The sequence below is a fragment of the Thunnus albacares genome, chromosome 4 (assembly GCF_914725855.1).
Source record: "Thunnus albacares chromosome 4, fThuAlb1.1, whole genome shotgun sequence".
Lineage (NCBI taxonomy): Eukaryota > Metazoa > Chordata > Actinopteri > Scombriformes > Scombridae > Thunnus > Thunnus albacares.
This window is the reverse complement of record NC_058109.1, coordinates 33,620,329-33,692,417: the sequence shown is the minus strand read 5'-3', so window position 1 is coordinate 33,692,417 and position 72,089 is coordinate 33,620,329. Positions and strand designations below refer to the sequence as shown.

Here is a 72,089-nt window from a genome sequence, read left to right as displayed (position 1 = left end):
AAATGTGCGTTTGCATAATTTTGGGGAATTTAAATATTCAATAACTTCACTTCACCAAAATCACTTGTCACAAAATCACATAATATAAAAGTATATTTCTTTGGTTTATTTCAGTGAAGACAATTGCACTTTCAAATACTGTGTGTGTGTGTGTGTGTGTGTGTGTGTGTGTGTGTGAGAGAGAGAGAGTTTTTGCCTGTTCTATAGTTCTGTAGTGTAATATATAGGCCACTGTATTTGCAAAGTTATTTTAAAAATAATGGTAACATTGATAATGAAGATATAATTCTTCGGTTCATTTTATTATTATTTTTATGTATTTATTTTATTATTGTTATTATTATTAGGGTTTTTTGTCTGTTCTATAGTTAGTTCTATAGTGTAATACATACTGTTATTGTATAGTTCTGGTTTTCTTATTTGTCCAAATATTTGTGATTTTTTATTACACATAGGGCACTCAAATGTCCCTGCTGTATTAATGTGGAAGTCATTGTGTTTCCCAACATTTATCTCACAGACTTTTTAACAGGATTTAATGGCTATATATTGAGCATTTATTGTGAATAGTGGTAGCAAAAGCGGTTAAAAGTTACAAAAAACTTTACATACAAGGTCATATGCAGGTTAATTGGCAGTTAGTTTATATCTGCCAACTATCCAGATATGTGCAGCATTTCAACTGCTGGCCTGCTAGTGTCACTTTCAGCTTTTTGTCATGCTCTGTAAAGTACAAAATATAGACTGAGGATATGCATTCCATGAAAAGCCTCTGAAAGCCAGAGTTGCCTTACTCATTATATATATATATAAAGTTATGTTGTGTGACTTGAAACCTTGTGTTATGCTACAGTTTATAATAGATTTGAAAACCCCAATTAAAGATTGCAATTGAATACAGTTCTCCTTACATAAAAAATTTAGAAATTGTTTTAGCAGCTTGATATTGTATGACTTTCCCTAATTTTACACATGCACTGGGTTTTAGACCAGACACAAAAAGTGATTGATTTTGCAATCATTGTTAAGAATTTTACACACACAGTATTGAGGTCTTTCACATTCCAAAAAAATAAGAAATCAAGCCAACAAAACACAAGTGTTTATGAAGTCCATAGTTTTAGTTTTTACAGATTTGATATTGTTACGGCTGAGAAGAAAACGTATAGCAGAATGTATAGTGCAAAATTAAATGAATAATTAAATGATTTGTTCTGTGTATTTGTCTGTATGATTTTACCCAACGTAATATTCTAATACTAACCTGACCTAGCGTAATAGTTTCTTAAAAACATTTTAAATGATGTGCTCAGAGAAGACCATCAAACCTCATCTAATCTGAAGACACCTACCCCTCTACCTACCTTGGTGTCTCATTTGGCTACAACTTTTATGTAAACAGTGTCACGGCTCTTGTCAATCAGATGTAATTGTCTTTTTAATATATAAGTATATTAGACTAAAGTAGATGTATCAATGGTTTTTGCAATACATGTTTCTGTATAAATTCTAATCTTAACAGCTGTCATTAGGCATGTATCAAAGTAGCAGGAGGTAACCATACTCTTTTTTTATTTCTTCAATGACAGATGGGATGGCCATGTAAATTATGTACCACTGTTGTACCTATGAAAAGTGATATTTTAAGGGGAAATCTCACCAGGTTTTATGTGGATGTCCAATAAGTGTTGGTGGTAAATGTAGTCAATTGAAGCGATATTTTCCTCACTGCTTGCCATACTGACAGAGAAAGCTGAATTTTCCTGCTCACGAGGCTGGCAGTGCCCGCATGTACCAGGATGCATTGCATGCGAGCGTCAGATGCCCAACCCCCAAACACACTCTGGTTCAAATACGGCTGAATATCCAAGTCCACCAAAACACTGTAAAATGTATCCTTGTCCATAACATCCTCTGCACTCATATTTTGGGATGCCATTTTCGCTGTTGGAAACATAGCTAGTTTGCAATACAAGTGATGAGAACAAGGAAGTTTTGTTTTTGAGTGGCATCTAAAGCCCCCTGGCTACTCAGAGGCTGAGACTAGAAATCCAAGCTGAAATAGCCTGTGCTTCTTCCTTGGCCCAACTATGTCACTGTACGCATCAAATGACGGCGCTGGTGCTGGAAGAACAACAGATTTTGCAGCTGCGTCCCAGAGATACAGAGAACATCAGCAACAACACACTATATCCCTAATTTGGATAGCTAGAGATCTGGTTGAAAATTGGCGAGATGGTCCTTTAAAGCATTATTGACTGCATCATGGAACCTTTGGACACAGTCATGCCTTGCCCTGTATGTATGTCCCACTTGGACAGGTACACTCCTGGAGTTGTTCAATATGAAGGGAGGAGGAGTTGGTCAGGGCATCAAAAATGTGTTGATGGAACTGAGTTTCAAATCATTTCCTCCCTTAGCTTGTTATATTTTTAAACACACGAGCTCTGACTATCAAATAAGTTTTAAAGAAATAGTTTGACATTTTGGGTCATGTATTCTCAGGTATCATGTCTATGTGGTAAAGGGGACAGATATATCGTGCACATTTCCAAATCCATATTTTTATTCTTGGCTCTACTGGAATATCTTTGCATGCTTTACAGTTGACAAAACTTGCATTTGTCTTATACTAACCCTTCATGTGGCTCTTAAACTCCTGTGTCTTTGGCCAAGAAATAGTTACAGCACATAATTCCCCCTGAAACCACAACATGTCACTTTTACATTTCTGATTAACAATGTGTTGTATTTCACTTGTATGGTTTGTTTTAATTTAGGCATTTTAGGCATCGTCCATAAATCATGTAATAATTAAGGATACCACAAAATTAATATTGATCTTTTCATTAACTCTTTGCTATAAAGTGACTGAGAACATTTCCAAAAAAAATTGAAATACTTTTTTTAACCGCTAAGTCTAATCGTAGTTTTGGAATTCCCCCCTGGGGGCTTTCTGAGCACTGCTGTATGCTATTTGTTTATATAAAACTTGTAGTAGCACGCTAAAAAATCAAATCAACATTTTTTGTAGTAGACTAGAGCCAATGCTGAAACTGCACAGCATGAAACACCAGCTACACATAAACCATTAGATGTTTATGTGATGACTTCTGAATAGATGTACTTGCACACATCGTGTGCAGTAGCTGCAAGGTTTTTTAAAAATCACAAGATCTGGACAAAATCTGAAATGAAATATTCTTAAGGAATTATTGAAATTTTTAAACTGAGCTCTACAGATGTAATATGTTTTGCTCCAATGAAACTGAAGTATTGGCTGAAATAGATAACATAAAATCCAATTTATTTGTATCTTTCATCAACAAATAAGACCGATTGTCTTCATCATTGTGTTTTGTTTGTATGTTGTACATGGAAAAGCAGAGCTTGATGTGCAACAGGACCTTAAAATGCACAGCATGAAGATTCATGTTTGCTATGATGCGGTGGGCATCATCATGGAGAGCATCCCTGTGCTTACTGATGTGGACAACATGGCCAGAACATCCTGCCTTCTTCTTGACCTGACATACACTCTAAACCTGGAGTATCCTTCAAAACTGGCCAAAACCTTTGAAGTCTTTCAAAGACTGTGGGACTGGACACACTGCGGCCAAAACCAACTTCCAGGTTCATGAGCCTCAAAAACAAGTTACTGGCCTAGACAGCTCCTAGCCTGACACTCAGGAAAGGCTGTTGGTTATTTATGTTCAAAACTGTTAAATGTTTATAAACTTTATGAGTGCAATTCCTGTAAATGTTAGTTTGGTTTTATGGACTGACTTAGAGTGGTCCTGTGTTGTGTTGTAAAATTGCTCCTTTTGCAAAGTTACACTGAGCCGGAGTTCTTCCCATCCTGCCAGCGTAGCAGCGGGATGCTAGGTGACTGTCCAGCGTGTCCAGTTGCAACGGTCAGTTGCTGCCCAATTGTTGTTGCATTTGACAGGGTTGTGATGGTCTCCACTGACTATTGTTAAGTAACGCCGCTGCTTGGGTTCGGCCACTTGCAGGCTATTGAGCAGACATCAGTGTCGCTAACAAGCGAACAACATGCGCTCTCTTTTCTCAGTCACCCTCCGGTTCAACTGAAATGCCTTCTGTTTTAACTAAAATCCACTCATACAACATACTGAAATGCCATCATACAACATTATTTTCAACAGAACTGTGAATGCTTTTCAATAGTTTATATAAAAGGATTTCACAATACCATATGAGAGCATTTTAACTGTGTATAAGTGCACATGTTGCTAGTTTGTGTGAAAGCTTTTCATGAGAGCGTTTCAGTTGTGTATATAAGTGTATAATTTTTCAGTTTGTGTGAGAGTGTTTGAGTTGTAAGTGTAAAAGCATTTCACTTGTATGCGTACGTGAGAGGAAAAGTACATGTATATGCATGATAATTCTGAATAATGTCCCTAACGGCCCCTCATACAGCTCAGCTCGCTAATTTGCGCCTTTTCATGTTAGTGAAAAGAACAACACTAGCCTAGGTTACTGATAGAGCAACAAAGCATGCAGGTGTACTGTGTATTTTAGGAATGCCCCCCCTCGCTGGAGTACGAGGCTGTTGCACTTTTATACTGAATTTCATTCCATACATAATATTTGAAATTTTCCTGAGTTTTGAATTTAGATTTAAAAGTGATAGCACCTTTAAAAGATCACATCTCCCGGAAAATCTGTTGTTTCCTGCTGCAAAAAGAATGCTGCTTTTTGTCTGCCAGGCTTTTTTTTGCAAGCTTTTACCAAAAACAGAACTAAAACAAGTAATTTTTCCATTAGCATTTGCTTCCACCAGCTGCCATTGCCAGAAACTGAAAGCTTTAGTTCAACTTGCACAGAGAAAACAATGCCCTCTTCCTGTTTTTTGCCATTACTCACTGTACTTGTTCTGTAAAGCTGTATGACAGAGATGACACGGGTACAGAAATTAGGTCAGTATTACCTGCTCTTCTTGATGATGGTCTCCTTCATGCTCCACAATGCTACTTACTCAAAAATCAATGCAGTGCTGATTTATGGTACAGAACAACTTTAATCACTAAATGAAACATACTAATGAACAGAACATAAAGCTTGAACAGATCCTGGATAGAAGGTTAGGTCTGAGAGTTTAGTCCAAGTCATGTCCAACATGTTTTCCATGCACATCTTTTACATCCCTGTTAAGGAATCTCTTCCACATACTGTATCTTGCCACTAGTCATGGCTATACAACGGTGATTATAACTGTCACCTCTAGTTACTGTCTCCAAGGCCATCATAGAATTACTTACAGTTCCTGTGCCAGGAGTTTCTGATTGTTTTTACTGAAATCCACATAAGGCCTGCAAGGAAACTTCTCCAGTGATTCCAGAGCCATGTGAGGCACATCTGGGAGATTACTACGGCTGTGTCTTCAAGTCGACAAGCACCGAAGGCCCTCTGCTATTTTAATCCATGCTGAATATTCCAACAGCCTGCAATCAAACCAAATGAGAGATGGTTGGACATACAACAGAAGGTTGTAAAATTAAAAACAATTGCCGGAAATTGGGGAATATGATTGTTTTGTGCATGTCTTGTTCAAATAAATATCTGGCCAGCATGCATCCAGAAACTCCAGCTATACTTACACATGAATTAAAGGCCCAATATGTGACTTTTCTGCATTAAAATGTCTAAAAACGACTAGACCTATGTTATATTTTATTGAGTTGTGTACTTACACTATCCCAAATGTTTCCAACAATGTTCAAACCCAGAGAAATACGTCATTCCAATCAAGGTAACGGTCCGTTTCATTTGGTTGCCTGTCAATGGTGTTCATACCCCCTTTGCGCATACGTCAGTGTTGTCATAAATTGACTTTTTATCCAGTTTTAAGCCACATTTTAATGATACGCTTTGTAGATCTAGGTCGTTTTTAACTATATCTTTTACTGGATGAAGGATTTTAGTCATGGGACGTCTGGGTCTTCAGTTGTCAGAGAAACAAGCTGAGCAAACATTAGCGGCAGTTCGGCTCACAGCCCCTCCGGATGTCCTGTATCCGCTGAACAGAATCAGAGAAACACTAATTTTTAACGTCAAACTGCTTTATTTAGTGTTTTTACTGGTTTTAATCACCAGGTCCATTTGTTTTGGAGAGAAGGAGACCTCTGTGGATAACTCTGCTCCAGTAAAAACCTCCTGAGAGATGAGCAAAGGAATCCTAACCAGGAGAAGCTGACTGTTAATGACGGCAATGGTGGTTATTTAACAATGAAGACAACAACTCCCATGATCCTGTGCTACTTCAAGACATCATCAAACTCTGTCTTTTGTTATTGTTTTTATTGAGAGACCCCTAGCAGCAGAAAATGACATATGGTGTATTTAAAGATATCATTTGTAGGACTTTATCATCGATTACATTTTCAGAAAACAGTTTGTGTAATACTACATTTAGAACAAAACCCTGATAAAGATTGATTGTGGCTCTTGGAATGGTCACATCAGTTTTGTGTTTTGTCTATGATATTAGTTTAATCGATTCAGAATGACTCATAATTGCAATCATATGCAGCTGCAGTCAAGCTGTCAAAATATCATTAATGATGTAAACATCCCATGTACTTGCTGTTTTTAATAGGTGTAAGGGGATTCACATATTATTTCCATAATGTATTAACACAATACACATTCCTATTATGTTTAAAGCCATTTACATAACAGTCAAGTTCAGAAAAACAGTCGGAGAGGTAATGAAGTCAGTCTCTCATTCATGAAATATCTTTATGGTGTACATTGGTACAGCAAGTACAGTCTTGGAGTCTTGTGTCAGACCTCAGAGTTGTTTGAGTTCATAAATGTTGATTGGCAAATCAACTTGAACCCAAATGTTTTTATTTTTATTTTTTGCTGTGGTGGGAAAATGAATTACTTCGGTGAATGGTGTTGTCGCTGTCTTTTGTGATCAGCAGTAATGGCTCATCTCAGAGATCACCTGTTGATGAAACAGTGCAGGCAGGACTTATTTAGGTTATTATCAACAAACTGGAAACATTACACACAGACATAAAAATACTGTCATAAAATGAATACTGGTTCAGTATAATGCAATCCAGTACCTTGTAATTTAGTATTTACCTCTAGGTCAGAGAAGCCCAGACTATATGATACTGGTACCCACTGACCACAGCTTTATCAGACACCTTTTAATTTATCAAATCATAAATAATCTCAGATGTAACTGTTACTATTGAATTAAAGCGAGCCCATATTTAACTTACAAACATTAACATGTTACAGGTGTCCATACCTTAAAACATTTCATATCAGGATTAAAGTGTATGGACTGACTTAAACAGGTAAAACATTTATATTTTATACTTAGAATAAGAAAAGGTTGCTTGTTCTCCTCACTTAAATAAAGGAAAATTATGGTTTATTACAACTTAGGTTTTATTTTGCACCTCTGGTCAACAGTTCTGGTTATGATGTGACTGTCAGACGGTCAGACAGGTTGTAAACAATCTAACAATTAACAATTTAGCCATTGAGCACACTTAAAATATCAGTAATAATATCTTCATTGTGCAGGAAAACTGTGTGCGTGCAAAACTACGGCAAGTAGGCCTACGATAAGTGAAAGTTGAACCAGGAGGTGGGTCTAAATACTGTGATGGATGTAACTGAACATAATTGGGAAAAGATTTTAGTAATATATAAACATATTTTCTTGGCGGGGTTGAATAGGGGGCTGAATAAACCATAGCTTCTATGAAACTATCAAGAGCATTAACCCTTTAGTACACCAGCTGCATATTTGAGGAAACTGTCCTGTTATCATAACATTTTAATTCAAAGGACCTGACTTCATATTTAGGGTTTATGTGTATCCAAGGAGTTTAGCCAGTTTTGCAGCCTGGGAACCCAAATTAGTGGTGAGACAATTAGTCTTCGGTATTAATCAATTAGTTGATCAAAGTCATTTCATTATCTATAAAGCAAAACAACCAAACATTTGCTGTGTGGTTCCAGTTTCTTAAACATGAGAATTTATATGATTGTAAATTGGATATCTCTGACTGTTAGACAAAATAAGCAGTTTGAAGATGAACTTGGGCTCCAGGAACTTTTACACATTTTGTTGCTTTTTATTCACCAATCATTTAATTGAATATTTAAGAAATTAAAGATAATCTATTGTCATAATTTGCAGCCCTAACCCAAACTCAAACTGCATTGATATTTATAATGTAAGATCCACATAGAACCATGAATGATTCCTAGAAAACAACCCTCCAGAGGATCAAGTGGTGCTTTAAAAGCTGCTTCTTTAAAGACCTTCTGCAGATCCACCTGTTTGTACTGAGAACACTAACTTCCACTACTAATACTTAAGATAATAACATAACTTAAGATAATAACTTCTTAACTAAACATGTTCTGTTTAGCTTTGTGAGTCACCAGAAGAGTTATGCTGAATGATAAGAATCAGGAGTCAAAAGTGCAGTAGCTCTAAAGACTCTAATGTTTTCTTACAGTGTTTCTTTGCTGTTCAAACTAAGTTTCCGCTTCTTGGGTTTCATCTGTTTTCATAATCTGTATCACTTAAAACGCAGAGTGCTTTAGCATGGCTGCTGCTGAGCTGCTTTTGACCATTCAGCCATTACAGAATGTTTAAAACTATCATCTACGTCTTGATAAAGACTAATAAGAAGCAGAATATTAACACAGCACACATCCATAATGAATAATGGAGAGCAGTAATGAGAAATGAAGGTGTTTCCACACATTTGTACTGTGATAAGATGCCTGTAGTGAAGAATCTGTCCAAACAACTCTTGGGAAGCGATGTGAAGAGAGCAGAGACATCCAGCATGACAAACTGTCATGACGTTTGCGATTTGTTTAAAGTGTTGGGAAGAAGGCTTCACAAAAATGTTGGGAGGAAACTTTTCAACAATTCAAGCCATTTAGCATTTAACTAGCTTTCCATGAAGACAGTATTTTAGAAAACATGTGTAAAAGATATAGTTGTGTTATGAGGAATACATGAAAAAGGAATCTTTCCAAATAACAAATGAACAACTGGATAAATACTTTAGCTATGCACCATGGGTAATGTAAGTCTTGAAGTTGTTACCAAAGATAGATCGCTGCCTTGTCATGTCTTACTTTTGAAAAGCCCTAGAAAGTGGGATTGACTTTCAAGCTGGATTTTGAAAGGAAAGGAGTTTTGTGCTGTAATTGCTATATAATGAGGGTTTCAGTGACCTCCTGCCACATCTTGGCCATGTTTTTTTATTTACTCGTCTAGTGAAAGGCAATGACTCTGTTAAACAGATGGAAAAATATGCCTCTCCAGCTCCTGCAGGAATTTGATTTCTCCCAACAGCTGTCTTGCTTTATACAAGCATGAAGTCAGGGAATAGCCCATCTCAAATCAATCACGCCGGCCGACATTTCCTGCAAACTGTGCTCACAGACATGACTGGAGGGGCGGTGGGCTGAGAAGGGAGCATCATGGCAGATGAGCTGACGGGCTGATGTGCTCTTGTTTATGTCCTCTAATGCCTTCTCCCATTAGCTGCACGACTGAGAGCTGTGATCTGAGCCACAGGAAATCACCTGACACCTGCAGGAGGAAACTCAACTTTAACGTGACTCCATTAGGTCTGAAAATGAGTGTGAGTGAGTGCATGTGCATGTGCAGTGGTGATGGAATAGTTTGCTAGTAGCCTATTATAAGTAACATTGTTTATACTGATTCTGAATTTCAGCAGTACCATTAAAGTGAGACTATGTTACTTTTTTCATTCTTGGTCTGGTATGATCAGTTGCTAATATTAGTTAATGTTAGCAATCTTTAGATAGATATTGATGTGTAACTAACAATATTCAGTCAGTTTGCTGAATTCATGACTTTTTCTCTACTGGCGGCGCTGTTCGACTAAATTTGAGCATTTATCCTGTAATTGCAACTTGTGGCCACAGAGGCTGCTATTCAGCAAAAGTTATTTAGGCTCACTCTTTAAACACCTATGACAATTTCATATAGATAAATGTCTGTGCGCTTACATGAAATCATCATTTAAGACACTTTTAGTACATTTTTCATGAGACAAAAACAGTTTTTGGTGCAGTCTATCTGTTGCTTCAAGTCCATTTATGTCAGTGTCCCCATGTCAGACCTGTGAATTGCTGTTAGCCACTGCGTGTTTATGATACTGCCACTGGGGGGCACCAACGTCAGAAATGTTCACATTCTATACCTACTGATCACAAAAAATGTATTGTGGTATCTAGCCATGCAATCTGCTACACAGACTCTGAGCAACAAAATACATTAGCTAACGTCAGTTTGCAGGCTAGACAGCTGATTAGCCACTCAGCTGCAGCACATTAAACAGCGTGTAAACATACCTGCAAATGTCACTTCAGTCTGGTTAGATGCTGGTGTGTTCAGTGCTCTTCAATACCACTCCTAACAACATGCTGTCCGCCCATGACTTGTAAGCCAAAGTGCAAGTTTGTTTACTTGTCTCTTGGTGTAACACCTGCACTCTGGCCGTCTGCCAGCTGCTGTCAACCAAGAAAACACGGATGACGCCACACACCTCCAGCCGCTGAGATAGAAAATGAGTATCGCTGATTTCCCCAAAGACTATTTTTTCTTACCTTCACTAATAAAAAACTGTCCACACGAAAACTGATAAACATTGACATTACTTTAAAAAAAAAAGGATGACCACATGTGATTTCAGTTGGACTTCTAACAGAAGCATTTATTTCCAGAATCAGTTTTCCTGCCATGGACAGTTTTCATTGGAACACCTTCAGCTGGACAAATCAGTACAGGTAAGTGGGAAAATATGTTTTTTGGTTTTTTTTTGTAATTTGCATGAACAGATCATTTAAGTTTGAATTTGTAGTTGGTAGATTGGTTACATTTTCTCAGACTCAAGTTCACAATGTGACATCAAATGAACATATCTGCCCTTGAAATCAGTCACAAACAAGTCACTTTTACAAGACTTTTAGCATGGAATGTCTTTAAACCAGTCACCAGACCAGTATGGTAGGCCTAAGGGTGTTCATGCATAACCAGATTCTTTTAAAATCCCATTTCTGGCCACACACAAATAAAGTATTAACAGCTGGATAGCTAGCATGAGCACGACACAGAATGTAGGCTTCCTACACAGAGAGAAGAGTTCCACCTAAAGAAAATCTAAAAATCAGATTTTCAAAGATAGTCAAATTTTGTCAAATAATAATAGTAATTTTTGCTGTAGATTTTTGATGCTGTTTTTCAAAGATGTGAGCAAAAACAACTACTGTACCACAAACAAAATCTCATTTACCTCCATTGTATTGGGGTGGATTTCTCAAAATCTGAACATACACCAGAACTATCTTTATGTCAAGATATCACTGGGGTTAGTAAGAAAAAATGTTTTTTGGTTATTTGGGTGAACTGACCCTTTAATTTTCAAATGTTCTGGTAACTTCAGAATAACAGCAACTTACCTGTGAGGACATTATGCTACTATTTCATATATAACATTAGTAAGCGAGGAAATATGTTTTCTGTAATTTTGGAACAGACCCTTTAAACATCATCATTAGAAATTTTAAAAAGAAAATGCAATAATACCAAGCACAATGTAAAACAGAAAAGTGATTTATGGGAAATGTAGTGCAGTGATTAGATTGCTGAAGATATATCAAAATTTAAAAAGCATGAATTTCTCAGATCATAATGGTCACCATGATGTTTATAACAGTGACAATATTAATAGTGCTTTCACTTTAATGTTACTTCTCAACCAAACTGTGTATATGTGATACACTCCAAATACCCACGGGTGTACTTTTTGGATAAGAAATACATAAATAAATGACATCCTGGGAAAAATAATTTTCCCTGGGATGGTTATGGCAGCTAGAATGTACATTCTGGTCATTATGAATTATAAAACGTGAGTCTGAAGCCTGAGCACACATACAAATAGTATTTATTTAAACTGCAGCCCTGGGTGAGTGCCCACTCACTGGCACAAGTTGTTGTAGAGAGCGAAACAGTGAAGACTTTATTCCCCGTCACTTCAAACTGCAAATGTTGCTCTGCGGTTCACTTCATGTCCCCCTCAGAGTGCTGAGAGTTCAGCCTCATAATGAATGGGTCTGTCAACGCGTCGTGTGTTAATAAACCTGCAGCTGATTGCCAGGGTAATTGATTACGATGCATACCTATATTTTTATTTACAGTGCATTTTTACATTATGTTGAAGTGGCCATGTTACGAACAGAAGTGTTGGTAAATAGTAGCCATGAGTTATGAAGAATGTAATTGGTTGGCACCTAGTCCACCATCCTTCATGCTTTCAGTTTTTTTCTAGGCCAAGATGTTAAGTTATCCTGGGGTCACCAGAACTTTTGAAAATTAAAGTGTCAATTCACCTGAATTACAAAAAACATATTTTCTCAATTACCTTTTCTGGTAGTTACTGAGTAAATAGTTTTGGTTTTATTACTTTTCATTGGAACTACTTTCTACTGAAGATATAGTCCCTATACGAACCCTGTTCACAATGAGGTCTGTGGATTATCCAGGGTAATGGCAACACTGTTTCAGAAAACAGTTTCAGTGCCACCATGGCAAGCTTAACCTGTTATGGCAACCCCAAGACAAAATTTAGCTGCTTGGTACCCAATAATCCCCATTCCCTACAATTTCTGTGCAATGCATATAAGTTTCCAAGTCGGAATACTACCTCTGTTCTGACACAGGAACCAAGGCCTCAAGATCCAGGACCTACCTTAAAGGTGAACTGTTTTGTTTTGTTTCCAGGTCTTGGGGAGTAATACTGCATATGTGGGAAAACTTGTATAAAGCCATTGGTGGGAAACTGTGTGAAATCTAATAAATTGCACCTCATGTCATTTGAGTCAGCGTCAGTTGGGGCTGAAGATTACAAGTTTGAAAATTAAACAAATCGGGGGGTGTGGAGTTAGAAAGAAGCGAGGTTACCAGACCTCTGTAGCTCTGCTGGACGCTAGCAGCTCCAGCATACATTAGCCACTGCTAGCATAACACATGTGAATCTGCAACTGAGCTGTTAGCAGTCAGCTTGCATTGTTGGTTATGTAGGTGCCAAGTTTTGACAAGGAAGAAGGATGGAATCAAAAAGATGGTGTCTCTGATTCTGCTGTATCAATTTTTATTTATTTTTCAATTGTGACTCTGACAATGTTATAGGAGTGCTACTCAGTCCAGTTAACATTATCATCCATCACCTTATAAAGTTGTAAGTTCATTGTTCACTCATTTAGCTCTATTTTGTTCTCCACCAACACCTGTGAAAAATATCTGGCTTTTTCACTGAATTCAGCTGCCTGCTGCTGCTGGAAACAAAGTTGATGAGAACAGAGAGAGTGAACCCAAATAGTAACATTACAGAGCTGAAAGATGCTTTTAAAAATGCTCTGTAGATCTGTGTTCATTACAACGAGTGACTTTCAAATTACATGCAGTCATTTGATGAAATGGCAGGATTAGTATTATGTCAGCTGATACTCTGCTTTGGTGGTGCATTCTCTGAAATTTTCAATAAATCAGTTAACATACAGTAAGCTTGGAGCTTTATGGGCCCCCAGAGTTTCAGGGACCTGGGATAATTGCCTGCATTGCCAGCCTTGGCACCACAAACAGAATTCCATTCACTTCCATTGTATTGGAATAGAGGCAGAAATCCCACAGATGGATATCTCAGAATCTGAACAAATTAAACCACAACTATCTGCCTGGCTACAACACTAGTAAGTGAGAAAACATGTTTTTTTTGTAACTCGGGTGAACTGACCCTTTAACCTTCTGGTGACCTCAGGATAACAGCAATCATAGCCAATCACATGAATAGCATCTGTAATACTGACACTCCTTTTTATCAGGAAGTTGTCTCTTTAGTCTTTGAGCGGACTCAGTCATGTGGGTTGAACCTTTGTTGGCTGCTTTAAAAATGTTTCTCCTCAGCTGTTTACCATCCGAACTCCCTGCTTGCATTTCCATCAGAAGCATGTTGAACAATGATAAGATACCTCCCCTTAATATCAACATCACTCAGTTGGAATCATCTCCTCAAATTGAATCTACAACAGCCCGACAAAAAATCGGCATGTTGTCAGGGACCGTCCAGTGAAAACAAAGAGAAGAATGACAGAGCTAATGTGGAGCTGGGCCTGCGCAGGGTTGGGTTTCAGTCTAATTGGGATCATACGCTGCATGTGCAGTTTTGGCACATACGTTAGATTAATCAGGGGCTCTTTAATCGTGGAGAAATTCTCCTGTGCGTGGCTGGGCGGACGCTCGGCCCCCAGACCCCCAGCCTGGGCTCTGTCTAAGCACGGACCTTTTGACTCCATAAACACCCGCTCTCCAAAATTGGGGTCAACCTCTCATTGCTCGCACCAGAGCGCTATCATGCCACCACAAAGGGTCCCCTTAATGATTAAATTGCATTGAGTATGGATGTTGCGAATCTGCAGATTCCTGGCGGCTGACTCTTCCTCCTGATTGTAATTTATGTCGGAAGTCATTGCTGTCCAACACTCGGCCGCTTCAAAGCCCAGGAGAGAAAATGTGCACGTGGATGAAGCCTGCATCATCCACCCTGCTGCAGCTTTAATCTGCATTGTGAGGTACAGCTGACCTCACATATTCACCTTGTACCATTTACAAATTGACAATAGTAATAAATGCACTCCTAAAATCATGTTTTTCTTTCTTGCTGGGACTCTTTTGCCAACCTCTGCTCTGTTGTTTAGGTTAACCTGCCATTAATCTGCATATGATTAAGTCTTGACATAAATTTGACAGTCTGGGCAAGGACTGATTAGCCATTTGCTTAGATGATGATGATGGTGGTGGTGGTGGTGGTGTGTGTGTGTGTGTGTGTGTGTGTGTGTGTATGTGTGTGTGGTGGGGACTTACAGATGTCCATGTCAGCTGTGAATCTTTAGGTGAAACTGAGAACTATTATACAAGACCACCAAGTAAAGGAAAGGTGCACTTTAAAAAGAAAAGATATTTTGGATGATTAGCAGGAATTTTAAGAATCTGGATTCCATAATTTGTAAAGAGCCGCCAGTGAAAATGAATATAGTTTACAAAGCCTCGGAGCGATCATTGCACTTCATCTGGATGGAACTAATATAAATATTATGAACTGCATTTCATAATTTAGACTATATGGTTATTTCATCCATGCAGTAATTCAAAATATGTAGCTTGTTCGTCATAGTGAAAATTCCCTACTTTGAATGCATTATAGCCATGAATAAATGGTTTTGTCTTCACATAATAATGACTCTCAGGTTACTAAAGTGAGTGCTTAAACTCACTGATGAAAGCAAGTCTTTGAAATATAAAGAGCTGGTAATTTCACATTAAAGGGAGAATACAAAAAACAGCCTCTTTATAAATAATTTGAGAAAAAATAAGAAGACACGGTAATTAAAAAAACTATAGTCTGTGTTGATGCAGATTAAAACTTGGGGAATTTTGAAAGACCAAATTGTGTGTTTTGAGCCTGAACTGAGAGATTCAAACGTCTAATTTTCAAATTTAAGACGGTGTTTAAGACCTGTTTCCTCTGAAGTAAATGATCTGGCTTTGTTCTTTTGTTTACAGCACTTTATACATACAGACGTGAACGCTGATGTTTGCCACATTATGTTCCCAACTGGTTATTGATCCCACACACTTGCAGCTTCAAGGACAACACCTTAACCTCAAGGTCATCAGGCCTAAAATAAAGCTTTTGGAAAACGTAACTTAAACACAGGAGCAAATACAGAAGAACAGATGTTGAACTGCAAAGTCTTTTAAACCCTTTTATTTCCAGTGTTAGAAGATTTAGGCTGACAGTAAATCCACTGAATCAGATGTAAAAACAGTTTGACTGCACAAGCTTTAAACTGCAGTTTTGTGGATGCTTCCTCATCCAAACACATAAATGTCATATTTCTGATTGCATGAGCTGTTTGGTGATTAAGGCAAATGTATGCAATTTCATGCTTACAAAACACACTTTCAAATCATTTCAACCCACAATGTCTCTTGATTTAGCATAATTTGTCATTATGGATATCATTTTTTTAATTATTGGTAAAGGTTTTGGTCAAACATTTGCCTAAACTTGTTCACTGTGTCAGTAAAATTTGACTTAATATTTTAAATATGTTTATTTTATTTTATTATTTTACCCCATACTGTCCAATAGCCTACAGGTTTTAACACTCTGTCATAGCAGGTGAAATGTGTGAGAAACACTGCCGTGGTCGTTGTTGTATTTCCATGCCTGCTTCTCTATTTATTACAACAGCCAAATGACTTTATAGTTTTATTGTTTGAATGATTTTTGTTTTTAGCTGCAGGACGGAAGAATAAACAGGTGTGCGTTAATTCTCTCAATCTGTATGACATAAATATAACAATAATAATAGATTTCAGATTTTATTGTGTGTGAAATATATAATATGAGATGTTAACTGTCTGCAAAAAGGCAATCAATTCAAACACAGTGTTTGGTTTTCGGCACCAAACTCACTTTAAATCAATATGAAATATTTTTGCAGTGTGGTTTTTCGTTAGCGTTTGCTAACAGCTGTGTCAGTTTTATTCATTCGCACAATCAATTGGGGTTTTCTATCTTCATGAAAAGCATGACTAAACCTAAAATTAAACTCGAGTGTGTGCCGCTGAACTGTGTGACTTCTTTCATTGGGGTTTCTTATAGGATTTCTTTTTAACACATGCAGAAATGCCATGTTTGGTTGCAGAAAAGTCACACAGTGACGTTGAGGGTCCGGAAATAGAAGCTTGATAATATGACGTTTTATTAGAGAGCTGAGTATCTAACCAGCCAGCTCAATTTAGTCGTGAAATTGAATCTATAGATTCGTGTACATGGACAAGAATTTTCCTTTTTTTTTTCGTGACACTCAGCACGACTTTCAAAGAGCCTGTGAAGTGGCGCAGTTGAGATGACGTCTATATAAGGTGACACATGTCCACAAAAAGTGGACTCAAGTGGACTTTGCTGCAGGAGACAGCTGCTCGCTTCCAACCAGGCTTCAAGTGATCATTTGAACCTAAACCATGATCTTTCCCTAACCAGACCTTACCCTCAGCGCTCACACCATGACACTGCGTCATTTTTAACGAAAAAAATGGAAAATCTATAGATTCAATTTCGTGACTATTTCACAAACTGCTGTGAATCTAGTGATGAGTGTCGGACTTTAAGGCTACTCTGCATCATTTTTCCATGAAAGGGAAAATTGTGCTCTCTCATGGTCCCACGCATTCAAGACTTTATCATATTTAATGATATTGTTTAAATACGTAGACCTGCACTACAGTGGGTTTCTAGTGACCTCATTATAATAGAATTATCCCGCCTTTGTTGCCATGATATTTAGCAGACTGTATCCTTTTAGACAATAGCTACTTTTAGAAGGATAAGGTCTGCATGCACCATCATTCTTAGATGGAGCAATTTTAGTGAGCTGATGTTTAAATATTCCAGAGAAAATATTATTTTACAAAATATAAAATAGTTTTAAAATGCTACAAAGCATGAAAAGGTTTTTTTTTTTTTAAATAATAATCTTTCCATATCACAATCGCATTTGCGGGCCGTTTTTAACTACAAACACTGAGCCAGAAACCAAAAATCTCCCGATGTCTATAACAAATGTTATTAAATCAAAGCATCGCATGGTTCCGCTTTCTTTCCATTTTATGATGTTCGACCTCAATGCTCTGACTTTGATCAGCTTCAATTAACAGCTCATTAAACCTTCAGTCTGCAGACTCCAGTTTCAAAGCTTTGTGTTTCACAATTGAGCCGTTTGGATGTTGAGAAGGCATTTTCAGTCAACAAGATGTGTTGACTGAGAACCATCAGTCCATGTGTGTTTATTTCATACTGTGCGTGAGAAGATGTTTTATCATATTTCTGGGAAAAGACACTGAGTGGTATACACAAGAAAAACAACTCATAAATCTCCCTGGCTCCTGTAAAAAAAAAAAAAAGTGCGTCAATATTTTTCCTCAATACAGGATAAATATGTTGTTTAAACTGCGGTTTGGCGACGTACGTATATCTTAAGCCTCTATTGCACTTCTCATTGAATTGACACAAAGTAATGTGAAAGCTTTTGATCAAAACCAATGCATCTAATAACAAAACACACCTTTCAAATGTTTTTTTTTCCTCTTAACTCTGGACACATTGCAGTGACAGTAAATACCGCGCACACAGAATCATACCCAACCTGAATATTGAGAATAATTAGATTCAGCAACAATAGACGGTTTGTTATTAATGACTTTACATTCAGCCTTGTTTACACAGCCTGGACGCATCAGTACCGTTCAACCTCTTTCTGCAGCTAAGATCGACAGTTAATAAAAAAATTGTAAATGGTAATAATAATAACTTTTTAAAAAATCTTTAAAGTAAAATATATTTTTCCAGTGCAAACCCTGCGACCATCTCACACTGTTTAAACACCGAAGCAATAACCTCAAATATAGGCTTGGATAAGGCTGCCAATATCACATCAATGCTTTAAAATGACTGGTTATAAAATAAATAGATAAAATGATAATAATAGGTAGTGTCAGCTGGCTCACTGATACACAACACGCAGCCTGCCAACACTGATTATTTCTGTTCTCCAGTCAACCAGCCACTAATAAACTTCTATGACTATAATAATGTGAATATAACATTTAATGAGCTGTTGATATGAATTAGTAAAGAAAAAGTGTTGAAGTGAAATGAGAGCTAAGCTGTGACTTTATAGTCTGTTTCCACAATAACATTGTTCTCACTTCCATAAATATGAACTACTTGATAACATCTGGCCTTCCTAAAAAATCGTTAAGCAAATGAACCAAATGTTGCCACACCTCATGTAAATCTTCAACATTTGTTGTTTTTTTTTCCCCACCTGAAGCAGGAATGAAAATGATTTTCGGAATAATTTAGGAGGAAAGAAAATAAGATAAATAGTTTATCTGCTCTGTTTTTCATTAACTCTTAACACAAGCCGCCATCACTTCCTCTCAGACAAGAACATGATGAGCAGCAGTTCCGATTGCATGTGTGAATCCACAATCTTAACTAGAAACGCATGGCTGCTGCTAAATCAGATAATATCAACATAAATACTGAAATATTCACTCGGATTGTTTGATTTTCCTGCTTTTACGCGAGCTAAGATAAACCTGGATGGATAATCTCTCTCTGTGTTATTTTCAGTGTGTGGTATATGACTTCATGCCCAGCTAAAGATGTCAGGAATCAATGAGACGTTTGCTTATTGTGAAGGTATGTAACCATATTAGGCCCTGAGCCATGTGAACAGACTATCATCATCACTTATGCTCTACACACACACTGGATTAAAAGCTTATCATACGCCTACATCCTTAATAATAAATGGAGAACAGTATTAGTGAAAATATATTTAATAATTAAACATAGCATAGTTACACAAAAGGAATGCAAAACAGATGAGTGAGAGTGGATCCGTAGAATATAAAGGGTAAGACCTACTGCAAAGGTTTGAGTTCCCTCCTCAACAGCGGCAAGTTCATCATGAGGGAATGCATGGTAGGGCTACTGACAAAAACACATGGCTGTTGGAGGATGTGGACTCGTACAGTTAAGGCTCCCTGCAGGACCTGCAAGTCTTTGGTTTTGCATGAGGAGACTGCACCAGACGGTCCAGCTTCCGGAAGGGAGCAGCACACACATCTTCTCCCTGCCATTTTTTTGGATTCTGGCCCTGTCCAGAAAGATGCACATAGAGCGTCCCAGAGGTTCTGCGTTTAGAGTCAGAGTATGTGCAGACTGTGGCCCGGGTCATTCCTCCTGAGTGTTCTCTGAGTGGGAGCTAGAGCCTTCGGACTGGCGATCAGCGTCAGAAGTAGATCTTTCTTGTTCAGAGAGCTGCTCGCTGCTGGGTATGGAGTTCTTCTTCGGACGACCTTTTGGTTTAGTCGGTGACTCCAGGCCTCCTCCCTGCAACACCTGCAGGTCAAACATGAGCTCTGGTTTAGGTTCAATTGTGGTGAATTACAAAAAAAAAAAAAAAAGCTGACCTCTATGACCACAAATCATTATAGTAGTAGAATTATTTTATTGTGCTGTTGTTTTTTCATCTAAATACTCCACAATTTACATTCCATATAATACACACATTCATAAAAAGGTGGTAGATTCAGTTCCCTGCTAATAACAAGGATAACACAATAACACAGGCAACTGTTCATCTAATTTGGCCCTTATGCATGCAGGGTGAAGTATAGATTTCAGTATTAGTCAGTGCTATTCCATCCCATCCCACCAACATCTGTCAAAATAATACAAAGAAAAAAGATCCTATTCATTATCCTATTCATATATATACATATATATATATTTAAAAAATATATCATCATCATCATCATGTGGAAGTGAAACTTACTATTTTCTTCCATTTCATCCTTCTGTTCTGGTACCATGTTTTCACCTGCAGTTGACTGAGACCCAGAGATTCAGCAAGATCTATCCTGTGAGGAATGAACACAACAATAAATCAGTACATTTTTCAGACTTTAGTTTGTTTAAATCAATTCAAGAATTTGCCACTAAAACCTTAATTTTTCTGTTTAGAGGCATATAATATGCTTCTAATATCAGCTGCTCCAAGAATTAAAGTCATCAAAGCTTATAAAGTAGAGACTTATGTCATTTATCAATTATATCAATGAACAGCTAAAACTCATCAGTTTATATCAGCTCTCACTGTGACTGAATGATCTCCACACTTACCTATCAGGCGTGGACAGATACTTCTGCTTCTCGAAGCGCTTCTCCAGGCCCATCAGCTGCAGCTCAGTGAACACCGTGCGGCTCCGGCGGCCCTTCTTGGTCTTGCTGCTTCCGTCCCCTCCGTGCTCCAGCTTTCCGCGGAGGTGGAGGTCCAGCGGCAAGTGGTGAGACGCCGCACCGACCTGCAGGCCCGGAGCCGCGGACAAGAGCGGGGAGCCGAGCGGGGATCCCAGCGAGCAGGACAGCGGGGATAAGGGGAACTTGAGGAGGCTCGTCTGGTCGGCCTTCAGTACTGTGGGGGGACCGAGAGGGAACAAAGACACACACGGAGGGATTTGGTTTAGAAAATACTTTTAGGTTACATATTGTTTTTGTTGGTCGAAGCTAGTTAAGGCTGGTTTAGATGTACTGTAGCCTACAAGAAGCAGACAGATTAATGGGCCCTGGGGCGCTGCAGGGGTCAATGAAGAGGCTCCCAGCATATGAAAAATAACTATTTCACTAACAAGACGGAGGTTCATAAACTCTGAACTGTAGCTGTAAACATAAAGAACAAGGAAGCATCATAAGGCCTTTTTAATAAATATGAATATTCTGACTAATAAACAACACATATTAAACAATAACACCGAGGCCGTGTCAACGTCACGGAGCTGAAACGTTCAAAGACATCTGCATAATCATGTGATTAGTAACGCTATTTCATCTACATTTATGAACATGTTCTATTCAAATATTAAAACTAGATTCTCATTTATGATGATATCATGACTTCAAATGGCCCAGTCGCTCTAATGTCAACCTGATTTCATCATGAAAGAAATCAAAGCATGTTCTGTAGCCTGTTACAGTACGCCTTCTCACAGACACTCAAATAGATGTTAAAGATAATCTATCTCTAACATAAACACCTTCATTAAGTCTAATTATATTTTAAAGCGAGACTCAAATAAATAAATCCAGGCTATCCTGTTCTGGTTCTGTGTGAATAAGGTCTTTTTTTTTTTTTTTTTTTTTTTTTTTTTAAACGACTCACAGCTTTTGCACAACTGCATTTTGAAGGTGGACAAGATTTAGACACATAAACTATTAGGTTTTTGTTTTTAAAACACTGGGAGACAATTAAATAATTTGACATCTTCCACTCAGGATTTATTTTCATTTCATCCAAGAAGCGTTTTGGCAACACTGTAAAACCTCAAAGACAGTCGTGATTTTACGCACACACTTTCAAATATTAAAGACGCATCGGTCAACTTGTTTTGAACAGTTTTGCAGTATTTTTCATCCTAAAATAAGAACATACACTTTATACTACAAAACAAATTTATGCATTCTAATTATTTCCTTTATATTTTACTCTGTTGCACATCTGATTTTTGCTGTGTTACTGCAAATTATTAGCTTAGTGTTACTAGAGTCTCAAAAACAAATATTGCGGTGTTAATTAGTTAATTATTTAACACTGCAAGTTAATTATCATGCCTAAAAAACTTTTATTTTGAAATTCTATATGGTGCAACACGCTCCCTGTAATATTTGCAATTAATTATGAATCAAAATTTTGAATAAATATTATTATAATTAGTAGTAGTACCTAGTAATAATAGTTTTTGTATTATTATCTATTATCTTCGGTGCCTGCCGTTTTGCAGTATGAAAGCACTGTGACACAGCCGCCTCTTACCCAGCTGGTTATGGAAAGGCCGGGCGGACAGGAGAGCATGCACCCCGAATTTGAGGAGCTCCCCTGCCGGAGCCGACGCTTTGTGCTCCGGGTGGTCGGTCAGGATCTCCTCTATCATGAAACTCCTGTAGCGATGAGTTCTGTGATCCGGGTGAACTTCCGGAGGATAGTAATGCGCCCCCATGTCCAAAGGATGCTGCATAATCTGGCTTTGCGGTCACCTTTAAAGACACCAAGCGCGCACACCGATGATCAGTCCCTCAGTGGCCCAAACCAGCTCTCATATTCCCCCTGCGGTGCCTCTTTAGTCCGGAGATCAACACTGTGGATCAAAGTTATCCTCAGAGTCTGAATCGAACAAAAAATGTCAAACGCAGGTAGCCGACTTCTCTGCGCGTCTGTGCGTCCTCTTCGGGTTTTACGCGTTACTTAAGGCCCGATTTGATTCTGTTTGTAAAGAAAATCAGGAACCAAGAGCGAACATTTGACCAGAAACTCCCGAACCCGGTCGTGCTCATGCCCACTCGCTGTGTTGTGAGCCGCGGAGGTCGGAGCTATTTGTCAGCCGCCGAGCGCGTCACCTTGGCAGTGAGTTGAGGAATAAGCTTTGGGTTTTATGAGTCTCGTCATAGCTCCACCTCTTCTCAGGGTCTGTCTGCTCGTTGCCTGCACCGAGCCAAAGTTACATGCAGAGCCGCACCAGTCCTGCATGGATTTATATGCGAAAGGGGAGAAAATAAGGATCTGAAAGGACGGACATATATGCAGGTGACTTTACAAGTTATAGGGCATTAGTCTGATGATGATGATGATGATGATGATGATGATGATGATGATGGTGAGGAAGCTCAGAATAGAACATATGTTTAATAATATTAAGGCTTGCCGTACATGGCTTATATATATGAATTTACAGGTACAACGTGCGTCTGTTTTTGCAAAGAAATTACTCAAGAAATCATCTTTTTTCCTATATTTTGTGTCTGTTTGATAACCCAACACGTAATGTAACATGACGTAATTATGCCTGGACATGTAATGGTGTATGATGATATTAGGGACTAATTAAACCTCAGCTGATGGTTTCAGTGTTTCACTCCGTGCTGTCAGGCCCAATGAAGCCACTGAGGCAGTTAGAGGAAATATATCATTGTAGAGGTCACAAGACCTACTCCTGAACACCCCTGGGATTTTTTTTTCTTTGCGGTTATTTGGCCCAAAAAATTGTGAAATATCCCCCATAGCGTATTTTTAGTATTTCTCAGGGCTGCTTTGAGAAAAGCTCTGGCCTTTAAAAAAAAGTCAAGTCTGTGGCTGAAAACCTGAAAGAACCCTTGAAAGGTTTAAAAGTTGTTGTCTGTTCAGATTTTATCTGATTAAATCTTATTTTGTTTTGACCTTTTTCTTTAAAATATGTATGACATGACACATATTCAACACAACTCACAACACAATAAGAACACAATTCAGAACAGGATACTGGGTGCAGTAATACCTTACTCAATCTTTATTGTAACACACCAGTGAAAAATATACCTATACATCTCAAAAATGGTACCAAATAAAAGCAGTATAAAATGCCGTGATGTAAGGGGGCAAATTACAAGAGGAATATTGCAGTTTTAAATGTGTAGGAAGGTGTGAGCTAAATGCTGAATGATAAAATATAATTGTGACATAGTAGAGGGTTTCACAGGAGTGAAATCTGGAGAACACAACTTCATCAGAAGGAGTATTTTCCCATGGAAAGCACAAATATGACTGACTTTTTACACTAACATAACAACCACTAAGTACCAATAGAATAGGAGAATTATGGGATTAGAGTCATAGTTTCCAATATTTCAAACTGTTTTCTTAGCTTAGCTTTTAATATAATCCCATAATGCTAAATGCAGTTTTGAATCTGTGGAGGCATGTTTAGGTATGTTTGAATGGTATGTAAAACCATGAGTCCTCCAAAAGAAATTATATTGTGTAATAATGTTTCACACAAAGTGAAGTTTGTGAGACAAACACGACAAACCAAAATAAAGTTTAAAGCAAATTGAGCTCTTGCAATATTCAAACAAAGCATCTTTAGTCATATATAAAAATGATAAATGAACTAGGTCATGTGAATTTGCATAAAGTCGCTCGTCACAGCTTTTTAAAAAGGTATTTAAGAGGCTCTTTCCATCCCACAGGCCACCTCACAGTCTGACAAGTCAATCACATATTCTGCCCTAAAAATGTGAAAAACTAATCTTGTCTTTAGGATCAACTGCTGAGTTACAGTAATGGATTTGCTCAAGTTGTTCAAACATGATGTACATGTTGCCAGAAGTGTGTTTTCAGCTCCAGTTGAATTAGCAGGCATTGTTGGAACATATCTTCCTCTGGTGGTTACTTCTGAGAATGCAAGGAGAGTGAAGCTTCCCCGCCAGAAGATGAAATACACAATACTCAAGTGGTAATACATGCTACATTTGACAGAATATGTATTATCAATTTTTATTGGCCATTCTTTCAGTGCTTTCCCACTCACCATAGATTGGGAATAAAGACTGGGATCACCTGCCACTTCCACAATTTATTTCCTTTACCCTCCTGATCTGCCACTTGCAAACACTACGTATGTAATTTGCACATTGTGGATATTTTACGGCAAGCACCGATTTCACTGCTCCAGTCTTTTAAAATTCATGATATATTTGCACACTATGTACTGTACATTTAACACATTTCACATATTCTTACTTTTCCTTTTGTACACAGTCTATTTGTTTTTTTTATTATGTTACATATTTATCATTTTTTGTTATTACACTTTTCATTTTTTTTTTACCTTGTTACCTGATGTATCTTTTTTGTTTGTCTTATTGTTCTGACATGGAACAAAACAAATTTCTTGTGTGCATGTACTTGATGAATAATGTTTTGTGCATATTAGCCTAATCTTCCATATTCTTCTGAATATAGAATAATCCCAAGACAGTACAAGTATACTGTATGCATGATTTTTGACTGGCATCAATATGTATCACAAAAATGGAGATGGATATTATTATTATATTTCGATGTTTGCATTAGGGGTGTGCCTGAATACAAATACGTTATTCGGCAAAGCACAAATAGTGTTTTGTTTTTGTTTTTTTACGAATATTTGTTTCATACAAATATTTCAAAAATTATTTGATTTCAGGAAGAAAAATAAAACATGTCAAAGACCAGCGTGCAGGTCGGTTGCTTCGCTATCTCAGTGTCTCTCCTCTGCTCCGCTGTGACGTATCAGTAGGTCTCAGTGAGGGGAGTCACATCCACCTGCTACATGACGCATATTTCCTAATTTGGACATCAGTCCCAGAGTTGGGAGTGTTGCCCAGAGATAAAGCTGAACTACTGACACACGCTTCATGAACAAGCTTCATGAACACTTATTGTAACACTTTAATTTTCTAAAATTAAAAGCATAATAAAAACAAAAACAGGATTTTTAAGCCTCTGTCCACTTTTATTCAAATACAAATACAAATAATTTTGCTGCCTCAACAAATACAGATACAAATACAAATACTGGGCTCTCTGCACATCACTAGTTTGCATGTGTTCTGATTGAGGCTCAGCACTAAAGCATACAGTTTAACGCAGATCATAACGCAATGCATGTTATCTAGCATGCATAATTCAACCAAACAAACAAATTTGTTACTGCAATCCAAAATGCCTTACAGATGACTGTCAAGCTGATAATAAGTCAGTACAAATATAAACAGTAAAACAAATGCACACAAGAAATAAAAATGATGACAACAGGCCTGCAAAAATGAGAATCAGCTGTTTGGACAAGTGACCACACAGTTGTGGGCTTGTTTGATTTCTTGCGGTAAAGTCAGAGAACTCTCATGTCAGTACGGAGCGGTTCTGTAGGTCTGAACCTCCGACAGAGAACACAAGGGGAAAATCACTTGAACAAAACTTTGACAAACATTTTAAATGTATTAAGTTTGCCTGATTCTGTGACATCCTCAAAGGCAGTGTGTAGACTGTTCCTTCATTTTGTCATTTTGACGAATAAACAAGAAACGTTGCTGTCACTTCACACAGAGACTAAGGGCCCCCTGCGTGACCTCTGGGCTCCTGGGTCTGTTAGCTGTCTTATCCAATCATCAGCACCCTTAATTCACAGTCTTTAGTGATTAGTCATTGCTTGAGGAAAACCTGTCCTGCATGTGACTTTAATGCAAAAGTGTAATTTGTAAAAAAAATAAAAATAAATAAATAAAAAAGAAGAAGAAGAAGAAAGAAAAAAAAATCACATCTTGTCTGTATTTATCACTTGGCAAGAATGACTGCTGTCTGTGCGCCACTCTTCCTACACCACAGTCTGTCCGAATGAAGGAAAACACTTTGATTATTTGTCTTTTGCCTCTCATACAGTAGTGACTGTGCACACCTTTGTTCATGTGGATGCCATTTACATTTCAGCATGTTTCATATGGAATCCAGTCAGTGCCATTGATGACTTAAAGTACTATATTACAATACGGAGAAGTATTACAGCCCTTACACAACTATGGTCACTCACACAGGTGTTTCCATTTATTTTGCCGGGTGACACCTCTTCTCTCACTTTCTTGTTAGTTTTGTTGAACGCATCACGGTAGAACAAATGACACCTTTATCATTCTTATAAGTGTATAGGGTTCTGTAACATCATGTATATTCCAGCATAGCGCTGCACGATGTTAACCTGTGCAAAGGTCTAATCAACATCAAGTGAAAACACCTGTGTAGGTGTGCAGGGCCTTTAGATAGTAACTAACTTATTGTTATTTTACAGCTGTGTCATGATGAGCAAAAAGTCTAATCAAAATAAACACTAATTCTATTACAGATAAAGCTTTTTAAAAGGATATATCGACTGTTTCTGAAAGGTTATGTCAATGTTAAAGACAGCAAATGTGTAAAACATGTAAATAAAGAGGTCACTACATCATGCTTAAATTTCCGCTTGATGTCCAAGAGGAATTCTGTAAATGTGTCCATCTTGTCACCAGATCCACACTGGTAAATTATCTGATTTGCAACACTGATTGTTCATGAATGCAGCCTGTATTTCACTCAGTGTAACAGAATCAATGTAACAGCTTATTTTAGTTTGATACAGAGGAAAATTTACAGCCTGCTGATACTGATTACAAGCTTATTACAGTTCTTCAAATTGCATTTTGTAAGCAAACATTTTCAGATGTTTGAATGATCAATGTGGTCCACACTTGTCTGTCAGCCATTGTTGTTTTTCAGTTTTCTGTTCCATAGCCTCCAGATAGTCATTTATAATTCAACTCAACGGCAGTATTTGAATCAGCAGCCACTAGGCTGCACCAGAGGACCTCATAATAAAGAAATACCATCACGCAACAGTCCTCTTTTTTCTGGGACCTGTCAGCCAGTTGTAGCAGAAGCAGTGTTTTAGTTACAGGCTGAGCACTGTTTACTACATGGGTTTGGAGGAGAGCCTTTTCTTTCAGACATATTACCTCAGCAGAGAATTCAATCATACACACAAACAACAGTGAAAAGCAAACTTTATATATTTCATAATGTGTTAGGATGATAATTGGACAAGTCAACACAAGGACAAAAACAAAGTGCATAAAATAAAATGCCGTTAAGCACAAAAAGACGATGATCATTATTAGATGATTATTATTAGGTCATTATAAAGTCAAGAGACTCAGTCTCTGCAAGAGTATGTAACTACAGTACCACAGTATTCCTTAATCTTGGATTACTAGGATTTTACAGTCATTTGAGGAACACAAACAAACAAAATAATTGAAAACAAAGTATAAGAATTAAAATTTAGAGATGAATTAATAACTAAAAACTAATCATGAATCACTTTTTAAAATACAAATACAGATAGAGTTGTTGCACAGAGACCCAAAAAGTTTTGTTTTCACTGTCCTGTTAAAACTATATCAATGTAATTTTAATCATGCACAAAGGTTCAGTATTTTTTGATGACTAAATCCAAACTATCAGCAGACGATAGTAAAAATGTGCATACGGAGCGATGTGTTTGGTCACGTGACGTAACGGCACCGTTCTACATGACAACATGTCAGGTTGCTAAGTTAGCTAGTGAGCTAGCTTCACTTAGCTGACCAAATGATGTGGCTAGAGGAAAAAACCGCTTTGCTACGTGCCAACGATAAAACAAGCATGGCTTCAGAGAGATGAATTGACTATGTCAGAAATTCTAGACAAAGCCCTGGACTCAGAGGACAGGAAAACGGTAAGTTAGGCCTTTTTTAAAGCTACTATGCTAGCTTTACTTAACACAGTACTGTAAGCTAATTAGCCTTAAGTCTGCAGCTTGCAGCATCAGCACCAGACACCCTGCTGCAGGGCTAACGTTAATGTTACACAACCTAACGTTATTCTCTCCCTGCATAAAGAAATGTTGCGACTTTAAAACCAACGAGATGTGAACTAAGATATGACATAAATAACGTTACGCAAAAAACTGACATGAAGCCACTAAGAGAAAAACCTGCTTATTAGCTGAGTGAACTGGACAAACGTTGATGTGGAAAATAAGAAGAGAGGAACCAGTATCAAGCAACCTATGACAGCATCAATCTCTCTGCTATACAGCAGACACTGTCAGGTTATTAGGAGCAGCGTTATGATGATATTATCACGTTTTTACCTGCAGTCAGAGGAGGTGATAGAGTATGTGGAGCGTCATTATAAAGAGGGCTATTCATGCCGAGCAGTGACTGTAATATTATTCTTCAGTATCAGCAAAATGTGACATAGATACTGGGATTTAAAAGAATGGACTTTTACCTCTGTTGATGCATGCACCAGTTCTCCGTCACCATCATCTGGATTACTTGCATTAAAATATGAAGTTTGGTATCTAAGATTTCGTAATAGTTTTGCTCCTATTTAGACCTCTGTCATATCGAAAGCACAGATGTACCTGATAACTTTAGTGAGGGCTATTACCCATTTAAGTGTTCCAGTCAGGCATGTCAATAAGTCAACATGAACAGTACCTAGTCTTTGAACTGGCGCACTTAAATGTAGCTATGATCTGCTATGACAAATCCTAGGCTCTGTCCAAAATCACTCCCTGTTTACTATATAGTGCACTTTATTTGCTTATTGTTTATTGTGCCCTTACAGGACAGGTCTACAACTTTTCAAGTCTGTCTTAAAACAATAGCCAGGAGCCCAAATGAACATTGAAATATGTTTTTCTTGCCATAATCATTCCTCCTGTACATACAGACCATTATAAGATCCCTTCATAATGCACTTATAATGTAAGTGATGGGGACCAAAATTCGCTGTCCTTCTGTGCAAAAATGTATTGAAAAGTTTATCTGAAGCTAATATGAAACTTCCATGACTTGTCCAAATCAAATCAAGTAGATATCTGTCAACATTAGTCTTTGATGATGACGCAAAATGATGGTGACTGTTAAAAGTCCAAAGTGGTCACTATAGAACGGAGTCTATTATATGGGGAATAGTGAGTGATCAAAGGATTATAGTCACATATCTGCTGTTTAAGATTCCTCTAGTTTGACTGGCTGTTAATTCTAATGTTTTGTCTGCTGAGTTTTTATTTTCTTCATTCCGCATTTAGTGTATGTCATGTGAGAGTTATTGCAATTACAATTACAATTGATTAGAACTTAAAGGTGCTATATGTACGAATTTTAGTTCAAAACACTCCAAAATTAACTAAAATTATCAACAGAATGTGAAGAAATAACAGTTTTGACACTATGTCGAAGACGTCTGTGCATTGTGTTGCAGAGATATACTGTTATATAAGTTAGCATGCTAATCAGCTAGCCACGGACCATCCTGTCTCTTAATACCACTGAGTACATCAAGAGGCGATATTATTCACTGTAGCGTCCAGTCTGCCCTCAGTCTAACATGAGAGTATGAAGTAATGCAGCCCTGAGGGTGTATTCTAACCTCTTGTCGGTCATCACACCAACCAGAAGCGACGGTGGAGATTTTTAGCCAGGCTAAGCTGTTGTCATTTTCATTCTAGGACCATTATTACATCACTTTATTAAGTTCGAATATTTTTTCAAGCGAGAAAGTAAGCAATTAAAATCCAGATATGTGGTCAGTTTATCCAAATAACACCTGTTTGTCAATCTGCTCAATCGTGTGTCCTGATTTTCAACTGCAGCTGTTAAGGTTGCTAGGAGACAAGAGTGGCGCTTTGTGACGGAAGGGTAAGGGTGGAAACAGCTGGTGACGCAAATAAGAAATCCTCTGTAGACCAGACTGTCTCATTTACCAATGTTCGGTTTGGCCTCTGCGGTCTACGAAGGACACGCCTTTGTAGACCGCGTCCTTCAAAGCATGCGGCCCCTGAATTGGGACAGAGCTATTATTTGCTCTGTTCACTTGATTAGCTATTGAGAACATCTGTTCCTTACCTGTAACTAGTATCCCTCGTAAAACATTTGCTTACTTTACACTGAACAAAATCCACGAGTGAAACATTTGCAATCAACCCTTTCTGCACTATCTGCACAAATGTCCTGTCATTTCTAAATCATGCTTTCTAGATATTTCAACTCAGCACAAACATTTAAAAACAAACGGACTTATGCACCTGGTTTTAAGGGCGATATATATTTGATCTCATCACTTTGTGTGATGTTCGATGCTACCAGGTGGTGAGGGGAATTGATTGTCAAATGATTATCAAAACACACCACTAGACCTCTGCTGGATTTAGGCTAGTTTTAGCATTCTTGCTGAATGAACACCTGGGAGAACAATTAACAAGCTCATTAGCCACAGAATAAATACCAGCACTACTCAGCATCCCACTCCCCATTTACTGTGTTAAGAGTGGGATTCTACGCATGCCACTGTGACTGATAGCCTTGCTGTAGTGTCATGAAGACCATTTATTTGGCTGGTATGCTTTCTGTCTCACTAGAATTCTTTCAAACACATTGTCACAGCTTAAACATAGTGTGAAAAGCACCATCTCGTTGGCCATATTTCTTTATTAGCACACTCAGTGGAAATGCCTCTCACATCCCACACTCATTAGTTACATCTCTGAAAGATATCTCAGCCTTCACACCATTTTCTCATATCCACCAACACTCTGGCTTCCCAGTGGAAACAACACAAGCTTATGGATCTACCACAAATATGTAAAGCATTTAAGTTAATTTAATTTGGTCTTAGTATGCGGCTGAAGGGATTTATTTTTGGTCACTGCAATTAGCTCGCTTTCATGTAATTGTTAATATTTGATGTGCATACGTCACATTGGTCATGAAGAACACCTTCTCTTTCACCACCTTGTTACCAAGAGCTTCCTATAAACACTGCCAAATGGTGTCAGGCTCCAGTTGAACTGATTGGATAGGTGTCTTTCCGGCCACAATATTGGAAGCACTTCAGCTGCTGTTATACTATGTTTTGGTGCCATATCAGTTTGTAACAAGAAGTGTGGATTACAATGTAAAAGAAGTCTAAAAACAGTTGTGGATGGAAAACACAGGTTCTTACTTTACACCATCAATTATTCATAGACTACAGGAGCCTGACTCTGTAGTACATTGTGACCTAAACGTGACCTGTCTCTGAAATTGCAGAAAATGCTGTTAAATGACAACTTTTGTCCAAGCAACAGACCAAAATCCCCAAATACTGAATGTACTTTAATGCTAGACAAGGAAAATCAGCCATTTCTCCCATTTAAGAAGCTGGAACCATCAAATGTTTGACACTTTTGCTTGAAAAATGACTTAAATGATTAATTGTTTATCAAAATAGTTGCAGATTAATTTTCTGTTGATCGACTAATTGATTAATCGACTAATTACTGCAGCCTTAACTTTGATTTATGAGCAAATACCTGCAAAAACATTAGCATGTTAGCATTGTCATTGTGAGCATGTTAGCATGCTGAGAGAAGCATTTAGCTCAAAGCACTGCTGTGCCTATGTGTAGCCTCAGAGAGCTGCTAGCATAGCTGTAGACTCCAAGACTTGTTTTATAAATGACTTCAACAAGTAAATGATTATCAAAATCATATTTTCTGTCTGTTGACTTATCATTTAATCAGGCAGTAGTTTCAACACTAGTTTAATGCAACAGATGCCCCGACTAAATATACAGTATTTTCCTAGCAGGCACACAAGAACATGAACCAAGCATTAGCATAGTTTTGTAAGGTTTGCACATTCACAGTGCAGAAGGGTTAGAGTCTCACCTTGTGAGTCAAGGTGAAACTGTGATTTGTGACATGAAATTGCTACATACAGGTATACATAAGAGTAGAGAGGAAAATGAGGGTAAAAAATACTTAAATGTAAATAATCATTGAGATTTTTGATAAGTTAGGAAAAGTGCTAATGCTATCAGTTTGTGAAACTGTCTGAATGCAATCAAGTACAAGTGATCATGCAGACTCCTTTCGCTTTGTTGACACCATAAACAGTTTTATCAAAGAGGAAGGAGAAGGCAAAGGTCAAGGAATCATTTGCCCATCAAAAAGTTAGCATGTGGAGATCCTGCTCAATTGTTAATGGGTCACAGTGAGGCAGAGAGCTGTAAAGGTGCAGAGTTTCACTCCTGCAACACCAGTCAGCACAGGTGATGAAGCCCATTAGGGCTGTGGGTGAAACGTGAGAAACACGTCCCCAGAGTTAAATTGACACTCTGGGTGATCTGTGACACAACTCTGATATCAGGCTACATAAATCAGATGCGCAAGTCAAGAAGTATTGCTCTGCAGTTACACAATAGCAGGTGGATGTGTTCATCTGAATAATTGATACATGTGGCATCAGTCTCTTAAAAATGCAGGAATTAGCCTAATAAAAAAACTAGCCTATAGCAGTTTAAGATATTACTATAGACAACAACTGATGAAATATGCAGGTAGACCTCCAGGCTCAGTGTGAAGGGGAGCTAATGAGGCTGTGCATGCTCATCTTGAAGCCTCTCCACTTGCCTCGTGTGGGTGATGCTGAAGTCAGTGCCGTTTGTAACTCAGCACCTTGGATCTCGAATGTGCTCCTCGCTCCCACTGTTGTCCCCAGGCCACGCCCAGCTGCTCCCAGAGGTGCGGCGGTCAGACTGACACATGAGCTGCTGACATGGTGGCTCAGTTTGCACATTTCCCTTTCTCTCCTGGGTTATCCTGCCAGGCAACACCACTCACGCTCCTCATATCTCATTTGTGTTGTGCACCTTGTGACTGTTTGCGCTATCAGCACAACCCTAGCTTGTGCTTGTAAGCTGATTTTTTTTTTTTTTTTTTTTTTCATCTGCCTTTGACACAATGTTTATCCACACCTCTCAGCCCCTACCATGGCAGCTGGTGTCAGCATACTGAGTGACCTGCCTTACTCCATGAGTGGAGCCCACAGTGGAGAGATGGAGACAGGTAGGAGAGCTCTGCAACACATACACACAACACAAAACTGCAGTTTTTATTTGCAAAGCACAGGATTATAGACTTGAAATGGTTTAATTCAGTGAAGTTTTGTCACCTGTTCATATGATGATGATGTTGAAATGAAACAGAAGTCAGACAAGATTTTATTTTATTTGGAATCATGAGCTGGCAATTTGCAGGGCAGCTTTGTCATCGAGACAAAACTTGTAGGTGAAACAAACCATACATGTTATCTCAGATTTTATGCACAAAACTGATTTATTTATTATGGTATGTAAGGTCCACAAAATTGATATTGTATACTAATGAATTAAAAGTGGTCCGCAGGTCTATTATCTCATTAGAATGGTTGCTAAGATATGTAATAATAACTACAGCAGTTTACAGGTTAAGAAAACCTTTTCACTTATATTACATCAAATAATATAACCAGCAGTATCTTGTCAGTATTGATAGTGGTTACCAGTGCTCAGTGAATGAAACATCTGTTATGTATGTGATGAATAAAACAGACACAGTCATGTATTATTGCATGCCATCATTGGCTATCCTAATTGAGATTGAATATGTTAATATTGCATTCTGGGAAAAATTTGTATAATTGATAGATTTAAAATCTTTTCAGTGTGGTTAGTCTCCACTGGAACCAATTGACTGGTTGACCATCTTTAAAACTGGTGCTTAGTGGAGGGTAACAATAAAACACAACATATCTCTTGTTATATGTTGTATTTTAATTGACACATTTGACTAATAAACAAAAGAAAACCCAATCATGATTTCTTAAATATCGTACTATATACTTGACGTTGACGTCCTTTCTAAAATATTCTAATATTCATTTTTTATAAGACGGTTCAGATAACCCGCTAACAGATTGAAAAAATGCAAACTGAACATTGTATTGTTGCTGATCTTCTATGTATTCTATGATCATAGCTTGTGCAGCCAGTCATCTCCTTTCTGTCTCGTCTCTCGTCTTTGCTTTTAGTCAGTCTGCCTGCTGCTCCCACACACTGAGAGCCGCAGTGAGTCAAGAGTATCGTTTCACCTTTTGGCTTCAGTTTGATGGACTGGCTGCTGAGTTGTTGAGCTAGCTTCGAACACAATATCAGCGTTACAATTACATGTCTTAACCCGGCGGGTACAAGTCCTCCTGTTGTTACAGCTCCTCTGTCGTTGACATTCAAGTACAGAAATGAATCTATGCATGTATGTAATAAGATAATGACTGTAATTATTACTGTTTATTGTTACAGTTGAAGTAGTAGCAACTAAAAGTAGTAGTATTTTAATGTTGGTGTTGAAACAACAAGCATATAATTTAGTTCAGTGGATCAGTAGAAGAATGACTATAAGAATTGATTTACTGTTAAAGTCAGTTATCAAGTAAAATAACAAATATTTACTTGTTCTGCCTTTTCAAAATATGTCTGTTTTCTTACTTTTCTTAATTTTATTTTGTTAGCTCATCATTTAATTGACTATTGGGCTGACAAAACAATCATTTTTATAATAAATCACTTTAAATCATTGTTCACAAAAAGAAAAGAATGAATCAAACATAATATCAATATCTTATAATAAAAAGATAACTTCAGGCCTAGAAAATTACAAGCAGTTTTCAAAATGGTGTTTTACATAAACATAGATAATAGTATTATTCACATCTATGTGCATTTTGTGTTACATAAACTATCTGTCTACTGTTGCTAATCTAAAGCAGAAGGTGTTTGATTGTGTGTTGGAGGCTGTTCACCACCAGATGTACATCCTTTTAAGCAAGCAGCCACGACATTTTCCTCTTTCAGTTACAAGCCACCTGCCTCAGATCTGTGCGATGTGTGTGTGTGTGTGTGCGCAACATTCGCCCCCATCTACCTCCCACTGACGACTTTGGAGATGGTTGTCATGGTGACACTTCAAATGCTGCTGATGAACTGATAGGTTGTATTTGCCCCTGTTTGCCAAGGGGTGATTGTTGTGATGATTCACTATGGGCACAGAGCTGTGGAGTCTTTGTTAGGACAGAGATGCTCGCACTGCATGCAGCAGCAGCAGCAGCAGCACAGCACGGACTGTAAGATGCAGCAGCAGCGAGGCCGGCACTCCTTAGCCGGGGAGATGACAAGCAGCGCGAGGAGGCACGACCGCAGGCACTCTGCCTCGGACATCCTGCTGAAGGTCCTGCAGCGCAGACGGAGTTCTGCCCTGGAGATCCTCTCCTCCTCCTCCCAGAGAGTGATGGTGGCTGTCAGCGTGAACCAGACTCAGCCTCTCACTGAACGCAAGACCAGGAGATGTAACAACACTGAGGAAATAACTAGTGTTTTAGCATAGAGAATTTTCAGCTGCTAATGTTTGGATCAAGCATTGATGTCTGCTTGTTTTTTCATTAGCTTGTTTTATTTTTCCACAGCCAACACGAGGATCCCTACAGCAAAGTACACCAAGATGGGGGAGACCTTGAGGCATGTCATCCCGGGTCACATGCAGTGCTCCATGGCCTGTGGAGGGAAAGCTTGTAAATATGAGAACCCCTCTCGCTGGAGTGATGAGGAGCAAGCCATCAAAGGACTGTACTCGTCCTGGTACGTTGGGCTCCACTGCCTTTCATACAGCCCTCAGTGCTCATGTTCTTTTCCCCTCAGCGCTGTGCTGTATCAATGCGGGTCACTGACGTCCACATCAATAGTTCCATGACAAGTCAATAGTCCTGGTTTTTGCTTTGCACTATGATCATGTCACTGATTTTAAAATGGAATAATTGATGGAAAATGGAAAATAAGTGAGATTTGTAGTTTAAGAGCATCAGTATGTTTGCAGGGTGTTTGGATGTCTCTCCTGGTATCTTGAGCTCTTGAAAATCATGTTTTTACTTTGTGATAAAGTAAAAGCACAGAAATTGCCTTCTCTTGCTAAACAGCCCTAATCAAACACTTACCTATGTTTATGATTTTGCTCAACTGTCTAATTTTTAATATCCTCCACTTACAGGATTACTGACAACTTGCTAGCTATGGCAAGGCCTTCCACTGAAATCATAGAGAAATATAATATAATTGAACAATTTCAAAGGTACAGTAGTCTCCTTCTTTCATGTGTGTTTGAATTCAGATGTATTGTCATGTGATTCTTTATTAACATTTAGATTGAAATGAGTGAAATGGAGATTGGGTGAATGGTTTGCTCCAGCTGTCAGATGTCAGTGGATATTATGGTCTGTTGCGTTAACACTGACTGGGGCATGTTGCTGTGCTCAGGTGTGGTTTGAAGACGGTCATTAACCTGCAGCGGCCAGGAGAACACGCCAGCTGTGGCAACCCACTGGAGCAGGAGAGCGGTTTCACTTATCGACCTGAAACTTTCATGGAAGCAGGCAGTGAGTGTCATCAAACAGTGAAACACACCAGTGTGGATACACTGTATGTAGTGGTAATTTGATTTACAGACAAGGTTACATCAAAGTTCAGAAAAAAAAAAAGAAAATCCTGGTTGTCTTTGGTGATGTAAACATGAAGCAATGGAGATATAAATTGTGAAAATGAATTTTAATGCAATTATGTATAGTGTCACATTTCCATTTTTCAAAACACTAGTGCTAGTTGTATCACTCATACTAGTTCTTAGAGCTTAGTTGTTACCTAATGTTTACCTACTGCTAGATGTAACTGTTGCTTAGGTGACTGGTACCCAGTAAACAAAATTAGCTTACTACAAAAAATCTGGCTGAGTAAGTGAGTAGAAGATTAGATAATGGAGTGACAGATAATGGACTGACATTTTTACCTGACCAAAATGCAGCATGAAAAAACAATGGTGTAAAAATTGAATTCATTATGTAAGTTGGTCCCACTGCTTATAAAACTTATATCATTATAGCCTTAAATCTGCTCTAATCAATGTTTCTTTTTTATTAACAATGGATCAAATGACTGAGGATAATGTGAAAAAGGTCACTCTACAGTCCTCCTCAGGTTTACAGAGCCTATTTTGGATCATTGTTTTAGTGTTTCTGGACCTGTAACTTTGCTTTCATCGACCTCATTTCCAGCAGCAGCAGGCAGCGCTTTTCAGCAAAAAAAAAGCTCCGACTGCATATTGTACACTGCATCCCCAACAACAAATGGCAGACAGAGTTAGCGACTAACTGGTGAACATAGTGGAGCGTTTAGCAGATATTTCCCTCAGGATATTGGTGGAGACCAAAGCAAAGCTAAAGAGAGTGAATATTGGACTTATATTCACCAGGTGGACCAAAACACAACTCCAAATGAATGATAATGTTGCTCCATGGCTGCTGGATATGTTAATTGTTGCAAATGCAGTCATTTTAATAACTTAACAAGATGTTAATAACAGTTTTTCACCACCTCTCTGACTAAACAGACCTAAGATAATACTTCTAAACCCGGGGAGAAATATTTGTTATGTACCATTAAAGAAAGTAACACAATAATTTGGCTCAACTGAACAGCTAGCACTAAGGAGATAGCAGATGAACTTGTCCATTAATGCCTCTGGTTCCATTAAAACCATTATTTTGGATGTTTTGTTCCATGTTGCAATATTGTGGTGACTTTGTGTTACCACAGATATTTTTAGAAACAGAGTTACATATTAGTAAAGCAGTCATGAGCTGAAACCTTCCTTTGCAGTAGGAAGCACTGAAAAAGTAGTGAGGACATAAAGGTAGAGTCAGTCATTCTGGAGGAAGATATTTGTGTGATTTAAACAGCTGTCTGCTCATATTACACTTCACTAAACACAACAGAAACAGACTCGGAGTATAAAAGAAACACACGGTTTGAGACTTTCTATGTGAATTGGCCACGGCCTCTCTCTCACTCCAGTTCACCAGCCCTCCCCCACCATTCAATGTCCTCTCATGTCCTCACACAGACAGCTGCTCCAATGAATTCCTCCTGTCCTGTGCACGAGCATGAACACTTGCTGCTGATTGGCTGGAATAGTGTCGTGTGGCTCGCTCAGAGCAGTGTTTACATGCCCATTTACAGAGCCAGTGCTGTGTATGAACACCGGATTTTTTTTCAGCGCAGACACAGAACAGACAGCTAGCGCACCGTCAGGAGATATTCACAGAATTTGACAAAAAGTGTATTGGATTAGAATTGCTGACTCTACCTTTAATATTTAAACTAAATTATGGATTTATTTATAGATATGTGGTGCAACTCTGATCTGTATTAGGGAGATCTCAGAGCTACACACATTTGTACAAGGTGTAGAGGAGACAGCATGACTAGAGAACAGTGGTAGAAAATGAATCTCTGTATAACACATTTCATCTGTTGCACATGTTGCCCCCCAGTATCTCAGCATTCTGAATGAGAGTGGTAGCAGGTGTTAGATGAGACTAAGGTAGGTTGAACATTTTCCTCAGCACCATCAGTGTTATATTTTTGCCTTCATCCGGAATGTGATGTGGTTCCTAGTAACCAAGTAATTACTGAGGGATTCCATATATGTCTTCGGAGGATCAGGCTTGATTCCTCCTCCTAACAAGCTCTCCTGAGATCTTTACCCAAGTCACCTCATCAGAGCATCAGCTGCATTTTGAACACTGTTGAACCTCCAGTATCAACACAGGCTGCTTATCTCGCTGTAGGTGTTGCTCAATTCATGTCCAGCTTAGGTCATTTTAAACAAACAACTTCGTAATTCAGTGTTAAATAGTATTTTTCTGAATTTGTGTATTTCAGTCTATTACTACAACTTTGGTTGGAAGGACTATGGTGTGGCATCTCTTACTACAATCCTCGACATGGTGAAAGTCATGTCATTCGCTGTCCAAGAGGGGAAAATGGCTGTCCACTGCCATGCCGGTCTTGGAAGAACAGGTTTGTAACTCCAGCAATGAATCAGTTACTAAACACCATCCCCCAACAGCATTTGTTCATTCATAGCTTATCAACTGTAACAAGGTACAACAGTTCTGTCAAGCTTTACATGTTGATGTGTACACGGGTGAAGCATCTGAACAGGGTTATGTTACAATGAAACAGTCTTCAGGTATCACAATACTAAGTCTAACTAGCTCTACTCTGAAATACAAGAACAATGCTGTTGCTAATTTCCACGTCGTCTACCTGGATCATCTGCTGGTGATGATGCTGACTTTTTGCCTTGAACAAGCAGCTTTAGCCTCAGTCTTTTAGTATCATATCCATCCTATCCAAATTGCATAGTTAAGACCCACAGTGGTGTTAAACAGAGTTGGACACAGTCTCTAACTGACTCGTTTAGAGGTTTAATACTGTATAAGCCTGAACAGAACACTTGACAGGCTCAGATCCTCATTCATGCTTGTAAAAATATCATCATTTTGTGTTTTTCCCCATGCAGGCGTGTTGTTGGCGTGTTACTTGGTCTTCACGTCCCGGATGAGCGCTGACCAAGCCATCCTGTTTGTGCGAGCCAAGAGGCCCAACTCCATCCAGACTAGAGGCCAGCTGCTGTGTGTCAGGGAGTTCGCTCAGTTCCTGGTTCCTCTCAGAAGTGTTTTCTCCTGCGCAGAACCCAAAGCGAGCGCCGTCACCTTGTCTCAGTACCTTACCCGGCAGCGCCACCTGCTGCACGGCTACGAGGCGCGGCAGATGAAGAATGTGCCAAAGATTGTCCAGCTGGTGTGCAGGCTCCTCGTCGACATCGCAGCGAACCGACAGATGGTGATCGAGGACGAATGGCTGGAGATCCCCGACCTCACAGCCGAAGTGGAGAAGACTGTGTCTCAGCAGGCCCTTCAGCAGCTTGGGAAGGAGATGAGAGGGAAGGGGATCCCTGTGCCACCTTGTTCATCTAATCCTCTCAGCCCACCAGCTCTACAGTCCAGACCTCCTCACGATCAACCTCTTGCCAGTGACAATGACCTCGACCCACTCTGGAGGCAGCAGGATGCAGAAAGCCATCTGAGATCTTCTCTGTCCAACAACAAGCGCCTCAGTTACAGCGACTCTGTCCTTCACAAACTCGGAGCACGGCAGCACCATTTGGCAAGTCTGATGAGCAACAAACTGCCAATCAACTGCCTGATTAAACGTTCCTTGTCTCATAGCAGCCTTACAGCTCGTAACGCACCCAGGTTTTGTGACCTCTTTCCTCAGGATATTTTCAGCAGCATTCAGGACCCGATTTCAGAAGCAAAACAAGACACCAGATCCTCAATTTTAATAAAGCAGCTTCATAAGGGGCATCAGAGTTTGTCTCTTGATCTGTCTGAGCAGGGGAGAAAAGCTCATTGTAATGCCACACTGCCAGCTTTGTCAACCAAGAGCAAACTGGTAGCCAGAGAGGAGCAGCCGGACGCGGATGTGTCAGCAGGTGGAGGAGCAGGCGGAGGGCAGATCACAGAGGTTCCCTTCTTTACCCTTCAGTCTGAGCTCTCCCCAGAGTGCAGACGCCTGCTGGTGGCCAAAGCTCTGGTCATGGACCTGGCAGACAAGGACCTCCCCTCCAAAGTCTCAATGTGGCAGGTAGGCTGCTCAGATAATACACAAAGTTATATATCTAAAATATATCTGATCCACTCTACTCTTGTGTGGACTAGTACTACACCTACCTGCAGTGTTAAGATTTGATGTCTTATTTTATCTTGCTTTGCTCATATTCAGGGTTTTCATTTTTTTATCCACAGTTCAATGTGAGCATGAGTATGTTCAAGTTTACACCATACAACATTAATTTAGAGCTCCAATTTACAAAAACAAACATGAACAGACCATTGTGTTCATTTTTTATCAATGGACTGTGTAACAGAAAGAACCATGATTGCAGGACATTTTCAGTCCATTGTTTAGTCCTGATGGAAACCTGTATTTTTTTGCTTATTGCTACTTCATTTCAATCAGTTCATTGTCAGAGTGCTCTTTGTTATGAACCACAGACAGAGCTCAACTCCAGAGAGGGTGCGTGGGAGAGGCTGTATATGGAGAGAGATCCGCTGGTTCTATCCAGTCTGATGTGGTCGTGGCTGGAGCAGCTGAAGGATCCCGTCATCAGCAGCGAGGATGTGAAAGCCCTCAGTGAGAGGAACGTTAACCCACAGAACGCCCTCGACTCATTGGAAAAGGTAGCTGTGTTCAGTCGTCAAATCAGCCAAAACATCATCTACATGGTCAGTCACAGCTTTGTTTCAGCCAGCTGTTTAGTTTGGTGTACAGTAACACTGCTAGTTGTAAAAGGGCTGCGTGATTGTGGCACAAATCATAAGAGCACAACTGACAATTTACAATTAAGTTTTGAAAAAAACTGGAAAAGTTTTAAATGACTTCATTCTGCCAGAAGAGACAGTAGGAAAATATTCAGTCTGCTATCCAAATACATCATTACAAGCAATCAGTTATCCAGTTAATGAACTGTCCTCCTATTCAAATGACTCATGTGATACTGTTATTGTTACCAAAGGAAACATCCAAATACTGTTAAAAGTTAAGCTAAAATGTGATGTAATCTGATAGCATCATACTTCCCGACAGGGTCATCGGCTCACTTTGTTGTGTATCCTCGACTGTGCTGCTCATCTCCTGCCAATGCCTGAAGACGTGGAGACTAGTTTCTTGAACCAAACAATAAAAGTGTTTACTAAGGTGAGTATTCACAGAAGATGTATATTGAATATATTAAGATGTGCATTTTTAACCCATGATTGCTTTTTTTTTCTTTCCTCTCAAGATCGACCCTGCCTCAGAGAAGTCTTTGTACACGACACTGAAAGCAATCCTGACTCTAATTCTTCATGAGCTGCATGACAAAGCTGTGGAGGAGAATGAAGACTCCTGATCCAGTCTGACAAGAAGAAGAGTCACAAACAGGGATCCACATTCATTTTTGGGCATTATTGTGTTTTAAGCCAGTTTCTAACATCAGATATTGCTGAGATCTGCCAATCTTTAGTCTTTCAAGATATTTGAAGACTACGTAATATGAAGGTTTAGCATTTCATTTTTCTTTCAAGCTCTTAATAGCCTCTAAGCACTGCCATTCTCTGTTTATGTGCCACTGTGCTCAGTTTGTCTGTTCCACTGTAATATTTGTGAAGGACTAGATGTCGCTTTTATTAGCTAACTGTTAGTAGGAAAATGACTGAGAAACTTTCTCATGATGTAAATGTTATTTAAATGTGTAAGTCAGCTGTTTAAGCTGTTGGGAGGGGGGGTCTTATTTAAACCAAAAGATGTTTTTACACTGTGCAGGTGCTACAATGTGTCTTATTTATTCCATTTTTTTTTATTTGAAATGCAGCAATTCATATGTTAACTCTTAACTCTGATGAGAAGTTGCAAGGTGGCTTTGTTCCTGTAGAATGTACAATGTTTTCTTAGAGTGAAATGCAAACTGTGGCTATTTATTACGGCAATGCAAATACAGCAGGCCACAGTGCATTTGCTTTTCCAATCAATTTATGTCCTTAATACTGTGTGCACCAAAAACCTTTCACTGTACTATTCTGTTGTACATGCATATATGTAAAACATCAATCTGCCTCCACTGTTGCATTTAGCAAAATGCTGTTTGCCTCAACTGAAATGGCCTGTGTGTGTATCACGCCGCTGTGTGTAACGTCGCCCTGCCTGTGTAGCTGTTGAGACGAGTCAGTGCCCGCCTCTCACCTCATATGTCTCATATAAGGACACAATGTAATGTAGATCTGCTGACACATGGTGAATGTGGTACACTGATGATAATAATAATACGAAGGACATGAGACGTACTGTGGGGAATTTTCAACAAGCACTATTTTTTCATTGTTACAATGGGCTACTTCTTACAGAATTAAACACACTTACTGCAAACTGTGTGAACTGAGTTCTTCTCTGGACAGAAGTTACACAATGAGTATTTCATTTCTGGTGCACCCCGGTAGCCTACTGGTTAAGATGCATGCCATAGAACCACAACATCTGCGGTTTGAATCCAGCTCCAGGCCTATTGTTGCATGTCACCCCCCCATCTTTCTCTCCCTTCAATTCCTGTCATCTCGCCACTGTCCCTGTAATAACAACCATTCCAGTAAATATTTATATATGCACAGACGGGTGACAAATTAAAGTTATGAGGGGATCTGGTGGTCCCCTTAGAGGGAAGGGTCACTACAAACCAATACAAAGTTGTTCTGAGTCATGATGATATGATAAAACATTTCTATCCTGATGGGAGTGGTCTCTTCCAGGATGACAATGCCCCAATTCACAGGGCACGAGGAGTCACTGAATGGTTTGACAAGTGTGACAGTCTCCAGATCTCAACCCAGTTGAACATATATGGGAGATTTTGGACTGACATGTTAGACAGCGCTCTCCACCACCATCATCAAAACACCCAATGAGGGGATATCGTTTTGAAGAAAGGTGTTCCTCAGCCTTGGCATTGATTCTACAAATGTCTAGAACTCTTCTGGAGGGATATATGTATATAAACGTCATCTCAGCATAGAGCGCCTCCTGGTGATGTTTCAGTAGTCTAACATCTAAATATGTTTCACTCCAACAAGAGGATTTGACAGCTAAATCTCAAATGTGCAAAATAGCTTTTTTGGGATCAAAGGATGTCTTCTTCAGACCTTTACTCACAAAATAGAGTTTGTGCATTATTGTAATTGATGAAAGTAAAAGGCAATACATTGAGTCATTAACAGAGACATCATTTTGACATGAAGACCTCACTTGAAGATGTAACTTTGGAATGAATTGGCTTTTAGAAATGAGAAACTTGTGTGTGATTGTGTGTTTATGATGTCGTCCATTAAGTAAGTAGAAAACATCAGTTGTAATGTATAATGATCATCACCACCTAATCCTCTATAACTCCAAGATTGTTGGTTTCATTTCACCTATGTTATTGTCATTTCTTGGTTATAACATCTCAGCTCATTAGATAAATTCATGATTGACATCCATTAGAATCATAGCATGGCCAATTTGTGTTTTTCAGTAACATTTTCCTCATATCAGGACATTTTACAGTTGTTAGTGCACGCTTGTTGAAAATCAACAATCACTGTTTCTTAACTAGTCAAAAATATCTGGCATTTCAGTACTGCGGTGTCTTGTCACTTATAAGCTGATATACAGTATATACTAATACTCTTATGTCTGTGAGAAGCTAATATTGGCTGATATTGTATTGTTTGGCAGATTTATTGGTCTCGATCTACTGCAAGGTGCTTTTGCATCACAAGCATTTCTTTGTTTCATCCAGTCCCCTACCCCTATGAGAAGATTAAATCACTGAAATTAGATTTAGAATTAGAATTTTTAAAAAAAAATTGAATCTGTTAACTAATTGTTATGGGATTTAAGTTATTAACATGAAACAGATTATGGGGGAAAATCCAACATCCCTATATAAACACTGTCAAGAGGACAATACATTCACTGCAGGAATTATCAAATAAAAGGGGGGTGTAATGAGATGAGCTTCATCATGTGAAAGAAAACATCACAAAATCAAGCAAGTGAATTTAAAATTAATCTGGATGAAGTGCATGTGGATATGGTCTGTATTTATTATGAAATAATTAGTTAAGTCCCCTGTTTCTCAAAAATATCTTTTTCTTCTTGTTCCTACAGTTGGATGTTTGAGCTTCACTGTGCAGAATGATGTATGTGCAGAGTTTGACACAAGAAGGTTGTTTTAACATTCATCTGCTGAAAGTGAAAAGCTTCTCTGTGCTCATTGAAAATATGATTTTAAGGGGCGGGCCTATAAGCATGATTTGTGACATCAGAACTGGTTTGGAGCCAATCCTGGTCCAGTATTCAACTTACACAAGTGTGGTGTGTAAACTTGATGCCTCCAGTGCACAAACACTGAGAATGAACTTTACAGTGAAGTAGGAGACATATTGTATCTAGAAGTTAAACTTTTGAAATGAAATATAGTTCCATATTTATGGATTCTGGAATTTTAAATGAGGGAGAAGAACTAGATGCCATTTTTAAGATTTTTAAGTGGTATTTAACTGTTTTTTGTTGGTACCTGTTTTGTGGAAAAACTTATCAGACACATTTTATTGTTCCAAGCAGAGTTTTTTATATATATATATCTTAATAGAAGTCTGGAGGCGTTATTGCTGTAGTTTACACCCCGGACAGCAGGGGGCGGTGATGCGCCTTTAAGCTCCTTGTAAGCTGCGGCAGCAACCCAGGACGAAGACGCAGTCAGAGGGTGGAGGAGAATTTCGACATGGCAGACAGGTGGGTACACTGTATTAATGACACATTTTTTTATTGAATTGACTTTAATGCCGGTACATGTAACGTTTAAAACACTCCACAATGACACCTGGTGTTATTCTGTAGCGGGGAGCCGACTGCTGCACTTTTATCCGACGCTTGCTTGTCTGGACAACCATGCTGGAACGTGCTGCTAGCTAGCTGTTAGCTCGATTGCGTTGGCTAGCAAGTTGTAAGGAGTGGTTAACTGACGTAGCTGGCACAGTGCGGTGCGACGGTGAGGGCACTTACATGCTTATAATTACTACATTTAATGAAACCTTCACACGGGTATGAACATCCAGTTAGCTAGTTAGCTAGTTATTTATGCCCAGTCATGTTGGTTGATTATAAGTAAGTTACTAGCTAGCAAGCTAGCGCCCATTCCCTGTAGAAGGAGTGTCGTTGTGACTCGTCCAGCTCCGAGTGTGAAGAACTGTTGACTTTCTATCTGAATTTAAGAGTTGCTGATGTCATATTTTACTCTAGACCCACCCTAAGTAAAGAGCTCGTCAAACTATCTTGGTAACAGAACAGCCTCACATATAAAAGAGTATTTCTAGTGTTCTAGGACAACAATGGACAGACAGCTTTCTGGGTTTGAGGGTTGCTTCCTCTCAAACGGACATTTGAGGAACATCTGGGTTTGCTTGGACGTTACAGGAGTCTGGGTGGAGGATACAGGAGTCTGGGTGGAGGTTACAGGAGGTTGGATGGAGGTTACAGGAGAGAGTGTGGAGGTAACAGGAGGTTGGGTGGAGGTTACAGGAGAGTATGTGGAGGTTACAGGGTGTTGGATGGAGTTTACAGGAGAGTGTGTGTAGGTTGCAGAATGTTGGGTGGAGGTTGCAGGAGGTTGGGTGGAGGCTACAGGAGAGTGTGTGGAGGATACAGGAGAGTGTGTAGAGGTTACAGGATGTTGGGTGGAGGTTACAGTTGAGTGTATGGAGGTTTCAGGAGGCTGAGTGGAGGTTACAGGAGGTTGGGTGGAGGTTACAGGAGAGTGTGTGGAGGTTACAGGATGTTGGGTGGAGCTTACAGGTGTGTGTGTGTGTAGGTTGCAGAATGTTGGGTGGAGGTTACAGGAGGCTGAGTGGAGGTTACAGGATGTTGGGTGGAGGTTACAGGAGAGTGTGTGGAGGATACAGGAGGGTGGGTGGAGGTGGTTGGAGGCAGAGAGAATGTGGGAAGCTGGCCTACCTGCTGCCAGCTGTAAAAGCAGTCTTTACTGTCAGAGTGGGTTTAGTAATAACAGGGAACGCAGGAACAGACTTGTTCCTTTAGTTTAAAGCTTGTGGCTGATGTTGTATTAGAACTCGGTCCAAAATAAGAAGTTTCTCATTGCTCAAGCAAATATTTGCTTTTAGTACTGAATCAATCAGTCAGATTAGAAAATCCACTAAACATCAATCTACACATTACTATACACAATCATTTTGATTCAGTTAAAATCAATGAATTGTTAAAAGGCTAAACATGATCTAGTTCCAGGCTCTCAAACGTTAGGAGTGTTTTTATATCATTACATATTGAATATATTTTGGTTTTAGATTAGTGGACAGACAAATAACCTGTTTGAAAAGTCATCGTTGGCTTTGGGAAATTTGACATTTCATAGCGGAAATGATTGACAGATTGCCTTCATTGATATATGAAAAAAATTACTCTCAATTTTAGTCCCCATCACCAGCTGAGCTGAATCAGAGAGATCCTTATCAATGTAGTTATTAAATGACAATTTAATCATAACTTCAATAATGAAATCTGTGGTCTTTGCTGTGTGATGTAGCGCCACTGCTTCTTTTCCCTGAAACATAATAAGCCTAATATCATATATCATCAAATGTAATAATTACAGTTCCAGCTAAATCTTTACAGTTGAAACAAGTCAATAAAGTGAAGACTGTTCCCAGATATGAATGAGTTTAGGTCCAGTCACTGAATGGAACATTCACTTCTTCTTTTCAATATCATTTGTTCATCTTTGTAGTTATCAGAAAGGACATTATCTAACATGATCAAGGTATTAAGAACATTTGAAATTCATCAAATGTTTGAACCAGTTGTCTCCAACCATACACCATTAACTCTGGGTGCACATTTTAATATATGTTCAGTAATCTTTGACAAGAAAAGGTGTTGACAAGAGCAGCAACGAAGAATCAATTAGTCAATGGACAGAAAAGTAAGTAATCAGAAAGGATTTTGCTAATTGTTGTCATTTCACAATTTATTGAGCAAAAATGGCAAAAAAAATGAATAAATAAATCACTGGTTCCAGCCTTCATAATGTAAATATTTCCTTGTTGTTATTTTCCTCTATAATAATAAACAGAATATCTTTGGGTTTTGGGACAAAACAAGACATTTTGGAGAATATCTCTGAAAACTTTGGATGGACATTCTTTACGGACACAAATTATCGCTTAAACTAGAAAAATGTTAAGTGGTAGAATAATGATAATGAAAATAATCGTTAGATGCAGCCTAAGTGTGGACAGCTGAGGTAAACATAGCGTTTTGTCTGGATGTCTTTAAAGTGTTTTCGCAGCATAATAACGCTCCGCTGCCAGCTGCTGTCCGTGGTACTGAACTGCCCAACATTTAACCGCCTGCTCTCCATCCTGCTGCTCTTACAGTCTTGTATGAACTTAAACTGGCTTGGAACAGACTACAGTTTATTCAGTCTTACAGTTTTTGTCACCATCTGTATCTTTATTCACATAAAACTAAATTCTTGTTGGCTCAGATCACAGTAACTTCTTACTCATAACAAACAGGACCACAGTTGTCTTGGAAGAGGACTCAGAGCAGTGCTGGATATCATCCACATTTTTTGATACTAGTTCCAGTTTTGGCACTGAATCATGACTTTTTTTCAAATGCTACTTCACTGCTCAATTTCATCTCATGCAAAATGAATAATCTGATCACACAAGTGCACATCAGTCCATCTCTATCAGAGTGTTTCTTTGAGGCATCTATTCAGTTGTATTTTTCCCACTTAACACCTAAGAGTTGGAAATTGCTGCTTTTATACCTGTTGTGAATTTTCCTCATGTGTTAAATTTCTTCCATCCATCTCTCTCCACAGTGTGAGGCCTCAGCATTTGGTCCTGTCAGGAGATCTGGATTCAGCTGGTGCTTTTCTGTGGTGTTGAGGAGGCTCTTCATCATTAAATGGGCCTGCTCTTTCACTGCAGCTCAACAGCTCAGTTTGCACTGTGGGATGAGGTAGTAGGTTGTATAGTTTTAGGGTCACACCCGCACTGGGAGATAACTATTCAGCCTACTGTCTTTCTCAAAGTGACAAAGACGCGTCTCTGTCGCCCCTCCATGCTTCCTTAATTCCAGTTTTCTCACATCAGTGTTTTCCGGATCCAGAAGTGTCTTTATACAGCAGTTTAATCTAGCTGTTCATGCAGTGTGAGGTAGTAGATTGTATAGTTGTAGGGTAGTGATTTTGCCCTGTTTCGGTGATAACTATACAATCTATTGCCTTCCCTGAGGAGCAGCATCTCTTCTCTTTCTTTCTAATAAATGTTATTCATACAGACCAGATGTTCAGACCTTTTTTTTAAAGATGTCCAGGATGTAACTGACAACTGCATGTTTCCTCTGTGATCACTAAACATGTTGTGTATCAGTTTTATGGAAGTTCTTATTCTATAGTACATATTGTGGTTCATAAATGGAATCTGCTATGATGTAAATGTTGTTTTTCTTTTTTACATTTTGTCAGTGTAAACATAAACTTACTTGCCTCTTTTTGCACTCTCTTGAGCTGTATAATAAAATCTGATATAATATGGAAAACTCATAGTTGATTAGCTTTATACTGAATTACTAACATTCAGATCCTCTTATATATTATAATAGATTTTTTATCTCTGATGCATCAATGTGTAAGCAACATTTTAACACTACCTGATCAAACTGCAGCTAATCGTAAGTTTTTTGTTGGATAGTCCTCTGTAAAGCAATCCATGGTATTATAAACAACAACAATATGAAACTTGACTAAACCCTCAAGTAAACCTCTTTCAGGTTTCTGACATGTAAACAAACGAATCAGTCACACTTTATGTCTTGGCTCTGTAATTTTCCAGATAGGGGTTATATGTATTTTAAAACTAACTATACAGAAAATATAAGCAAATGAATTTGTTGCTTGTTTAACCTTGAGTCTTAGTGATGAGTAGGTCAGCTGAACACAAAAATCTGAAACATGTCTACATGTGCAAGCAAACAAATCTATAACAAAGTTTCCAACAATAAGTGAATACATGCGTAGGTTTAAACAGAGCTTTTCTTTCAAGTAGAGTTCCATTTCCCACATGATTACAACCAGATTACATCATTCTTTCCAGGAAACAACCCCGGAAATGACTGACTCAAAAAGTAAAGCATTACAAATATATTTAGCAGAGCAACAAGTATATTTCCATCTGAAATGTAGTGAAGTAGAAATATAAAGTAGTATGACATGGAAATACTCAAACAACATGGTCTGAGCTCTGTTCTGTTCAGCTGTACTAATAAAGCTGTAATTAGTCCCGCCCCATCAGAAGCAACATCACCTGACTGGAAAACAACAAAGATGTCACACTCAGTCTGCTCAGACCCTGGATGAATAAATGTGAGTGGTTACTTTCCATCACTGTGAATATCACACTTCTGGCTAAACTTATAATGTAAAATAATATCATGTCCTATTCAAGTTATGATCAGGATCATTTTATAACTGTTCAGTTGTAGCTCAGTCAAAATCCACAATGTCACAGCAGTAAAATCATAAGAAAAAAATGGTTTCATAATCTGTCATTGATGGATCTGATTTTCTCTTATGATGTATTCAGCATATTATGAAGTAGAGTATGTAGGCTATCATTGGTTAGTGAATGTCCTGAAAGTATGAAAATTCCTTAATGAATATGACTTTTAGTGTAAATCTTACCCTACACACAGGATGGATCACCAACTGGGCAAAACAACTGCTCCGAGATCCCAGTAGTCCCAGATTCACTGTGTCAGTTGCTTTTTGATAAGATGATTGATTTGCTTGGTTATGTGTATTAAAGTATAATATCAACTAGATCCTGCATTATTACATAATCTTGTACTAGTGTCTAATAGAGGGACCACACAACATGTACTTGGTTTATATTGTGCTCACATGGAGCGTTTTCCTCAACAATGTTGTGTTTCATCAAATTACCACAAACCAATTGTCAGAAAGAAAAGCTGGAGCCTGGTTGTATTATTCCAGCACAACTTGTTGGTTTCTGACCGTCTGTGTAAAATATATTAAAGCTGATATCTACAGTATTTGTACTGATGGCTGTATGGAGACAGCAGGGGCCCTGTAGACAGGTGAATGCAGCCATGCAGTTCAGACAGATGATAGCAGCTACACAGCTGTGCCAGCAGATGGTGTTATAGTCCTTTGACAAGTCTAATCATCTTCCCAACAGAAGACCACCATGGAGTCTGTAAATCACCGAAGAATTATTAGTCATAAATGATGAGAAAATCTGATCCAGACTAATAGCTGTGCAGCTGTTTCGTGCTGTAAGCTGCTTATTATACCTGTTATTGTTGGGCTGGATTTACAGTAATTAAACAAATAAAGCTAGACTCATTTTTTCCCTTTGTGATGTGCTGCTCTGGTGAAATATGATTAAACCAGATTGTATTCAATAGTCCGCTTGATTTTTTTTTCTACATTCTTTTCGTTTGTGAAGTTTGTATTTTCCATTCTAATTAGCATTTATTGATTTAAAGTCTCTTGAGTTAATGACATTTGGCAGACAACATGTGCACCAGCTTGTCGAAAACACACATGGATGGAAAATGTGAATTAAGATGCGGATCTGTTATGCAGTGAGAGAAGAAGTACTCAGAACCTTTATAGACTGTAGTGAGTAAGTAAAAATACTATCAACAAAATGAGCTCAAAACATTAAAAGTAAAATGACTCATTATGCAGAATGGCCCCTATTATTTGATTATAATGTTGGATTATGTTGCTATAACAGTATTAAATCGTATTTCATAAGATGATGACATGTATAGTATGACTCTTTCTGTAAAGTAACTATACTAGATGAATATTAAGTAATAAGAACAATATTTTCACTGTGATGTAAAAGTACCATAAAATAGAAATACTCTAGTAAAGTACAAGTACCTCAAACTTGTCCTTCAGCTCAGTACTTGGGTAAATGTACTTAGCTTCTTGTTGTGTTAATAGTTTGAGATTTGAGGCGCAAATCTCAGCAAATGAAACGTGATCTGACGGAGATGGGGCTCTAGAAGTGCCAAGATAAACATGGATCGGTGGGAGGAGCGTTTATTGTTGGAAAATAAATAAAAAGTGCCGGTGGGTGGTTGTCTGTCAGACAGGCTACCGTTCAGTGGCCGGGAGGACATGCAAGTGAGCGCTGAATGATGCAGGGAAGTGTCCGGGAGGTGACTTGCTCTCTCAGTAACATGTAACAAGTATGAAGATCTGACTGGATTGTTACTTGAGCTGTGAGCGTGTGTGCGTCAGATACACGGACAGATGAGCTGAGCGTGTACCTGCAGGCTGAGAGAGTGTGTGAGCAGCTCAGAGGCAGATCCTCCGCAGAACACGCCCTGATAGAAAAGGTAGACACACACACTCACACACATACACATACACATACACATACACACACATACATACACACACACTCATATACTCACTCAGCGTGATCAGTGAGGAGCCGAGCTGCTTACCTGGAAACAACAGCCCCAATGCTCCACCACAGGCTCACACCATCGGACACCTACCAAATGAAATCAGGACGAAGGCATTTCCACAAACTCTGGTTCTTCCCGAGGAGCTTTATCCACCCCTGCAGCCCGGAACACCTGGAGATCCCGCGGGACTCGATAGAGAAATAAAGCTGCTTGTTGCAACAGCAGAGCATTCATCCAGCGGCTGGGTTTAGCACCATGAGTAGGAAGACACGGCGGTGGATTTTACATTTTTTCCTGTGCCTTGGAATAGTCTATTTGAAAATCGGGTGAGTTATTAGGATGGCCTGCTGGTTATCTGCACTTTATCACACAGAGGTGTTTAAGATTTTGAGGTCAATGTAGGAAAAATGTTGCTGAAATTAAGAAATTGGGGCTTTTAATAAAGATTCTTCAGACCTGTAGACAAATGAGGGGCCCCCAAAGTGAAGTCTGTGTTCCACTGCAAGTGGGGTATACATCAATTGCCCTTTTAAAAAAAATGCATTCAGTATAAGTAAGTCTAACTATAAAGCCCATCAGCACACCTGCAGATATTTAAATATGTCTAAAGTCAGATTATCTCCTCCAATGGAGGGTGTATGTAGAAACACCTGCAGAACTTCCATAGAAAAATGCCATATTTTAATCTCTCGCTTCCACCGCAGGGGTTTGTCGTCAGTGGTTGCGCTGGGAGCGAGCATCATATGCAATAAAATCCCCGGCTTGGCCCCCCGTCAGAGGACTATCTGTCAGAGCCGACCCGACGCGATCATAGTGATCGGAGAGGGAGTTCAGATGGGGATCAATGAGTGCCAGTTCCAGTTCAGACACGGACGATGGAACTGCTCGGCCCTGGGAGAGAGGACCGTGTTCGGGAAAGAGCTCAGAGTGGGTAAGTTGTACTTAGATTTTAATTTTAACATGTTGTACACCTGTAATAAGATTAGATCGGTAATAAGTCTGAAAAAATCTACATATGGTATTGAATCACTGGTGTGTTTAGTGCAGGCATTTTTGTTGTATTCCTTCAGTATTCTATGGGGTTCTGTGATGGGCCTGTTACTGAGTTTAAAGTGATCTTATTGCATTACTCTCAGCATTGTATGTAGATTCATATTTCTATAGTAGTTCATACCTTTCTACTGACACTTGTAATATATGAAAATGTTGTTTTCAAAGGTTAATAATATACTGAAAGCTTCCTAAAGTGAGAGCTTTACTTCATCTTAGAAATTGTTGAAACATTTCAGCATGCCTTATCGTCATAGTTACAGTCCTCACAAGATTTTAACTTAAAGTTAAAAAACCTTATATTAAAAATAAAGCGTTTTATTTTTTTGATTGCTGCACTACATTACACCAGCAACTTGATAAAGGTGCACACAGCATGCTTTAAGATGTATTTAAGAGTTGTATGTTAACTTCACTGTTTACAGTATCTAAGCAAGTGAATGAAAAAACTGGACAACGAGCTACAATGTGTCCAAAAATAGTTTTAAAAAAAGATATTCCTCTGAGGTACTCGACCTCTGACACTTTGACAAATGTCTGCGAATCTGAAGCTCAGACTCTGTGCATCTGCTCTTGGTGGGAAAATAAGCCGCAGATTTTATCCTGTATGTGGAATAAGGCTGGAGGCGATGCTTGCTCTAGAGACAGGACTGCGGAAATAAAGGGAGAATCATATTTAAAACGCCAGTTTTCCAATGTCTTGTCCGTGAAGTTCACCCTGTCATCTCAGAGACATGCAGAAATGCACAGCTTGGGTGTCAGTTTTCACTTCAGGTGTCATGAAGGATTACAGCTCACATCTTGTTGAAGCCTTTAATTTACTTTGATTGCTGCATTGTACATGAAGGCTTTATATTATATTATATTGCCAGAAATGTTTGTGGTGTAAGCTGCAATGAAAATGAGCACAGGCTAATCAGACTGACATGTTTGCTTTGTCAGTCTGATTAAATGTGATGCACATAGTTGTTAACAGCTGCAATATGAATAGTTTGATGTATGAATGAGTGGGCCAGTGCCTGATAGGTCAGTATGAACACTGATATCGCTCCCCATCTTCACAATTTATTAAATGAGCTCTGATTGTGATGATTGAGACGAGACATAAAAATCTCTAGTCAAGTATGCTTGTAACATCCAGATCTCCATCTACTTTCAGCCAAACCATCATGTATGTTCATAAAATATTTTCCCCCCAGAAGCTTCAAGTTCAGACAACTACTTTCTTCTAGGTTTATAAATTTACCTCCAGGTTTTGCAGCTTTAGCAGAAGATGATTTATGTAGAATGATTTTAAAACGCTGCTTCAGTGAAGCAACTACACTTTTTATTGCATATCATCAGATTTAAACAAGACTCAGACAGAGGTGTTTATATGCCTTTCATTAACACAAGACATTTCAGAATTTTAGAATCCAAATTTTAACCAAATGTCGACCAGAAGGCTGAATTCCAGGAGACAGCAGGTTGGCTGGAGTGGTCCAGCTGCCCTGCACAGAGTCTGTCTGAACCCATTGTTTTGTTTCAGCAGACTGGAACACTGATAACTGACAGAATACATAAATTTGGGATTATTGTTGGCAGGGATGCAGCAATGTACAGTATTTTGGCATTAGGATCAAGTATCCTCCCCACCCACCAAGTTGGCTACTTGAAGTAACTCACTGCAGGTACTGGTGTCTTCTGTACTGGTTGTAAAGGCAAATCAGAGTGTTTGAATTAGCAAATTATGTAATAGTTAATATGTTCAGTTTACAAATGGGGTGCCAGAATGCTGCTTTAAATTGTCCTCCAGGTCCACGTGTTCCAGCGAGGCTCTACATTCGCCCATAAATTTCAGTGGATGAAGGAGAACATTGACCTTAAATGTCGAAAATGTTTCTGTGGGTTTAATTGTTAAAGATGATGACTTTATTGGAGCCTTTTTGTAACTTATGGTCAATTTTGGATGGTTTCCACTTGCGCTCCGACTGGCATTATCTCCATTTTAATTAAAAAACGCAGTTGACCTGAAGCACTCAGATTTATGGGGTGGAAATCCGTCCATGTAGGGAGGCTCTGCATGCCTCTCAGATTCACCTCCACAGGGTGGATCCCAGGATGACGGCAGCTGGGACAAGGGCCAGAATGATGCCGCAATGTCTCCCACTGGATCATCTCAAACATACATTGTTACCAATCACATCTATTCAGTATATTAACTGTTGTGAGATTTGAAGACTAGTCAGCCACCTGAAGGTTCTTTGATCATAAATCATCATAAAGACAATGAAACTGCTTTTCTAGACTTAGTTTCCTGTAGTAGAGCTTTCTCCTGTTCCAAACTGCTCCATCATATTTTCTGCAAGATGCAGAGCTTTTTCCTGAAGTTTATCAGTTTTAAGAGAGCTTGATTAATGTATTCTACTTGGCTTGACCCATGTATTTTATGATTTGGTTTGAGGCAGCTATGCCAGGTATGTAAGGAGGCTTGACAGTGCCTGAAACACTGAATCCTGTTGTCGGTAATTGTGATTAAAAATGTCTTTTCTCTATCGCAGGCAGTAAGGAGGCTGCGTTCACCTATGCTATCATTGCTGCCGGCATTGCCCATGCAGTCACTGCGGCCTGCACCCAGGGAAGCCTGAGCGGCTGCAGCTGTGACAAGGAGAAACAGGGTTTCTACAACCAGGAGGAGGGCTGGAAGTGGGGTGGCTGCTCTGCAGACATACACTACGGCCTGGGCTTCTCCAAAGTGTTTGTGGATGCACGGGAGATTAAGCAGAATGCCAGGACTCTCATGAATCTACACAACAATGAAGTGGGACGCAAGGTATGTTTGTGTAATTTTAAAGTCTATTGTTAAACTCAAGCCCATTGCACTATTATGTCATAATCACCTGAAAATAAGTCATTTACAGTAGGTGCTCAGGGTCAGAAAAAATGGAGCACTCGGTGACAGAATCTAATGAATTCATATGTAATGATTTATCCTCTACATTTAGAACCACTCACCAACTCGTGGTCTCTAACCAGTTTGACTTCTATCAAACCACCTGCTGTAAGAGTGCACTGCACACTATATTTCTCCTTATGTGAGACTGTTAGCAGTTTAAAATCCAGTATACATAAAGAAACAAATGAACAGAGAAACATAGAAAGCGTAGCTGTTGAAGAAGTGCTTGAAAGCATTTTAATTATGAACGTTCAGGTTAACTGTGTATGGAGCTTTGCAAGAATGAGTGGTAAAAAAATCTAGACAAATCAGGTAGTATCCAGAAATCCATGCATGCATAAATCTATAAATCTATCTATTAATCTTATGATGAAGGGTTGCAGGGCTGTTCCAGCATACACAAGGACAAGTCAGATCATTTTAAGTTGCAATAATTTGGGCATATTCATTTGCTTTGGAGGATGCTGTTGCAGAAATATGGTTTCACTGCGACTGTTTAATTAAGCACCAGTACAGAGCAAAAGTTATTTTGCTAAATTGAGGTCTAAAGCAACATTATTTAAATTTTGAAAGTACAAATAATGTTGTGTTCTCCTTTTAAAAATGAAAAGTTAAATTTATGAGCAATCAAACCTCTTTCCAATTCACTTTATACAGCCTTACTTGGTCTGGTATGACCAATAGCTTATGATGGTTAATGTTAGCTACTGTTAGCAATCTTTAGATAGATGATGCTGTATAACAGACGTTACTGGGTCAGTTTGCTAACTTTATGACTCTTCTCTGCTTGTGCTACTTTTGCACTATGTTTAGTATGGACCCCACTGTACTGTACCTCATCTCAACTACTAATATTATGCATCCCTTACCAACCTCAACTCATTGTCCACTTGCATGCTTGTTCTGGAGCTTTTGACCATACACACAGTCCTCATCAGCTGATTGAGTTTGCTCATAGAACTGTAGATGTTCAAACTTTCCATGATTCTGGCTACCTCTAGGACTAAAGCTAAAAAACTAAATGTTCTAAATGACCTGTCAAGCTCAACTGAATAATTCTAGTTAAATTGAGGTAATGCTATATATATTCTTTTTTAACTCTGAGGCATTTATCGTTTTTGCATATGAGACAGCTTTAAATACACTGACAATGACACAGTGAGAGAGTACTGTACATCAACTGGGCAAATGAGAGTTAATTAAAGGATGAGTTGAAGTACAGTGACATCAGGAGCCAGTGAGGACAAAGTGTGGTCAAGGCAAGATCCTACAGTCATTTAGAGAACACAAACAATGTAGAGTCGAGAGCTAACAGTGCCTGACAAGATGCGCAGTGAGGTGAACTTGGAACCATGACCATCTGGGAGTGCATTAGCCAGACTCTGATGTTGTTTACCCATGGCAAGATGTAGGGAACCAAATGACAGATCAATAGAAAGTACAGGACTAGTCACAAAATGGCCCCACAAGAAAGCAATCTGTTGGAAAAGCAACTGATAGATCAGTGGAAGTCCGAGGTAATCTTACTACACTAATCCTTGATAACACTAAGTGTAATGATTTGCTGGCTGAAAGTAAAAGAGTCAGATTTTAAATGTTAATGTACACATATCTGCAGTTCATGTGTCCTGAATATTAAATTATGTACACGTTGTTAAATAGCACAGCTTCTTATATCATTCCATGAATTGTCATGTATATGGTGATGACTTTTAATCTAGCGCCATCAAGTAGAAATTGTAACTTGTCAAATACCTTGGTTTATATCTGCAAAACTAATGGCATTCCCATCAGTTAGTACTAATTAGCACATGTTAGCATGCTTACTGGCTCAATTAAGATTAGAAATATTATACCTGCTGTAACCGAGCGCCCTGGGTCCACCTAACTGTGTAAACTTAATAAGATGTTATAGCACGTCCAGCAGCAAACACTCTAAGGCAGGAGGATGTGAAGAAAGGAGGAATGGCAAGAACAGTCTGTGCAGGCAGTGGCAGAGTGGGTGCTGGTTTAGAGCGTCAGCGTTTTTATGGTGGAAGCCATACTTATGAACCATGACCCAGTCAAATGGGTCCAGCTCCAAAATCCACCTACTGCTCTGTCCAGTGGGGTCATTATGAATAGCCATGTGCCTGAAGTCCAGCAAAGGGCGATGGTCTGTTATGATGGAGAATGTAGATAGTCCAACATAGTGTTTGAATTTGCGCACAGCCCACATTACAGCCCATAGCTCTCATTCTACGACAGAGGCTATGACCTCTTCTAGTCCCTCACCATCCTGTGCCAACACCAACCCAACTGAGTCCTTAGAAGCGTCAGTGTAGATCATGAAAGGGAGTGTAAAGTTGGGCAGCATAACCACCGGAGAGGAGATGAGCACCTTGAGGTAAGTGAAAGCTGCCTCACACTCAGCCGTCCACTCAAAGGGCACCTTTTTCCATACCAAATGATTCAGTGGCCAGAGAATTTGTTAGACCCATAGGCATGGCTCGCCACTGGTACAAGCTCCTTCCTGTCGTAAAGGCCGTTTTCTCTCGGTCCTCCTTGGCCACTTCCACCTGCCAGTAGCCATTTGAAAAGTCAAGTTTGCTGAACCAGGATGAGCCAGCCAGGGCATCAAGGCCCCAGCCAGGGTATCACCCCCTCCCATGAGTCATCCACTTATTGGTGGTGTAAATCCTTGATTGTCACGAGGGGTCGAGACCAAGACAGTCAATGCAGAATCTCCACTTCCCCCTTTCTTTCTAACTGACACCACCAGGGATGCCCAGGGCCCACACCTCTTCTCCACAATCCCATCAGTTAGCAGACCAGCCACCTGATGTTCAATCTCAGCTTGTTTCTCAGGAGATGCATGGTTTGCACATGGCCTGGTAGGGGGATGGTCACCAGTCCTAATCTGATGCTTAACTAGTTTGTGCCTGCCTGTATTTCTGTCCGACAGGTTGAAAACACTAGTAAACCTCTGCAGCAGTTCTGACAACTCTGCCTTCTGCTGCACTATGATAGGTAAGCCGTCCATAATGACAGGAACTGCAGCAGCTGGCGGTGTGGCTACATCCACACCAGTGGGACAGGGGGGTGCTATAATGTCAGTTCCTCCAACTGGGTAAAATTCACCCAGGAGCAACCCCCTTTTGAGCTCAACTACCTCCCCTGTGGGATTGAGGATGCGATCTAATGACACCGTTTTTCACACTATTAATGTATGAGCAACCACCAGTTCCCTTGTCTCCAGAATGTTAGGTTCCAGATAGGCCTCAGAGTCTGCGGCAGGCAAGCCAGCACCACCAGGCGAAAAAACATTCACTGGCACAAGGGCCTCACTCAGAGGGGGAATGGTCATGACATCAGCAAGGGACACATTACAGCATTCAGGAACCAACTACAGCATTCAGGAACCAACTCACCACCCCGAAGCAGGAGCAAAGTAATGTCCGATAACTGTAACACGTCTAGCCCTAAGTCCAGCAGTGCATGGCCGAGCAGAACACTCTGGGTGGATTCCCTCAGCACATGGAAAGTGTGCTGCCAGCAGGTGGGGCCTACGCCAGGGTAACCGGTGCCCAACGTATCCAACATTTTTCCATTTACTGCACGGAACTCAATAAAGTTCTTTCTCAGGGGCCAGTTCAGCAGGGTGGGGACTGACATTGTCCTGCTGCAGTGATAGGAAATGCACACTGTGCTTCCTTGGCTCCTCACATCGGGCATGCCAGCCTGGAATAGGGTCCTACCTCCTGGCAGCTTAGAGGTGGTGGATATACCTGGGTCTGGGCGATGGCCTTGTAACAGGTGGCCCCACCGAGGTGGAAACTACCCACGATCAGGAGAGCAACCATGGTGTACATCACAGGAACCCCTTCACTGGCATCCCATCTCAGCACAGTTGTAGCTACAGCGCCCTCCAGAGGGCAAGTGGAATCCTCGCTCCCCCCATCAGTGTTCCACGCCCTCAGTCTCCGGTTTTCACCATACATCTTTTTGCAGAGATGGATTCTCACCCAGTTAGGCACCTGCGCATGTACTCACACAGCCTCTTTGCAAAGCTACCCTGGCATTCTCACATCGCTCCACCACGGTCAAAGCCTCCTCCAGGTCACACCCTGTGTGGCACCTTGCTCCAGACACTTGGCCTTTAATGTCGGGTCCAGGCCGACAAGAAAGTGCTGAAACTTCTCCTCCCTCTGCGCAATGTCCCCGTAGTCTGGGTGTGCCTCCACAACCAGCCGGCTCACGTCAGTGGCATACACCTCCAAGCTCTTACCAGGAGTGCACATGTGAGGAAGGCTGGCCCTGAAGTGGTCCATAAACTGTCTCTGTCTAAACACCACTCCAACTCTCTCTTTAACAGCAGCATAATCTGATTTGACTGCAACAGGACAGCTGTCCCATAGCAGATAAGCAGAATTGCTGAGGCGAGTAGGAAGAATCTTCACCAGCTTACTACTACAGTCGCTGCCACCTCCCATAATTGCACTGATGACCACCTCTAAATGCCTCCTCCAACTGCCTCACCCAGCTGAGGAAACTCTTGCTCCCATCACCAGTGAAGGAGGCAGGCAAGTCAACCTTGATGTCCCTGCCGGGCGAGCATTTGTCGAACCTCCCTGTGTCAGGTTTAAAAGGGTTCTCGTCTCCACAACACATGTAACGTAGTTGTGCACAGTCTTTGAAGCTCCGCACAGGTTTAGCTAGCTAGCTATAGTGGGAAAGCTAAATCAACAGCGCGGATAATAGCTCGACACCAACAAAGAAAAGAACTGACAGAGGCCCGTAGAAGAACATCGATGCCACCAATGTAACCGAGCATACTGGGTTCGTCTAACTGTGTAAACTTAATGAGAAAACAATAAACAGGACGTTAGCCATTATCAAACCAACCATATCCTGCCTTACGGCAACTCAGAGGGACACAGTACCTCACATACAGAAGCACATAGTAAAACATAGAACAGTCTATTACACCACTTGCTAAACATCAGCATGTTGCATTATCAATGTGAATATGTCAGCATACTGATGGTAACATTTAGCTAAAAACACTGTTGTGCTGTTGTATTGTGTCACAGAGTTGCTAGCATGGCTGTAGACTCTTGTGCAGTGTTCCAATTCCAAACTAAATACTACTTGTATACAGTTTTTTACTATCTACTTCATAGTATGCATTTTTTTGCAGTAGATAAATCAACATATATTACATTGTTGTGTAGTAGCAAAAATTATGAAATCCATACACTATGTAAAGGCAGTCAAACTGTGGCTTCAAAATGCTACCACCAACTAAACCTAAAACAAATTAATTATCGTTGGTTTTCTGAAGATGTTCCTGGAGCTGTTTCATCATCATCCACAACCACTTACTTTTCACTTTTAGATTGACAGTTTCCTTCGTGCATGGCGTTGCGGGACAGCAGTGTCCATCAACAGCACACCCAAAAACCAAGAGCTTTTTAGTATGCATACCAACTTTCCAAGTTTAATTTTCACACAGTGTGTGTGTTTTTTTTGTTTTGGACTGTTGGCCAGATAAAGCAAGGAAACTTAAGATGTTGTCTTGGCTTCTGGGAAATTGTGATGTGCATTGTCAGTATTTTCTGACATTTTATAGACTAAACAATCAATCGTAACCTTTAACAGATGTACATGTACATAATGATGTGGAAACCCTCGTTTCCTTGTAGTAATTATAGAACTACCAGTTCTTGCAGTACCTATCATTATGCCAGATATGTTAGATGTCTCAGGTTTGACAGCCTGAAAAATATCTTCTGTAATTTCTCAGTGTGCACTTCTTTTTATTAGATGAATATATGTGTAAAAATTGAGAGGCTGGGAAGTTACTCTGCTCAGACAGATGTCATGTAAGTGTCATAGCGTCAGGTCGTGTGTGGTTCTTTCATCTCTCTGGACTAGGCTTTGGGGGGAGGAGGCTTCATATTTGAGGTCTGGCATCAGTCACAATGTGATACAGTGTGTGAATCTCTTAATATGCACTTACTAAAGCAATACCTCTGTAATTATTGTAGTAAGGCTTTCATGTTTAATTGGAGATGATGTCAGTGTGTGTTTTGAGTGCCAACCTTCAAATTTCTTGAGAAGAATAAACAATAGTATAAAAGGTGCCACGGGAGGCTTAGAGGGGGTTCTGTTAGACAAACAATGGCAGCGTCGTTGGCATTTCACTTGACTGAACTCCATGAATTAAATGTTTGTCAGGTCTTGGGGGCATGACCACACTAAGCTGTATGCATCCAAGGCTTCTGACAATTACCCCACGAGACTCCAGAAAGTCTGAGGCCATATCAGAGTGGAATAATTAAAAAGCTGGGTGAGGCTTCTCTAATGCCAGCAAGGGTTCCCACTCAGTGAGGAAGAAGGAGGGTTAGCTGATGTCATTCAGCCCAAGGCACGGAGAGAATACCCAGGCTGCTTTGCCAAACTCACCGAAAAGTTCCACTCTAACCATGAAAAGGCCTTTCACTGCTGCCAGTCAGTTCACTATAAATGCCTGGATCTGGTGACTCTTTAGTCACTGCATGCGCTTAAATTAATCCAGCTTCTATCTGAATTCATCAACGTAACAGATTGATTTTATTCTAACCACAGATGTAGGGTGGTTTCGAGTTCACAGTGCTTGGTCTCTATTTTTGTTGTTAATCCAGTTTGTCAAGATGATCCATGAAACAAAAAAACATCATTCTGTAGAGGCAATATTTAGGCATCACTATCAGTTTTTTTTATCTATTTTTTGGGGCATGTTGCCTTTAATTTAATAGTAGGGACATGTTGTCCATGTGGTATGCATCCAAACCCACTTTTTTAAATAGGATTTAAAAAAAATCTTTTTTAAAAATGCTTTTTAAATAAATTTTTAATAAAGGGTCTGCTCATGAAATCAGACCTTTCAGTTACTACAGTATAAGCGTTTTCTGAGTGATGCTAATTACAACATGACCTTGTTCACTGTAAACTACAGCGATCAGTCTTTTTGCAGCAGGAATATTTATAATATTTGTTGTGGTTTCACTGCACCCTGTGAAAAATGTAATCTATTTATATGAACAATCTGCCCTTTTTCTAAACAAACTTCATGATCTGCCTATTCAGAATATTTGTTACGTCTTCTATGGATGCTGTTGCAGTGAGTCTTGCGCTCCTTGTTGCTACTAACATTTGTAGTGCAGGAATTAAAAGGTATTTCATTTAATTTATGAAACACAAATGTAAGGCACCTCCCAAAACTTGTGTGAAACGAGTGTATGAAGTTAGAGATGGTCCACATTTTTGTGGGAGTGTGTTTTGAGGCTCATGCTGTCTTGTAAAAGAATGGTACATACAGAGCTACTAGCCACAGGGTGACATACTGTAGCAGCTCTGAGATCTCTGGAATGCTTACATTCATTTGGAATGCTAGAAAACGTTTGTCTCAACCTGTTGAACTATTCATGCAATATGTTAGACTGAGTATTTCTGTGAACTCATCTTTTTTTAGCTGCTCATTATAAGAAGACAGCAACAAACAAACTGTTGGGAATTGTGTGCAATGTTAGAACTTCTTAGCTTTTAGTTTTTAACAGTGAAATTAAGTGAATGAATGAAGTTATGAAGGTGTTAACAGTGAATGAAGGTGTGATAGACATTTGATCTAAAAGAAATTAAATGAATGAATCTGATTGGATTTCAGTTGAGCAGTTGTAGCTCTATACACCTTTCAGTTTAAAACTTTGAAACCTTGTTCTATCTTAACTTTTCCTCCATGTTGCAGGTCCTGGAAAAAGGCATGCACCTGGAGTGCAAGTGTCATGGCGTGTCGGGATCCTGCACCACTAAGACCTGCTGGACAACGCTGCCCAAGTTTCGCCAGCTGGGATACATCCTCAAGGACAAGTACAACCATGCCGTGCACGTGGAGCCGGTGCGAGCCAGCCGCAACAAGCGCCCAACCTTCCTAAAGATCAAGAAACCCCACTCCTACCGCAAGCCCATGGACACAGAGCTGGTCTACATCGAGAGATCGCCTAACTACTGCGAGGCCGACGCTCTGACCGGAAGCATGGGAACGCAGGGCCGCTTGTGCAACAAAACAGCTCAGCAACCCAACAGCTGTGATCTGATGTGCTGCGGTCGAGGATATAACACACACCAGTACTCGCGCGTTTGGCAGTGCAACTGCAAGTTCCTGTGGTGCTGCTACGTCAAATGCAACACCTGCAGTGAGAGGACAGAGGTGTATACCTGTAAATAGATATATTTATTGGACATGTTTTTAGACACACAGCTAGACTGGACTGTTTGCGAGTGTGTGTTGGTGTTAATGTGTTTCAGAATAAGGATTCTCTGTGGCTGATACAAACATGTGGAGTGACTGCCTTGCTGCATTCACAATCACAACAACTGGTTTCTCCACCTTGTGTTGTTTATACTGATGCCAATGGACATCTGCCATGACACTGGACAACCTATGGGCTCATAAATTTTATTTTTATCTTTTAAGTTGAACGCCATTTCATGCCCCGGGCTTTCTCTGCAGGTCTAGTTTATTGGCATGACTCACCTCAAACAGTGGTTGATTTTTTTCTTTTTCTACATTAATAATTTATTCTATGAGAAAACTACTGATGATTTTGAGAATTCACTGTTAACTAAATCCAGTAAGGTTGGTGTAAGATGCCTGGCATTTTAGTTAAATCTTCAAGTGCACTTAAAAGCAAAAAGCATTTTCTTGTGACTATCCTTTTTTTTTGACAAGACTTTAACACTGGAGCTGAAAACTGACACTGATTTGAGTCTGTCTGAACACAGTAAACCCAGTCCCAACAGTCTGAAATTACAGCAGGTCAAAACTGAACTCGACTGAATGACATACTGTTTTTGGGACCCTGCAGCTTCTGTTCCTAAGCCTAGCAGAAGAACATTAAACTACTGATACTGGGCTCGGTATGATAGTATTGTTTCCTTCTTGTTCCTGTCCCACTTGCCCTCCAGTTTGCTGCTAGTTGTCTGGAAAGTCATGGAGTTTGTGACCGAGCAGCCATATTGACTCTTCAAGCTAATTCAACACCAGCAGGAGCAAACGCAAGCTTCCAGACATAAATTCCCCTTAATGTTGGTTGATAGAATATATTTTGTAAGAGATTATTTTTATATAAATATTTTTTATTTATTTTCTATCTCATTATGTAAGATATTCTCCCTCTTTAGCATTTCTAAATGTTCAGTCACTGAACTTAGCAAAATGAAATGACCCACTGAAACACTGTTTGGAAAATGTGCCTTGTTCCTCAGTAGCAGAATATAATAATGTTATACTGAAATGTGCAGTATTGTGATTTATTACTTTCAGGAAACATGATCCAACCTTAGAGAATTAAAGTCCTGGCATCACCTGCAGGCTAGCTGCTGTACCATTAATGTTCTGTAACTCAATGCTATCTCTGGTAGAGGGTTGCTTTCATCTGTTTCTCAAAAAGCAAACTGTGTTTTGGGGGTTTATTGGCATTAGAATTTGAACCTTTATTAATTTTAACCAAGTTAAACAGGGTTTCATTTGTTAGCAGACAGAAACTATTTTCTAACTACATTTTTAACAGAACTTTACACCTGTGGTACTTTTTTTTTTTTTTTTTTTTTTTTACCAGTAATATGTCATTGTAACTGTTGGTTTCTCCCTTATTTACAATATCCATCCAAAGTCATCTCTCTTGGTCATCTTTCCCTCTTTTTAGCTGTGGTTGTCCAAAAAATGCTGTTTGGTCCTCCCCATGCTGTTTGGTTAGCCATGACTAGCGAAGCCACTCGACTGTTCTCTCCTGTTGAGTTTGAGATGTTTAAGCCAGAAAAGTCTTATGGGAAATGATGTTTGTTAAAGGCTGCTGAGAACAGAAATAATAAATAAATATGTACAATTATCAGATTACAATTTCCATCTATTTACGCATATTGAACAGCATGACATACTGTTGACTATGGCTACATTTTTAGAAATTTGCATTACTTCAAATGTGATGCAAATGAGGTATTATTACTTCAAGGAGAACCTAAAGTTATAGTTTCACTTTGGCTCTCTATAAGATTAACTAGTGATTCACAGATATACAGTTTGTGCAAGTCTATCACTAACACAAAGGGCTGGGTATCATAAGATATAAATATTTTATGCCTAATAGACAGTCCAAAGATGACAGGAAATGAGGGGCAAGATAGATGAGGAATGACCCTGGATGTATAAAGAGAACTGGATATGTTGCCGCCACTCAGCCTTGCTGCCAAATTTTCCTAGTGGTCACTCACAGTATTGCAGCAAAAATATCCTCCGCGGCCTGAAAAGCATTTTCCCCATATACTACCTATAGACCTCTATAAAACTGTTGGTAGGACACCTCAAACTGCAAATAAGGTCAATTATGATGCCTTGTATTACGAATTTTTAATCCATGAAGGTTTTATATTTGTAAAACTCTTTTCAAGCCTTTTGTGACGTCATCTTAATGTAAAGTCTATGGGCCGGACAGGAACGTGTAGGTGGGGCCAGTTGGAGAAACACTACTGCGCACATTCAGTGGGCTGCACAATACGGAAACAAACCCTGAAGCTAGAAATATTTTAGTCTTATGTGCCAGGTGAGCAATTTTCATTCGATTGAATAGATGCCTTCTTTGAGTCTGGTATCCAGTTCCTACAATATATCCCAGGGAATGACATGCAACAGGTCCTGAGTGGACACAAACCAGGGACAGTTTATGGTTGGCACCTTAACTCCTAAGTCACCAGAACACCAAGCTGGGTATCATATTTCACGTTTTCCGATATGCTGAAAATATCATACCTGAGTTTTGTTACTAATACAAAAACAAAAATAAATAATGAATTAAATTAAAGTTTTGAAGATATCTGATCTAAGCATAAGTAGAAAAGATTAAGAATCTGACTGAGCATTCAATCCCAAATTTCAGTATTTGACAAGTTTATACACTTTGTTTTTAAAAAACATTTCTGTCGGTACTCAATAAGTACTAAGGTTTGATACCCAGCCCTAATGCTTAAATGTAAAACAATCAGAGGTACCTTAAAAGGGACACTAGAGACCAGTCTTGATAGTACAGTATCATGAAAGGTTGATAATAGATAGAAGGAGGGTGAATTACATGGCTATTGTTGCAGAGGCCATGCGTTTTTTCACAGTTTTGTTATTATTAAGAGTTTCTAGTGAAGTGCCAGTCAGTACTTACTCAGTCCTCATTAAAGGTTGTTCTTGTATGTGACTGAACTTATATCACCCAACTGCTGTAGTGCTCTTAAATCAGAGGTCATTGTTGACTTGTTTCATGTAAAACCACATTGTCTTTTCATTCTTTTTTGGTTAATAAATGTTGCCTCTGAATTGACAGATTGTTTTTTGTTTAATACACATTTTTGCAGTTTGGTTGTTATATGAGGACACATCACAGTCAAATAGGCGTGATTGAGGGTCGTGGTGCAGAGTGTGTCACAGCAGTGTGTGTTCCTCAGTGAACAGTGGGAGTCTGGAGCTGCCGGCTGATGGATTACTCTGACATCTGCTTCATTCACTCCTCACTAACGTTGCTACAACAACCACACTGTGCCCCCCAAAAATTCTCCTCGTCTCATCGAGAGGCCAGACTGCCCATTAACAAAATGGTAACCATGCAAAACCCAGATAAAATTTGGATGCTATTTATTTTGTGGAAATGGCAAATGGGAAGAAAGCGGGGAGGGGCCTTTACAATTGGAAGGGGAGGATGTCAAGAAGGATTTCAATCTGAGCAATAGAAAAGGTCTTAACTCCCGGAATAATCGGCACAAAACATTCCTCGGCTAAACTTTGCCTCAATAGAGTGACGCTTTCAAAAGGCAGCTGGCCAAACAGCCTCGGTTAGAGTAACACCAAGGCTCTGTCACTGAGAACTCAACAACATTATCTGAGTCTCACAGAGTGCACTTCCCTATTCACATCTCCAATGATGTGGCTTCCAACTTACTCTGTCAACATGAAATAAGACACAGTCACAGACAGAGAAATGATATCTAAACATACTTATTACCTATTATCTTATCCTTCATTCTATCAATCTATCATTATCAATCTTATCTTTCCTTCTGCTCACTCACTTATAAACCTCTTTAAATATACGCTTTATGTATCCAACTGTAGTTCCACTTTCTAATAAGGCACACTTCATAAAAACTTAATTAATTTCATTTCATTTTTTGGTTGCTGGGTTTTAAAAATCACTGCAATGATACGGCACAGCTGGCCTTCTTCTGGCCCAGACAAAATGGATGTGAGCCTGAAATGGCCCACATGTAAAATAGCAACTATGGTCCAAATATCCCAAATCAAATGTGGGTCTATTTTGGTAAAGATGTGATGCTCTCAGTTATGTGTATTCTGGATGTGGGCCAGTTCTAGTTTATCTGGTTTGTTCTTTGGTGACATACAGCTTGCTTGTGGCCCAGATCTGGGAAACAGGAGCGGACTGCCCAGGTGCCATCATTCCATTCGATATGTGGGTAAAAGTGCCAAAAGTGTTGGGTGTGGGCCGGATCTGGGCCACAGCAATTTTGCTATCTGGGACAGCATGAAACTTGTTCTCAATTTTCGTCAGTCACTTAACTTATCAGGAAGACCACTTCAATTGATTATTTGCCATCAACAGCATCACTTACCTCCAGGAAAAGACCTACAGAGCATCTGGACAACAATTCATTCATTAACAACTTATTAACATTTACGATTGCAGACGTGATGGATTGTTGTGAAGAACCTTCATTAATAACTCATTAAGCTACAGTTAATTACAACTTGGATTTTATTTTGTAGCTCTGGCCATCAGTTCTATGGGTTACGATAGTTATGATATGTACTCATTGAAGTAATGGCTGTGATCTGGGAACATGATGATATATGACTAAAAATAAGTTACTTATCTTCTTCTTCGTGGCTGATAATCTATTCAGTGAGATACCTACGCATGAATTTGAGAATACATTATTCACTAAATCTGGTAAGAACCCAAAAACCCCAAGTTGTTATAAGTGTAGTTTGCTTACTTACTTACCTTTGCTGATGGCCCATGAATACTCATGTATAACTGGCAGTGCTAGGCAACCACTGAATCGAGTGTCCTTAGCCTAACCATTATTTTGTTGTGGAGTAATCTCACAGATATGTACCTTTTACTTTGGTAAAGTCATATATCTGCAGGTATCCAGCAACAGCCACTACTAGTTTGTCCTCCATGATTGTTAGCTCCACTTGTTGTCATCACCACCACAGAAGACGTGCCTCTGGATTAATCTGATTGGACAGTGGGAATAAATGGTTGTTCATGCACCTGATTTGAATATTGAATTAAACCATGCACTTTGTAAAATTGGCTGTAACTGACTACAAAGGAGCACTGCAGTTATAAGTCAAAGCAACAGACTGACTCATCCTCCCCAGGGCTCCCTCTGTCAAAAACCACATGCCAGGTGGGCATCATTGAAGCACTAATGAACTACTTCATGATATTTTCCCTATAAACCAACCCGATCTTCAATCTGTGCACAATGCGTGCAGATGATAGGCCAATCCTTCCAAGGGAAGTGACATCAATATAATGTGACTTTCTTTTATTTTATAAGGTGATTTTTGGATTATTAGAAGGAGGCAGGGGGATGACTAGATAATTTGTTGGCAAAAAGTTGCAAAAGCAGCAGGAAAGCATTGTTCAAGACCACCAACCAGACATCTTCAACGTCATGTCGAGCGATTTAACCAGAGATTTTAAACGTCATGTCAAGCATTTTAGCTCGAGATTTTTAGCATCACCTTGGTCATTTTAACCAGAGATTCTTAGTGTCATGTCAGGACATTTTTACCGCATTTTACTGTTTTAACCCAAACTATGATCTTTCCCTAACCAAGTGTTTTTGTGCCTAAATCTAACCAATGGCATTAAATGAGATGCGAAAAAGTTACAAATGCAGCGTAAGATTGACGTATCACCTGCACACAAAATTGGACTTTGGCGTATGCACTGCATGCAGTTTGAAAGTGTAAAGTCATGTTATTTGTACGCAGATTGTTAGACTGAGTTATATAAACACTAGTGCGTCACTGCCAAGGCCAAGGTGTTCAATGCCTCTGCTTGTTCAAGGGGTCTGGAACTGCTGGTGCCAGGCCAGCCTCTGTGTGTCTTTCTGCATGCATTGCACCTGTGAACACCTGCATTGAGGTGCTAGTCCAAGATTTATGACTGCCAGTCTGCTGCCTGAGCTGGCTGTTATTGCTGCGACTACTTCATCTCCGCATCTGTTCCTGGAGCTGCTCATGCGAGTTGCCTTCCAGATACTCCATGTTGTCATCCAAAGTGGATATTTCATTTGTGCAGAGCTTAATTCTTTAATATTGACCTTTGTTTTTTTCAGATCATGAAAAACTGACAGGTTGGTGCTGCACTGCAAATGGCACTAGCTTGTGCAGGAGAGATTCTTTTGTGCAGGAGAGATTCTTTTGTGCAGGAGAGATTCTCAGAACGCTGATTATTTAAGACAGGGGCTGTTTAATAACTATCATTATGGCAGTACCTTCAGAGCGAGGGCCAATCAGGGTCCAAACAGAAATCTCCTCTGCCAACAATGACGTCGTAGCTGAAGAATGAGCCAAAAACAAGGTACACATACTTTGGAACACCAAAGGGTGTTATGAAGATTTTAATTGAAGGATGCATAAATCAAACATTTCATATCACATTCTTTAAACACTGCATCTACAATAAATCATAATTTGGCATACAAGTGACTGAATAATGGATGATGTGTTATTTGTTGGTTAAAACAGGTTGAGGTTGGAGCATGCCAGATAATGATAAATCTATAGCCCTAAGCTACACTTCTGGTGGCTGGTTGTAAAATGTTTTCAGTGTTGAAATGGACTCACTGTTAAAGCACAGGCAATTAAACTGTTAAACTGTATCAGTGCTTTGCATCAATAGTCTATCAAATTCTCCCACAGATTATGGAATTTTAGAATTTATTGCATTCATCTTGATCCTTTGATTTCAAGGGTATGATCATCAAATTACAAAATGATCTCTAGTGGTTATTGAATAGTGCAGATAATTTA

General features: G+C 39.4%; 3 protein-coding genes and 1 long non-coding RNA gene across 4 annotated transcripts; 3 read left to right on the top strand and 1 right to left on the bottom strand.

The window, feature by feature from the left end:
• Positions 1–19,542: 19,542 nt before the first annotated feature.
• On the bottom strand, positions 19,543–23,123 carry barx1 (BARX homeobox 1). Its single transcript, XM_044349637.1, has 4 exons — positions 22,555–23,123; positions 20,868–21,159; positions 20,521–20,605; positions 19,543–20,084 (listed from the first exon to the last, which is right to left on the bottom strand). The coding sequence occupies exons 1-4, from the start codon at positions 22,754–22,756 to the stop codon at positions 19,917–19,919; spliced, it is 747 nt and encodes a 248-aa protein (XP_044205572.1). The 5' UTR covers positions 22,757–23,123; the 3' UTR covers positions 19,543–19,916.
• Positions 23,124–28,519: 5,396 nt separating this feature from the next.
• Positions 28,520–43,820, top strand: ptpdc1a (protein tyrosine phosphatase domain containing 1a). The gene is made up of 10 exons (XM_044349870.1): positions 28,520–28,837; positions 33,917–34,000; positions 36,432–36,603; positions 37,010–37,090; positions 37,276–37,394; positions 39,736–39,873; positions 40,379–41,505; positions 41,916–42,101; positions 42,508–42,618; positions 42,704–43,820. The coding sequence occupies exons 2-10, from the start codon at positions 33,925–33,927 to the stop codon at positions 42,809–42,811; spliced, it is 2,118 nt and encodes a 705-aa protein (XP_044205805.1). The 5' UTR covers positions 28,520–28,837; positions 33,917–33,924; the 3' UTR covers positions 42,812–43,820.
• Positions 43,821–46,159: 2,339 nt separating this feature from the next.
• Positions 46,160–50,061, top strand: LOC122980979. The gene is made up of 2 exons (XR_006403134.1): positions 46,160–46,227; positions 49,340–50,061. It is a non-coding gene; the product is annotated as an uncharacterized LOC122980979 (long non-coding RNA).
• A 2,332-nt stretch (positions 50,062–52,393) lies between these two features.
• Positions 52,394–68,343, top strand: wnt7aa (wingless-type MMTV integration site family, member 7Aa). The gene is made up of 4 exons (XM_044350289.1): positions 52,394–53,297; positions 53,676–53,902; positions 56,562–56,833; positions 64,725–68,343. The coding sequence occupies exons 1-4, from the start codon at positions 53,227–53,229 to the stop codon at positions 65,202–65,204; spliced, it is 1,050 nt and encodes a 349-aa protein (XP_044206224.1). The 5' UTR covers positions 52,394–53,226; the 3' UTR covers positions 65,205–68,343.
• The last annotated feature ends 3,746 nt before the right edge of the window (positions 68,344–72,089 follow it).

Excerpts from the sequence above, each read along its gene's own strand:
- barx1 (XM_044349637.1), bottom strand. The coding sequence starts at position 22,756 with ATGCAGCATCCTTTGGACATGGGGGCGCATTACTATCCTCCGGAAGTT. Across the intron at positions 20,606-20,867 it reads TATCTGTCCACGCCTGATAG|GATAGATCTTGCTGAATCTC; the intron begins GTAAGTGTGGAG and ends CATTCCTCACAG. Across the intron at positions 20,085-20,520 it reads GGATGAAATGGAAGAAAATA|GTGTTGCAGGGAGGAGGCCT; the intron begins GTAAGTTTCACT and ends TTTGACCTGCAG.
- ptpdc1a (XM_044349870.1), top strand. The coding sequence starts at position 33,925 with ATGGCAGCTGGTGTCAGCATACTGAGTGACCTGCCTTACTCCATGAGT. Across the intron at positions 36,604-37,009 it reads AAAGGACTGTACTCGTCCTG|GATTACTGACAACTTGCTAG; the intron begins GTACGTTGGGCT and ends CTCCACTTACAG. Across the intron at positions 41,506-41,915 it reads CCAAAGTCTCAATGTGGCAG|ACAGAGCTCAACTCCAGAGA; the intron begins GTAGGCTGCTCA and ends TATGAACCACAG.
- wnt7aa (XM_044350289.1), top strand. The coding sequence starts at position 53,227 with ATGAGTAGGAAGACACGGCGGTGGATTTTACATTTTTTCCTGTGCCTT. Across the intron at positions 53,298-53,675 it reads ATAGTCTATTTGAAAATCGG|GGGTTTGTCGTCAGTGGTTG; the intron begins GTGAGTTATTAG and ends CTTCCACCGCAG. Across the intron at positions 56,834-64,724 it reads ACAATGAAGTGGGACGCAAG|GTCCTGGAAAAAGGCATGCA; the intron begins GTATGTTTGTGT and ends TCCATGTTGCAG.